This window comes from Crinia signifera, chromosome 1 (assembly GCF_055691185.1).
Source record: "Crinia signifera chromosome 1, ASM5569118v1, whole genome shotgun sequence".
In the NCBI taxonomy this organism is placed as follows: domain Eukaryota; kingdom Metazoa; phylum Chordata; class Amphibia; order Anura; family Myobatrachidae; genus Crinia; species Crinia signifera.
This window is the reverse complement of record NC_139217.1, coordinates 259,532,542-259,604,630: the sequence shown is the minus strand read 5'-3', so window position 1 is coordinate 259,604,630 and position 72,089 is coordinate 259,532,542. Positions and strand designations below refer to the sequence as shown.

At 44.2% G+C, this 72,089-nt stretch overlaps 1 protein-coding gene and 1 pseudogene across 1 annotated transcript; both read right to left on the bottom strand.

Annotated features, from left to right (window-relative positions):
• Window positions 1-25,840: 25,840 nt before the first annotated feature.
• On the bottom strand, window positions 25,841-70,463 carry GNA15 (G protein subunit alpha 15). Its single transcript, XM_083158294.1, has 7 exons — window positions 70,319-70,463; window positions 47,732-47,916; window positions 43,407-43,561; window positions 35,075-35,203; window positions 33,034-33,163; window positions 27,167-27,320; window positions 25,841-26,688 (listed from the first exon to the last, which is right to left on the bottom strand). Exons 1-7 carry the CDS (start codon window positions 70,461-70,463, stop codon window positions 26,459-26,461), a joined length of 1,128 nt encoding a protein of 375 aa, XP_083014420.1. The 3' UTR covers window positions 25,841-26,458.
• On the bottom strand, window positions 65,563-65,695 carry LOC146045396 (U2 spliceosomal RNA; annotated as a pseudogene).
• Window positions 70,464-72,089: the final 1,626 nt, after the last annotated feature.

Sequence of the window (72,089 nt, the reverse complement as noted above, 5' to 3'; positions counted from 1 at the left end):
GTAGAAGGGTTTGCCAGCCTCTCAGCCCCGCTCCATGAACTACTGAGAGGGAAGTCTGGCCAGGAGAGAAAGGGGCCCACCCCAGTGGACTGGAGGGAAGAACACCAGCGGGCATTCCACCAACTGAAAGCCTCATTAACGAGTGCACCTCTACTGGCCTACCCGGATTATGAGCAACCCTTTCTTGTGTACACTGACGCCAGCCACCAAGGGCTGGGAGCAGTCCTGTCTCAAGTACAAGACGGCAAAGAACGAGTGATCGCATACGCCAGTAGGGGGCTCCGCAAAACTGAGCGCAACTGCGAGAACTACAGTACCTTCCGGCTGGAGTTGCTTGCCCTCATCTGGGCGGTAACGGAAAAATTTAAAAATTATTTGGCAGCAACCCCCTTCATGATCAAGACAGACAACAACCCCCTGGCGCACTTGAACACCGCACAGTTAGGGGCTATGGAACAACGCTGGGTATCCCGTCTTGCTAACTTCCGATACACAGTAGCATACAGGAGCGGCAAGGAAAATGGGAACGCCGATGCCCTGTCCCGCCTTCCAGTTACTGACGTTCCCGAGGAAAACGGAGACGTGGCCGAGGAACTTGAGACCCCCCTGTTCCAGACCATGATCTACTCGGAGCCCTTGTCGATCGCAGCGAACAGCCACCATGACCCGCCGGCTTTTGAGACGCCCGAAGTTGATTGGTCAGAAGTACAGCGCAAGAGCCCTGTGATCCGAGACCTCGCCCGATTGCTCAGACAGCGTCGGGGACTGTCCAGAGAACAGAGACTGACGGCTGACCCAGAACTGGTGAAGTTGGTGCGGCATCGAGAACGGTTGCAGGAGCGCCGGGGCTTGCTCGTTCGTGTAAGCCTTCATCCCGGGACCCAACAGACCATCACCCAGATAGTGGTCCCGAGACAGCAGGCTCCGAAGATCTTACAGGCCTACCACCACGACTCCGGACACTTCGGCACCCAGAAAACTGAGGCGGTGTTGAGGACCAGATTCTTTTGGATCGGGATGAGAGAAGATGTAGAGCGGTGGTGCCGCGAATGTGTCCCCTGTAGTCTCAAAAGACACCCCGCTGCTGGAGAAAAAGATCCCCTGCACCCCATCAAAAGCAGTTACCCGCTAGAACTGGTGGCGCTCGACCACGTCAAGCTGGAGCCCAGTGCGAGTGGACACGTGTACGCCCTGACCATGACCGATCATTACACGAAGTTCCTCGTAGTGGTCCCGGTCCGAGACTTGACCGCGAAGACAACCGCTGAGATGTTCTGGAAACACTTCGTACAGCCGTACGGATACCCAGAGAGAATCCTGACCGATCAGGGGCCCGCCTTCAACTCCCAGCTGTTTCGCGAACTCTGCTCCACATACGGCTGCAAGAAGGTACAAACTACGGCATACCACCCACAGGGGAACGGCCAATGTGAGCGGGCCAACAGAACCATCCTAGGCATGCTCCGAAGCCTGTCCACAGAACAGCGTACTCACTGGCCACGTCTCTTGGCCGAACTCACATACCTCTACAACAACGTAGAACACTGTTCTACGGGGTTCACTCCCTATTACCTCCTGTTTGGCCGACACGGGAAGCTGCCTAGAGATATGGACCTGTCACCTGTTGGGACCCGCTGCCCCCAAGCACAGCAGGATTGGGTCCGGGACCACCAACAGAGAATGGAAGATGCCAGAGGGATTGTACAGCGGCAGATGGAGGCCGCCCACCTCAGACAAAAGAACGACTACGATGCTGGAGCCCGACCAACCCTGCTTCAAGTCGGAGATAAAGTGTGGAAGAGGAAGCACCATCGCTCCAGCAAACTAGACACCATGTGGGAATCTACCCCGTATACAGTACTCCGCATCCCTGACAATGATGTGTACACTTATCAAATTCAGCGCGGTCCTGAGGGGCCTGTCCTCACTGTGTCTAGGAACCAATTGAAGCTGTGCATCGGGGAACCCCCATCCGCAAGAGAAGACTCTTCCGAGGAAGAACCTATTGGCCCTGCTGAGCCCATTCCCCTTCATGATCCGATCGAACTGTTGCTGTTCACAAGTGGTTCTACCCCAGGAATTCCAGTACAGACCGCACGTCACGGAAGTCCTGTAAGGCCAGTAACCGAAGAACAAGCCGACCCTGCCGACATCCCTGCCGTCCACCGTACTCCGGTCAGAGAAGTCAGAAGATCCGAGCGGTGTACGAGAGGGATACTCCCCGTCCGCTACCGAATGTAAATCATATTTCATAGCAAATTTATTAAGTGCCTGATGTATATAAAACTGTGTACAGTGATGATGTATGTGACAGTTGATGCTACCCATGGCCCATCTGAAAGAACATTTAGGGCCTTATCTTCTTGTAATTATGTTCGGGACTTTATCCAAGACTCTTGCTAGTTCTTAAAGGGATGCCCGGGGACTGGCATCGTTCGAGTAGGGGGACATGTGACACCCCAGAAGACTGTATGTCACTTTGTTTAGTCCCAACACTTACATTGGTGGCCAGCGTCACCTAAATTATGCTGACACTACAGGGGGTTGCTAAGCAACCGCCCTGCAATCTATATACAGAATGTAGGAGGGTGACTTTGGGACCCTGCAGTTACCTGAGGTGCACAGACCCAGCCTGGAGGAAAAGGTGCCCTGTGATTGGTGCCAAGAGAGGAGCGCGAACAGGAGGAGGAGGAGTGTGCGGCGGCGCGAAACAGAGGACGGCGTGCAGGGAAGAAGAAGCCGTGCAGTGCAGCTTCCAGCCCACGTCCTGCAGCAGAGACCGGCGCGGAGGAGAAGACTCGGCGGGGATAGAAGAGGACGGCGTGATCCTGCGGCATCCAGCAACAGCGCGGGCGGCGTACGTCACCTGCACCCGGCTGTTGAGAAGAGAGAAGACCAGCGCGCGTCACCCTGCGCCCGGCGGCAAGAGGAGAGACGGGTGACGCGAGTCGGAAGCGTCCACCCGTCCAGCGGAGACCCGACAGCAGCCTGCAGCTTCTCCCGGAGCCCAACAGAGGACCCCGAACGGCAGGTGCCGCACCAAAACGTAAGTGCTGCCCAGCAGCCAGGCCTGCACCCTAACCTCCAGCCCACCTGAGCCCTCACCAAAGAAAGTGCTGCCCAGCAGCCAGGCCTGCACCCTAACCTCCAGCCCACCTGAGCCCTCACTAAAGAAAGTGCTGCCCAGCAAGCCAGGCCTGCACCCCAACCTCCGGCCAACCTCAGCCCGCACCAGCCTGAAAGGGGACCTGCCACCCTGATCCACCCTTGCAGCCAGCACTCCACTGAGGACCCCTCTACCAGGCCCTTATTAGCCCCAGGAGACAGAAGATTGCCCCCCCTGTAAGTCACAGCCTTACACCCAGAGCTCACTGAGCGTATCCCCATAGCCCACTGGGGCATCAGGAGAGACTCTCTTAATAAAGTTATGGACTAGCCGACCCTGCAGTGAGACCCCAATGCACCTTTGTTGATAGCCTCTGCACTGAGGAGTAAACTTGCTGAAAAGTTGATTGTGGTCCCAGCTCAGGAGACTATTAAGCTTACAGCGCCATCTTGTGGCGCAACTAGGAACTGCCTTGCCACCAGGAGAAAAAGGGACGTCACAATCATTATTCCCTCTGTTCCGGAATTCTGCCCCTTTAAGGTTGTCCCCTTCGCCCCCTTGAAGGACTGTTACCTCACGTGTCTTAAACCTTGCACAGGATTACCTGAGGCCTCCAACGGACCTTTAACCCCTATGCATAGGTGCTGTCGCCAAGACAGTTTAGTATAAGTATCTGGGTACCCAGTCACGTGACCGTGTTTACAGTATAGTCTTAATGCGTAGTCCTAAATGTTATTTTGATTGATGTGCTGCAGTAATTTGTTATAACCTGTTATTGTCATATCTTGCCGTCACGGTGAATGTATTGATTTAGCATTACCTGCCTTAGATATGTTAATTGACTAGGGAACTGATTAGATCGTTATTTGTGCCTTGTTCTATAACCCCGCCTCTGACAAATTGCACTTTGCTATTCTGATTACTATTGTGGGTGAACCCGCTGGTTATCCGCTCAGGTATTACCGTTGCTGTTAATAAATACTCTTGAACCGCTATTCTAGTCTCATTTCTGTCTTGGCTGAGGCTCAGGCCGAAAGGACACGTCGCGCTCAAGACTCCCGAGGTCAAGGTAAAGGGTTACTGGCCGTCTTCTCCGGTGTACCACACCTACCCCTCCAGCACATATAGCACACTTCATCTACCTGTGGAAACACGCTACCCACCCCTCTCCATCCTGCAGTACACCCACACCCACCCCTACATAAAGGCGTTCACATGTTAAGGGGGCGGAGCCCCTTACGACGGTGTGAAGAGCGCCTGTAGGGTGCGATGAATCACCAAGTACTGTGATATGCAATGAGTAAATGGCCTGCAGTAATGGTGTTTCCTGGTGCTTTTTGGGCAATAATGTAAACTTAAGAGAGCTGAATGTGGATTTCATTTTTTCAGAATACATCATAGGCTTACATTTAAAGCTTATGCATAGGCTTTCATTTAACGCATTACTGTCCCCTATCCCACGGCCCTTAATAAAGACCAATATGATCATTCTAAAATAAAAACAACCTCCTGCCACCCATCAGGCTTTCTGGTTCCCTTACCTCCTTCAATCACTCCCTCAAAACCCACTTCTTCCGACTAGCCTATCCCTCCTCCTCCTAACCTCTTTCGCTCCTCCTAACCTGCCTCCCCTACCCCTCCATCTGTTCCCATCCGTTCCTACTTATCCTATTGTCTTTCGTTCGTCCACCCACCTCCTTTTAAGGCCCCCATACACTATGCGATTTTGGGACGATTTCATCCGATTTCGGCACTTTGTGCCGATAATCGGATGAAATCGGCCCAAAATCGTAGGTATGTGACATTTGATCCGATCCGATGCGCGGTCCCGTGCGCATCGGACCGGATCAGGGAGGTCGGACGGTCTGTACATACGATCACGTCCGACCTCCCTGTATGCATATGCCTGCCACCTGACAGGCATATGCATACAGACACCGGGGGAGTAGTGGGGGCGGCCAGCGGCAGCGGTGGTGGGGGCGGCCAGCGGCAGCAGTGGTGGGGGCGGGCAGCGGCGGTGGGGACGGGCGGCGTGTGCGGTGAGCGCAGTGTACTTACTCATAGCAGCAGCGGCGGGGACGGGACGCGCAGTGGCGGCTATTATATTTTTAAAATACTTGTCAAATGACCGGCCGCTCTCTGATTGGCCGGAGAGCTCTCAGCCAATCAGAGAGCGGCCGGTCATTTGACAAGTATTTTAAAAATATAATAGCCGCCACTGCGCGTCCCGTCCCCGCCGCTATGTGTAAGTACACTGCGCTCACCGCAAACGCCGCCCGTCCCCGCCGCCGCTGGCCGCCCCCACTACCGCCGCTGGCCGCCCCCACCACCGCTGCCCGTCCCCACTACTGCTGCTGCCCGTCCCCACTACTGCCGCTGCCCGCCCCCACTACTGCTCACCGCCCTGCAGCTCCCCGGGGTTTTTTTACATGGGATAAATCGCATGCGATTTATCCCATGTAAAAATGGCACATCAAGTGCCAAATTGTATGTGAGCCTTCCGGGGAGCTGCCGGGCGGCTCGCAGGTAAATTGGGTCCGACTTGTCCCTAGGACAAGTCGGCCTAATGTATGGGGGCCTTTAGTCTGTTAACTCTTATGAGTAGGGCCCTCCTTCCTCACATACTCACCCTACCTCTTTATCTCACCAGTGCTCCTGCCCTGTTCTTCCCTTCCTCTACTTCATCTTCAGTCTCCTCGACAATTTCGACACCTACTTCAGAACTGATGCTGATATTAGTTCTACCAGCTATACCCTATTTATGCTGTATTTTATCAACACAGCCTGTACGTTACCTTGTAACTTTGTGGCGCCTTATAAATAAACGTACTACTACTACTACTACTACTACTACTACTACTACTACTACTACTACTACTACTACTACTAGATACCCAACATGTAGCCATTTTCAAAATGATTGGGGCTGCTCAAAATATTACAATTACTCCCAGGGCCACCAAGAGCTGGTTGTGTGGCCCAGGTACTGGGCAGGGTGTGCTTACTTACTGACTTTTTTTCTCTCCTCTCCAGGAGAAGCTTGGAGAGACCAGATACTGCTGCCAGGAGGGGCGGGACTTGGCTGATGTCAGCAAACTCCCGTCTCCATGCCACTCCAAAGTGACAATTCACTGGTCCGTGGATTGGGGGAGAGGCTAAAATTACGTGAAATTACATGATTTGTGTCATTTTAGCCCAACCCCTTTGCCACGGACCCTTACCCTCGGACTTGGTGCTGAGGGTAAGTTGCATGCGGCTGCAAAGAGGAAAACTCATTTGATGGTAGCATACATTGAATGATTTTTCCAGCCTTCACTCTGAAAAGTACCGTAGTTACTTTTCAGATGGCCATATCCCCCGAATTTGGGGCAGGCGCCCCGAGGATGCATGGGCACACCTGCCTTCGCAGCTGTACACCCAGCGTTTGTATGGGTGCACCCACCGTTATTTGAGGGCGTGCCTGTAAAACGCTGGTTGGTGCCCTCCATCCACGCCCCATCATGTTACGTGCTGCTGTCCTGGTGTCTGAGAGTTGGACAGCAGCACGCACAGATATCTCTGTTATATAAGGTAAGAGAACTCACTGCTCTGTTATTTCCCTTCCAGATCAGATCAGAATCAGAAGATCAGATCAGAATCACTTGCCAAGTATATCAATGTACAGCATACATAATACACAGGGAATTTTTTTCCGATAACCATTGCTCCCACACAGTGTACATACATAACAGACCAATACAAAACAGGATCGGTACTCTTTACCTAGAAGGGCGCCCATCGCGGGCATTGAATGCACTAAAAAATCGGGTGCGATGCGTCCGACGCGATGCCCGCGATTTCCCATAGGGAACAATGTTAAATGTCTCAATTGACCCGATTTTCCTGTTCAATGCCTCAATTGACCCAATTTTTCCATAGGAAACAATGTTAAATGGCCCACAGAGGCCCCCCCCGGCGCCCCCATATGCACAGCGCCCCCCCCCCCCGCCCCCCCCCCCCCCCCCCCCCCCGACCGCAGGGGCTGCGGTGCTATAGTTACGCCACTGAATCGCTGATCTTATTATTGAAGTAGCTTGGGGAAAAAAGCTGTTTCTGTGTCTGGCTGTCTTCGACAGTTAAGAGCTGTATCGCCTCCCAGATGGCAGCCTCCTGAACAAGTCATGGGCAGGGTGGGAGTGGTCACTGATAATTCTTTCAGCACGTTTTGTAACCATTGACCTATACACGTCCTCAATCGCCGGGAGAACCGATCCTATGATTTTTTACGCTGCTCTTACAATTCGCTGTAATCAATTTCTGTCATAAGCCGAGGCAGAGCCATACTAGACTATGGGGCAGATTTATTAAGCTTGGAGAAGAGATAAACTGGAGATAAAGCGGAGAAAAGGTAAAAGGAGATAAAGCACCAGCCAATCAGCTGTGTTTGAAAAAGACAGTTGGGAGTTGATTGGCTGGTGCTTTATCTCCTTTTACCTTTTCTCCGCTTTATCTCCAGTTTATCTCTTCTCCAAGTTTAATAAATCTGCCCCTATGATTGAGGTACAGATCACAGATTGTATAATTGCAGTGTAGAAGAGCATTAGGAGTTCCTGAGGCAGTTTGAACTTCCTGAGTTGGCGTAGGAAGAACAGTCTCTGCTGTGTCACTTTATTGGTCTGTCCTGATGAAAATGCCTAGGGCCTTGAAGCGTTAATGGATGTACATATGGTTTAATTTCAATACACCATGACTTATCAAAGCCCACTGAGTGCCACCTGATCCCTTCATATCCCACACAATATATATAATAATTTACCAACATTATATACAAAAAAGCAGAACATAGAACTAAAACAAATATATACTGTATTAAGTTGAAATCCAATGTTTCTGAAATGTTTCTGCAATGTTTCTGACCTTTATTTTATGTCTTGTTTACAGTTGTGATGTCACAGCCTTTTTCATTTTGAAATATAGAGAAACTGTAGTAGCACGAGAGGTTGTGCAAAAAAAGAAAGTTACGCTGTATGAGTGCACACTATGAGGAAATTTTGTTTTTACTTGTATTCACTATATTGACATGATGAGTTCAGTAAAATTTAACTTTTAATAAATTTTATTTAAAAGGTTCCCCTTTGTTTTTATTCCTTTTATTTCTTTGTAGGAACAGAAGGGGGTTATTATCTTATAGGTGAAATAAAGAGTTTAAAATCATATACATGTAGACATGGTGCTCATACAAAGAAATGAGATAGTGTGAAAGATAGAGTATTAAAAAAAGAAAATCAGAGCCCGTTGTCTGCTGCGCTATATTTGATTATTTAAGAGTATCTTGTGGGTCTGCTGTGTCTATGCACTATTGCCTAAATTGGCTTGCAGCCCAATTTATTACTCTTGATGTATCTTATGTGAGGAAAAATGCTAGTTAGGGGTTTTTATTACTCCAATAATTGGTATCCGGTGTAGCATTATCCTCTTTTGGAGAGAGGTGTGTGTTATCTTTAGTTTGATTTTTAACTCTGTTAGAGCTTTGGATTGTGTTATCCCAACCGATGTTTTTTTGGGGGGGTTTTTTTTTGGGGGGGGGAGAAGATTTTATACAGTTGTTGGTTTCTGTGTGTAATTTTTCCTGGCACATATCATTTTAGGTATTCCTCCATATTTGTTTGGAGATTTCCTACCACAAATGGTTTGCACTTCCCCGTCTGGGTAGGTGCCAGTGATAGCTTTTACTCCAATGTTTTGGTGCGTTAACTATGGATGTAGCAACCTGTATTACTGCTGGATATTGTCCCCAGTTTAATTTGGGAATATTTGAACAGGGGTCTATGCTTCCATAGTTTGTGTCTTCACCATAGATGTGTACTTTTACGTCCTCACACTTATTCAGAATTTGTTGAGTGTGAGTTCACAGAGTCGAATTGCTCGGTTCACAGCATATATATACACATTTATATTCTATCTGCAATTTACGGTGCAGTTCTGATGTTTTATCGTTTTTGTGTGTAGTTTTTACTGGTATCCTTTTTTTGGGCGGGGTGTAACAGCCTGCTTATCCCTATTCGTGTAGGTGCTGCTGCTTAGGCACTTCTTGTGGCTGGTTGGTTGGTGTATAGTAGCCTGTGCAGCTGGGTATATTCCCTTCCTTATTTTAGGGTTATTTGTCCCAATAGGAGCCTGTAAATGCTATAATTGCTTAGGCTGATTTACCACGTATCCACACAAATTTGATTGAATACCTAATGACACACTGATTTATATATGTGTTTATTTGGCAAATTTCTCCAACTTGGATGGGCATACAGCCAGTTAGTTGGTATGTGGTAGCATATGCTACTGAATATGTTCCCTTCTTTATTTTGGGGTTATTTTCCCAGTGGAAACCTGTTCAGTGCTGCAATTGCTGAGGCTGATTTTGCTAGATGTACGCACGGATTTGATTTAATTCAGATAACACTTTGATTTATATATGCATTCATTTAGCAGATTCTCCCAGCTTAAGTGGGCATTGGTACTGTTTTCCCTCCACATGTGCTTTTAGTGAGAGTCTGCTGGCACTTTAAGTGTTAAAACTGATTACCCATGTATGCACACAGGTTTAATTTTATTCAGGTAACACACTAGTTTATATGTGCGCGTTCACTGGAGTAAATTCTCTAGCACTTTAAGTGTTAAAGCTGATTGCCCCTGTATGCACATAGGTTTAATTTTATTCAGGTAACACACTGGTTTCTATATGCGCATTCACTGGAGTAAATTCTCTGGCACTTCAAGTGTTAAAACTGATATGCACACAGATTTGATTCTATTAAGGTAACACACTAGTTCATATATGCGCGTTCACTGGAGTAGATTCTCCCAGCTCAAATGAGCATCAACACTGTTTCTCCTCCACACACACCTTAAATACTCTCTTCATTTACATTGTATACATTTGTATCATAATTGGCAGCTAGAGGTCGGGCTCTGATAGCTCGACGCGCGTTTCACCTAATGAGGCTTTTTCAAGACCAAACGATTGTCTCCTTTGGATTATATTTATTGGTTTAGCTCTTCCAATTAGATCGCGTGCTGGCGGTCACATGTTGTGTCCTCAGCCAGTCTTATGTTTGTGGTGATTTCTCCTATTCAGACGGCATCTCCGTCTATTTTGCCCTATTTCCGGGTCACGTGGTTTGCGTCCTGCGTCATCCGCAGGTCACATGGTCCGGACTGACCAGTCATTATCGCAGATTTTCGATCTCAGGGTTAGTGTAACCCAGTACCCTGTATATTGTAGTTATAGATTTAATATGGATTCATTATTGTTATTAACGCCCGTTCTTACATCCCTATCTCAATGTGTATGTATTACTGGGGCTGTTCTTGTATCTCAGTGAGAGACACGTACTTCTATTTCACGGGTTTATAGTGGTACTGGTAATTATGTTATGACTCTATGCTGTCTATTTGAGAGTCCGGAATCTGTATAAAGAAATATCTTTTTTGGGATAATATGATTCATTATATTTTTGTCTCAAACATTTTCCTGGCAGTTTGAGTGTCTTTCTCTTCTTTATATTGTCTCATCTCCAGCACTTTCTTGGTAGTCTTATTTATGTTCTAATGTGCCATCTTTTCCAATCGTCTTATATCCTATTCAGATTCCCCATCTGATATTCTGGTGCAGTCAATAAGTGAGAAAAATAATAATAATAATGTGACACACTGCAAAAAAATTTTTTGTGTAGAAAAACGTGAGAAAAACCTTGTTACAGGTATTGAAGTTATATGTGAAAGGTGACTTCCAGTTTTGGTAATCTTTATCTTGTTTCTTAATTTATATTTTATTATGTGAAGAACAAAGAGGGGATAGGGAAAGGGGGGAGGGGGGGGGGGTTTGGGGGAAATGGGCAGGGATAATTTTATAAACCCAGAGTGGGAAAGGGGGGTGGAAGTGAGGGGGGAAAAAAAGGGGGGGAAGGGGGGTATTTGTTAAATTGGTGACAACCAATTTCTTGGTATAGTGATAATTTTCTTATTAAATTAAGGTGATGTCTGAATTTTAGTGATAGCTGTGGTTCTTGTGGGTTATCCAAAGTGGTTGTGTGTCGATGGGTGATTTGAGTAGTGTTTTCTATTTCTCTCTTCGCAGTTTTATCATTTGTGTTTTTATTTTCATCCTACCCTGCTGTTGTATGAGTATTTCATTCTATTGTTATTTGATTAGTTGTTATATTACTATTGGGTGTTTGGGTTGTTATTGTTTGCCAGTTCAGTTGTGGTATATTGGGTCAATCCCTTATTCCAACAGTTCATCGTATGTTTCTTTTCTTTCAGAACCCTCCGGGGGTGTGTCCCGTGGCACTTCAAGTGTTCTCCTCAGGTAAGTGTTTTTTTCCCCGTTGGTTTGTTCTTTTCTTTTTCATTTTGACATCATATGTCATTTTTTATTTATTTTTTATTATTTTTTATTATTGTTTTCTCCGTTTTTATTGGATTTCTTGAGAGAAGATTTTTTAATGGTGAGGGTTTTTTTGGAAGGGGGGGGGGGGGAAGTTTTTGAGAGGAGGAGGACCAAAAAGAAGGTGAAGGAGAGATGACAAGAGAGAAAAAAAGGGGGGAGAGGGAGAGTGATTGGAAATAGGAGGGATTGTCTTGTCTTTAGTTCAATCCTCAATCCACTACTCCTGTATCTTGTGGTTTTCATTGTTGAGTATCCCTTGTCTGTCAATTCCTCCTGTGTAGTTGTATCATCACTCATATACTGTTTAAAGATATGATGTATAAGTATTATTCTCATTCAAGCCCATCGGATGCAGACTGTCCATCATAAAAATCATTCTAGTTTCTTGTTTTAGTAGTTCTTTGTCGAGATCTCCCCCTCTTATTCCTAGGCGGATTTGTTTCATTCCGAATGCCTTTAGAGTTTCTGGTTTGCAATTGTGATGTTTAAGGAAGTGTTTCGCCACCGGGGTGAGTGTCTTGAAATTGTCCTTATCTCTTTGTGCGTTGCGGATTGTTCCTGCATGTTCCAGTATTCGTATTTTAAGAGGTCTGATGGTTTTGCCAATATAAATTTTATTGCAGGGGCATTGTAGATGATATATGACCCCTATGGTGGTACAAGTGATGTTCTCATGTATCTTCCATTCTTTTCCCCATTTGTCTGTGTATGTTGTTTTTGGAGTCATGTATTGACATGCTTTGCACTTCCCGCATTTCATGGAGCCTGGTCTCTTATCCGGAATTGCTGGTTTCGCAAGATGGCTTTTCACAATACGATCTTTGATGTTCTTAGCCCTTCTCCAGCTAGTTTGTACTTGTGCTGGTAATACTTTCTTCAGGTCTTCATCAGTTTTTAGTATTTGCCAGTGATTTTGTAAGATCGTTGTTATTTCTTTCCAGTCTTTATTAAAGCTGCCAATAAATCGAACTGGTTCTTCCTTGTCCTTGCGTATTTTGGGTTGCAATAGGGATTCTCTTGACATTTCATCGACTTCTTTTTTTGATCTTTTGATTAATCTCCGACTGTACCCCCTGTCCTGGAGTCTTTTGCTCAATTCCTGTTCTCTTTTTTCATACGTTTCTGGGTTTGAGCAATTACGTTTTGTACGTATAAGTTCTCCTTTGGGTATGGCTCGGATTGTTGCAGGTAAGTGGGCACTTGTGGAGTGTAGGATACTGTTTGTTGCTGTAATTTTTCTGTGAATGTCTGTTGTTATTATACCTTCTTCTTGGATGTTAATTGTGAGATCCAGGAAGTTGATAGACACCCTGCTTGTTTCATAGGTCAGCCTTAAGTTGAGATCATTGGTGTTTAGTATAGCGATGAAGTTCTCCAGGTCACTCCTACTTCCCTCCCATAGCATGAATATATCGTCTATGTACCTCTGATACATCAAGATGTTATCTGTGTATTCCTCGTGATTTTCTTGGAACAGAATTTCCCTCTCCCACCACCCCAGGTAGAGGTTGGCATAGGTGGGGGCACAGGCCGTCCCCATCGCTGTGCCCCTCACCTGGAGGTAGTGGGATTCGTTACAGGTGAAGAAATTTCTGGTGAGAATAAATTCTAGTGCTTCCAGTAAAAAATTGTTGAATTCCTGATTTGCCTCCATATTTAGAAAGTATCTTGCTGCAGCAATTCCTCTTTCATGGTTGATGCTTGTGTACAAACTTTCGATGTCACATGTCACTAGCCAGGTGTTTTCGTTGACAGTTATGTTCTCCAATTTCTTTAAGATGTCCATCGTATCTCTTGTATACGAGGGAAGGGCTGTGACATGTTTGCGGAGGAATTGATCAACATAAATGCTTATTTTCTCGGTTAGGCTTCCTATCCCAGATAGTATTGGCCTCCCTGGAGGTTTCTTTTCGTTTTTGTGCACTTTGGGTAATAAGTACATGGTTGGTGTTTTGGGTTTTTCTACCTTTAGATACTGGAAGTCACTTTTGCTTATTATCTTCCTGTCATAAGCTTCTTGTATCATTTTTTGGTACAGTAGGGTGTATTTCTGGCTCGGGTTGAATGTGAGTTTCTTATAACATTTCTCATCCCGTAGTTGTCTTTCTATTTCTTGTAGGTATGAGTCGAGTGGCCATAGGACGATATTCCCCCCCTTATCCGAGGGCTTCACCACTGTGTCTTCCCATTTCTCTATCTCTTTTAGAGCTTTTTTCTCTCCTTTGTTGATATTATCTTGTAGTTTCTTTCTTTTTGAGAAAAGGGTGTCAAGGTCTTTTGATACCATGCTCTGATATACTTGTACTTGAGGGCATATCTTAGGGTCTGGTTGAAAAGTTGATTTTTTCTTTATTTTGCTTTTGTCAAAAGGTTCGTTAGGTAAGATTTCAGGATTACTCTCATTCTCCAGTTCCGTTAGGATTTGGAGCATGGTCACATCATCCTCTTCTAGGGTGTTTTGATTTTCCTCTTCAGGAGGTCTCCTGGTTGTTTCATTCTTACGTAATTCAGTTTGATTAGCATAAAATTTTTTAAGCAGAATCTTCCTTGTAAAAAGGTTTAGATCCTTCTCACATTCAAAGCGGTCAGGATTTTGTGTAGGTGAGAATGATAAGCCTCTTTTTAGTATGGACTCTTGTTCAGGTGTCAGAATTTTGTCTGTTAGGTTTATGATTCTCAAATTATCCTTCGTGTTTTCTTGTGTTTCATTTGAGACTAAAACTGTTGTCTGAATCTCCTCCTTTCTCGAGGTTCGTCCCTCCAGTCCAATGACTCTCTCTTCCGTCTTCCTCCCCTTGCTCCTCCTTGTCTTTCTCCTGGGTCTTGTGTATCTCTCCGGCCACGGCCTAAAAAATTCTTCTGATATGGTCTGCGTTCAGAATGATCACTTTCTGACATCTCTGTTTCAGAGGTTGTGTAGTTAGATGCGCTACTTTGTCTTCTTTGGAATTGTTGTGATGTTCTACTATTCCATTTAAAAATCTTGTTCGTAGCGAAATCAGTCCGGTCCCTTTGAAATTTGCGTCTTTTTCTTTCTATGATTTCATTTTCATAGTTTTCTATTTCTTTTTTATATTTTTCGTATCTTGCTTGGAAGAGTTCGAGATTTTCAAATTTCTTTAGCTTTTCGCTTAGTCTTGCTATCTCTTGGGATTGTTCTGCCAGTACTATTTCGTCATGTTTTATCAGTACTTTGATTAGTTCATTCGAACATTGAATCAATATAGTTTATAGCATTTACAGGCTCCTATTGGGACAAATAACCCTAAAATAAGGAAGGGAATATACCCAGCTGCACAGGCTACTATACACCAACCAACCAGCCACAAGAAGTGCCTAAGCAGCAGCACCTACACGAATAGGGATAAGCAGGCTGTTACACCCCGCCCAAAAAAAGGATACCAGTAAAAACTACACACAAAAACGATAAAACATCAGAACTGCACCGTAAATTGCAGATAGAATATAAATGTGTATATATATGCTGTGAACCGAGCAATTCGACTCTGTGAACTCACACTCAACAAATTCTGAATAAGTGTGAGGACGTAAAAGTACACATCTATGGTGAAGACACAAACTATGGAAGCATAGACCCCTGTTCAAATATTCCCAAATTAAACTGGGGACAATATCCAGCAGTAATACAGGTTGCTACATCCATAGTTAACGCACCAAAACATTGGAGTAAAAGCTATCACTGGCACCTACCCAGACGGGGAAGTGCAAACCATTTGTGGTAGGAAATCTCCAAACAAATATGGAGGAATACCTAAAATGATATGTGCCAGGAAAAATTACACACAGAAACCAACAACTGTATAAAATCTTCTCCCCCCCCCAAAAAAACCCCCCCCAAAAAAACATCGGTTGGGATAACACAATCCAAAGCTCTAACAGAGTTAAAAATCAAACTAAAGATAACACACACCTCTCTCCAAAAGAGGATAATGCTACACCGGATACCAATTATTGGAGTAATAAAAACCCCTAACTAGCATTTTTCCTCACATAAGATACATCAAGAGTAATAAATTGGGCTGCAAGCCAATTTAGGCAATAGTGCATAGACACAGCAGACCCACAAGATACTCTTAAATAATCAAATATAGCGCAGCAGACAACGGGCTCTGATTTTCTTTTTTTAATACTCTATCTTTCACACTATCTCATTTCTTTGTATGAGCACCATGTCTACATGTATATGATTTTAAACTCTTTATTTCACCTATAAGATAATAACCCCCTTCTGTTCCTACAAAGAAATAAAAGGAATAAAAACAAAGGGGAACCTTTTAAATAAAATTTATTAAAAGTTAAATTTTACTGAACTCATCATGTCAATATAGTGAATACAAGTAAAAACAAAATTTCCTCATAGTGTGCACTCATACAGCGTAACTTTCTTTTTTTGCACAACCTCTCGTGCTACTACAGTTTCTCTGTACATCCCAGTTACCTTTGAGTAGCACCCCCGCAAAAAAGTGATACCAAAATAGCGGGCAATACGGGTCCACAATAAAATAACGACCCACTTAGAGTGTGCAGACAACCTCCCTACCCGTCCTTTCCCCATTACTTGACTTGACTCTCGCTGTAAACTCAGCTTCTTAAAACGTCTAGCACCTCCACTCGAACAAAGGAGAAATTACCTCCACAAATTTTCTTAACAAAAATCACTAAAACCAAACGACTCCTTACAATGGCGAGCTTTAGTCTTGCAAAAGATCTAGAAAGCAGAAAAGAAAAATTAAGAACAGATATGAACTCCATCTTTCTGCAAAACTCAGAAGCAGGAGACAGAGACAACACAAATTGGTCAGATGACCTCTTTTCTCTAAAAATCGCTCTTATGAAACACAGTAAGACAACATGGAATCGAATGACATTCGATAATTATTTGAAACAAAAACTAATACCCAGGGGCTTAAGAGCGAAAATATTCCCTGCCTATGAATTAGCAACCGAAGAACTACAAAAAGAATGGGAAACTATATTGATTCAATGTTCGAATGAACTAATCAAAGTACTGATAAAACATGACGAAATAGTACTGGCAGAACAATCCCAAGAGATAGCAAGACTAAGCGAAAAGCTAAAGAAATTTGAAAATCTCGAACTCTTCCAAGCAAGATACGAAAAATATAAAAAAGAAATAGAAAACTATGAAAATGAAATCATAGAAAGAAAAAGACGCAAATTTCAAAGGGACCGGACTGATTTCGCTACGAACAAGATTTTTAAATGGAATAGTAGAACATCACAACAATTCCAAAGAAGACAAAGTAGCGCATCTAACTACACAACCTCTGAAACAGAGATGTCAGAAAGTGATCATTCTGAACGCAGACCATATCAGAAGAATTTTTTAGGCCGTGGCCGGAGAGATACACAAGACCCAGGAGAAAGACAAGGAGGAGCAAGGGGAGGAAGACGGAAGAGAGAGTCATTGGACTGGAGGGACGAACCTCGAGAAAGGAGGAGATTCAGACAACAGTTTTAGTCTCAAATGAAACACAAGAAAACACGAAGGATAATTTGAGAATCATAAACCTAACAGACAAAATTCTGACACCTGAACAAGAGTCCATACTAAAAAGAGGCTTATCATTCTCACCTACACAAAATCCTGACCGCTTTGAATGTGAGAAGGATCTAAACCTTTTTACAAGGAAGATTCTGCTTAAAAAATTTTATGCTAATCAAACTGAATTACGTAAGAATGAAACAACCAGGAGACCTCCTGAAGAGGAAAATCAAAACACCCTAGAAGAGGATGATGTGACCATGCTCCAAATCCTAACGGAACTGGAGAATGAGAGTAATCCTGAAATCTTACCTAACGAACCTTTTGACAAAAGCAAAATAAAGAAAAAATCAACTTTTCAACCAGACCCTAAGATATGCCCTCAAGTACAAGTATATCAGAGCATGGTATCAAAAGACCTTGACACCCTTTTCTCAAAAAGAAAGAAACTACAAGATAATATCAACAAAGGAGAGAAAAAAGCTCTAAAAGAGATAGAGAAATGGGAAGACACAGTGGTGAAGCCCTCGGATAAGGGGGGGAATATCGTCCTATGGCCACTCGACTCATACCTACAAGAAATAGAAAGACAACTACGGGATGAGAAATGTTATAAGAAACTCACATTCAACCCGAGCCAGAAATACACCCTACTGTACCAAAAAATGATACAAGAAGCTTATGACAGGAAGATAATAAGCAAAAGTGACTTCCAGTATCTAAAGGTAGAAAAACCCAAAACACCAACCATGTACTTATTACCCAAAGTGCACAAAAACGAAAAGAAACCTCCAGGGAGGCCAATACTATCTGGGATAGGAAGCCTAACCGAGAAAATAAGCATTTATGTTGATCAATTCCTCCGCAAACATGTCACAGCCCTTCCCTCGTATACAAGAGATACGATGGACATCTTAAAGAAATTGGAGAACATAACTGTCAACGAAAACACCTGGCTAGTGACATGTGACATTGAAAGTTTGTACACAAGCATCAACCATGAAAGAGGAATTGCTGCAGCAAGATACTTTCTAAATATGGAGGCAAATCAGGAATTCAACAATTTTTTACTGGAAGCACTAGAATTTATTCTCACCAGAAATTTCTTCACCTGTAACGAATCCCACTACCTCCAGGTGAGGGGCACAGCGATGGGGACGGCCTGTGCCCCCACCTATGCCAACCTCTACCTGGGGTGGTGGGAGAGGGAAATTCTGTTCCAAGAAAATCACGAGGAATACACAGATAACATCTTGATGTATCAGAGGTACATAGACGATATATTCATGCTATGGGAGGGAAGTAGGAGTGACCTGGAGAACTTCATCGCTATACTAAACACCAATGATCTCAACTTAAGGCTGACCTATGAAACAAGCAGGGTGTCTATCAACTTCCTGGATCTCACAATTAACATCCAAGAAGAAGGTATAATAACAACAGACATTCACAGAAAAATTACAGCAACAAACAGTATCCTACACTCCACAAGTGCCCACTTACCTGCAACAATCCGAGCCATACCCAAAGGAGAACTTATACGTACAAAACGTAATTGCTCAAACCCAGAAACGTATGAAAAAAGAGAACAGGAATTGAGCAAAAGACTCCAGGACAGGGGGTACAGTCGGAGATTAATCAAAAGATCAAAAAAAGAAGTCGATGAAATGTCAAGAGAATCCCTATTGCAACCCAAAATACGCAAGGACAAGGAAGAACCAGTTCGATTTATTGGCAGCTTTAATAAAGACTGGAAAGAAATAACAACGATCTTACAAAATCACTGGCAAATACTAAAAACTGATGAAGACCTGAAGAAAGTATTACCAGCACAAGTACAAACTAGCTGGAGAAGGGCTAAGAACATCAAAGATCGTATTGTGAAAAGCCATCTTGCGAAACCAGCAATTCCGGATAAGAGACCAGGCTCCATGAAATGCGGGAAGTGCAAAGCATGTCAATACATGACTCCAAAAACAACATACACAGACAAATGGGGAAAAGAATGGAAGATACATGAGAACATCACTTGTACCACCATAGGGGTCATATATCATCTACAATGCCCCTGCAATAAAATTTATATTGGCAAAACCATCAGACCTCTTAAAATACGAATACTGGAACATGCAGGAACAATCCGCAACGCACAAAGAGATAAGGACAATTTCAAGACACTCACCCCGGTGGCGAAACACTTCCTTAAACATCACAATTGCAAACCAGAAACTCTAAAGGCATTCGGAATGAAACAAATCCGCCTAGGAATAAGAGGGGGAGATCTCGACAAAGAACTACTAAAACAAGAAACTAGAATGATTTTTATGATGGACAGTCTGCATCCGATGGGCTTGAATGAGAATAATACTTATACATCATATCTTTAAACAGTATATGAGTGATGATACAACTACACAGGAGGAATTGACAGACAAGGGATACTCAACAATGAAAACCACAAGATACAGGAGTAGTGGATTGAGGATTGAACTAAAGACAAGACAATCCCTCCTATTTCCAATCACTCTCCCTCTCCCCCCTTTTTTTCTCTCTTGTCATCTCTCCTTCACCTTCTTTTTGGTCCTCCTCCTCTCAAAAACTTCCCCCCCCCCCCCTTCCAAAAAAACCCTCACCATTAAAAAATCTTCTCTCAAGAAATCCAATAAAAACGGAGAAAACAATAATAAAAAATAATAAAAAATAAATAAAAAATGACATATGATGTCAAAATGAAAAAGAAAAGAACAAACCAACGGGGAAAAAAACACTTACCTGAGGAGAACACTTGAAGTGCCACGGGACACACCCCCGGAGGGTTCTGAAAGAAAAGAAACATACGATGAACTGTTGGAATAAGGGATTGACCCAATATACCACAACTGAACTGGCAAACAATAACAACCCAAACACCCAATAGTAATATAACAACTAATCAAATAACAATAGAATGAAATACTCATACAACAGCAGGGTAGGATGAAAATAAAAACACAAATGATAAAACTGCGAAGAGAGAAATAGAAAACACTACTCAAATCACCCATCGACACACAACCACTTTGGATAACCCACAAGAACCACAGCTATCACTAAAATTCAGACATCACCTTAATTTAATAAGAAAATTATCACTATACCAAGAAATTGGTTGTCACCAATTTAACAAATACCCCCCTTCCCCCCCTTTTTTTCCCCCCTCACTTCCACCCCCCTTTCCCACTCTGGGTTTATAAAATTATCCCTGCCCATTTCCCCCAAACCCCCCCCCCTCCCCCCTTTCCCTATCCCCTCTTTGTTCTTCACATAATAAAATATAAATTAAGAAACAAGATAAAGATTACCAAAACTGGAAGTCACCTTTCACATATAACTTCAATACCTGTAACAAGGTTTTTCTCACGTTTTTCTACACAAAAAATTTTTTTGCAGTGTGTCACATTATTATTATTATTTTTCTCACTTATTGACTGCACCAGAATATCAGATGGGGAATCTGAATAGGATATAAGACGATTGGAAAAGATGGCACATTAGAACATAAATAAGACTACCAAGAAAGTGCTGGAGATGAGACAATATAAAGAAGAGAAAGACACTCAAACTGCCAGGAAAATGTTTGAGACAAAAATATAATGAATCATATTATCCCAAAAAAGATATTTCTTTATACAGATTCCGGACTCTCAAATAGACAGCATAGAGTCATAACATAATTACCAGTACCACTATAAACCCGTGAAATAGAAGTACGTGTCTCTCACTGAGATACAAGAACAGCCCCAGTAATACATACACATTGAGATAGGGATGTAAGAACGGGCGTTAATAACAATAATGAATCCATATTAAATCTATAACTACAATATACAGGGTACTGGGTTACACTAACCCTGAGATCGAAAATCTGCGATAATGACTGGTCAGTCCGGACCATGTGACCTGCGGATGACGCAGGACGCAAACCACGTGACCCGGAAATAGGGCAAAATAGACGGAGATGCCGTCTGAATAGGAGAAATCACCACAAACATAAGACTGGCTGAGGACACAACATGTGACCGCCAGCACGCGATCTAATTGGAAGAGCTAAACCAATAAATATAATCCAAAGGAGACAATCGTTTGGTCTTGAAAAAGCCTCATTAGGTGAAACGCGCGTCGAGCTATCAGAGCCCGACCTCTAGCTGCCAATTATGATACAAATGTATACAATGTAAATGAAGAGAGTATTTAAGGTGTGTGTGGAGGAGAAACAGTGTTGATGCTCATTTGAGCTGGGAGAATCTACTCCAGTGAACGCGCATATATGAACTAGTGTGTTACCTTAATAGAATCAAATCTGTGTGCATATCAGTTTTAACACTTGAAGTGCCAGAGAATTTACTCCAGTGAATGCGCATATAGAAACCAGTGTGTTACCTGAATAAAATTAAACCTATGTGCATACAGGGGCAATCAGCTTTAACACTTAAAGTGCTAGAGAATTTACTCCAGTGAACGCGCACATATAAACTAGTGTGTTACCTGAATAAAATTAAACCTGTGTGCATACATGGGTAATCAGTTTTAACACTTAAAGTGCCAGCAGACTCTCACTAAAAGCACATGTGGAGGGAAAACAGTACCAATGCCCACTTAAGCTGGGAGAATCTGCTAAATGAATGCATATATAAATCAAAGTGTTATCTGAATTAAATCAAATCCGTGCGTACATCTAGCAAAATCAGCCTCAGCAATTGCAGCACTGAACAGGTTTCCACTGGGAAAATAACCCCAAAATAAAGAAGGGAACATATTCAGTAGCATATGCTACCACATACCAACTAACTGGCTGTATGCCCATCCAAGTTGGAGAAATTTGCCAAATAAACACATATATAAATCAGTGTGTCATTAGGTATTCAATCAAATTTGTGTGGATACGTGGTAAATCAGCCTAAGCAATTATAGCATTTACAGGCTCCTATTGGGACAAATAACCCTAAAATAAGGAAGGGAATATACCCAGCTGCACAGGCTACTATACACCAACCAACCAGCCACAAGAAGTGCCTAAGCAGCAGCACCTACACGAATAGGGATAAGCAGGCTGTTACACCCCGCCCAAAAAAAGGATACCAGTAAAAACTACACACAAAAACGATAAAACATCAGAACTGCACCGTAAATTGCAGATAGAATATAAATGTGTATATATATGCTGTGAACCGAGCAATTCGACTCTGTGAACTCACACTCAACAAATTCTGAATAAGTGTGAGGACGTAAAAGTACACATCTATGGTGAAGACACAAACTATGGAAGCATAGACCCCTGTTCAAATATTCCCAAATTAAACTGGGGACAATATCCAGCAGTAATACAGGTTGCTACATCCATAGTTAACGCACCAAAACATTGGAGTAAAAGCTATCACTGGCACCTACCCAGACGGGGAAGTGCAAACCATTTGTGGTAGGAAATCTCCAAACAAATATGGAGGAATACCTAAAATGATATGTGCCAGGAAAAATTACACACAGAAACCAACAACTGTATAAAATCTTCTCCCCCCCCCAAAAAAAACCCCCCCAAAAAAACATCGGTTGGGATAACACAATCCAAAGCTCTAACAGAGTTAAAAATCAAACTAAAGATAACACACACCTCTCTCCAAAAGAGGATAATGCTACACCGGATACCAATTATTGGAGTAATAAAAACCCCTAACTAGCATTTTTCCTCACATAAGATACATCAAGAGTAATAAATTGGGCTGCAAGCCAATTTAGGCAATAGTGCATAGACACAGCAGACCCACAAGATACTCTTAAATAATCAAATATAGCGCAGCAGACAACGGGCTCTGATTTTCTTTTTTTAATACTCTATCTTTCACACTATCTCATTTCTTTGTATGAGCACCATGTCTACATGTATATGATTTTAAACTCTTTATTTCACCTATAAGATAATAACCCCCTTCTGTTCCTACAAAGAAATAAAAGGAATAAAAACAAAGGGGAACCTTTTAAATAAAATTTATTAAAAGTTAAATTTTACTGAACTCATCATGTCAATATAGTGAATACAAGTAAAAACAAAATTTCCTCATAGTGTGCACTCATACAGCGTAACTTTCTTTTTTTGCACAACCTCTCGTGCTACTACAGTTTCTCTGTACATCCCAGTTACCTTTGAGTAGCACCCCCGCAAAAAAGTGATACCAAAATAGCGGGCAATACGGGTCCACAATAAAATAACGACCCACTTAGAGTGTGCAGACAACCTCCCTACCCGTCCTTTCCCCATTACTTGACATTTTGAAATATATAAAAATGTACATCTCTGACATTCACATCATTTTGTATTTGAGCTTGCTGTCTGTGCACATGCAAATGTACTTATACTTTATATGAAATGAATAGCTCTTTTGTGCTTTGAAACCACTCAAGTGGACTGGGCTATCTTTTGAGGTGAAAAAAAATGTTTTTAACACCCAGCCAACCACACACTCCTAAGCAGCAGCAATCTCCTCTCTCTCCTTGCATGATGTACTGCTGCTGCTGCTCTGCTATACTACAGCGAACGGTAGTGGAAATGTGTGGAGTATTACAAATGTGGAGAAAGTTTGAACCGATCTCCAAACTCTGAATCTGTCACTGGTTCAATGTCTCACTAAAAACATAATAGTAAAATAATGACATCATTTTGTGAGAATAATACATTCAAAATACAATTTTATAACATAATTTATATTTGACTGTGTTGCTATTTGGGATGGCTGGTCATCATCAAGCAGTCATGATAATAGGCCTATTATTATGTGGAGGCCTGGACCTGTAGTCCCATCCACCCTATTAGGAATCTAGCCTGGGATGTAGTGGAACACTGTTCACACAAATGCTTCTAATTCTCAGTGGTGAAGCACTTGTGTGGAGGAATTCTAAGACAAATGACAAGGAATAGACGCTGTTAGATGCTATTCCCAGAGACAGAGAGACAGGAGGTGTGGCCAGCAACACACAGAGCGCTATCCATGCAGCAGTGAAAACATTGAGACAAGGCCTGGTGGTCATGGCAATTTATGTGAAGCCACGCCCCCTTCCCGCGAGGCCACGTTTATTTTTCTGGAGCATTGGACAACTCTCAAAATGGGGGTCGCACACACACACACACACACACACACACACACTAGCACATGACTTATACAATCTATCAATGATGGAAGAAGACCAGCATTTCAGGGGTTGCAGAGGAGGAGGACAGTGCTGCAAATGGTAAGCAATTACAGACTAATGAAGCTAATTAGACTTAAACATGCTTACTTATTAATCAAGAGGATGTCCAAGAGGTTTCAGAGCAAGTGCCTACCATTTGGTTCTTAAACAGTTTTTATTTATTATTAAATTTGTTCCGGGGCTGTGAGAAAAAGATACAAAATCGCTTTGGCTCATTTCCTCTTCTAATGATTAAGAGATTTCCAGCTACTGCCAAGAAGGGGGTAAGCATGTTGGTGTATGTAGTTTTGTGATAGATAAATAAATAAAGTGCAATTATTGAAATGAGATTGAAGGGCAAGGGTGGTGCATTTGTAAGAGTGAAGAAAGTGTACCAGTAATGGGACATATTTTGCACTTACTAGTTATACTTCATATGAGAACTAGCAATGTAAGAGAACACTTCAAGCCCAAAAGTGCCCTTACACTTGTGATTTATCCATGGTATAGATCTGGCTAAACCAGGCAGTGTTTTAGGAGAGAAAAATAACATATAATTTAATTTAATGGAAGGTGTGGTGTAAATGTTGGAGGCTGGGTTTGGATGTGATATTTACACTGGGGTGCGGTGCACCAGATGTTCCTTTCCAGTACACACAATTGTAACACAGGAGTAGAGCGCCATATAATTGCACAACTAAAAAGTTGTAATAGGATTTTGGTCCATCACTTTACTTATTGCTGCGGAACCCCAGGCAGCCTTCTGTGCATATGCGGTCATCAGACCATGAATGTGTGGATGGCCATTACCGGGAAGACTCTTGGAGGATCCTTCTCCGAGTAACCTTTGTTGTAAATAGTTTATAGGCTGCAATGGCTAATGCTATAACATTCCAGAGTTAGGTAAATGTCAAAAATAACCTAAAAACTTATTGCAACAGCAAACTGGGGATAGGTGTTTTGGGGAATATCCTGTAAATTTGCTTTGGTCAGTAGGTCCCTGAGACATGTGTGGCTCAAATCAAGTTTGCTGCATAAATGTGGTTCACTATCATACAGTATATATAAGTTCATTATTACGTGCGGTGTATATGAATCTTATACACGTGAAATACAATATTGTAAATTTAAACAGATTTGAATACTTTATAATAGTACTGACCTGAGCCAGATGGATTGCAACTATTTATATGTCATTCTATGACACAGCCTGAAAGAGCACAACTTCTCAGTACAGTAAGTTGTGGGAAGTATATGGAAGAAAATGGATTATCTCCTGTGCTGGACCTGTAACCACCTCAATTAGATGCACAAAGGGTCATAAAACCTAGAATCTACAAACCCAGTAAGAGTTGGGCTTCTAATTCAGATTTCCTATTACAGTATATGTTGATACTAGGTTAAATGTTAAAATAGATTTGACTTCTTACTAGTTTATGAGTTGTGTACATTTATTATAAGCAAATACCTTTTCCTCAGTCAATAATAGTTTATTAAAAAGTTTAAACAATGTTACATCTGAGGTGTTCTAATCACTCTCAGGAATAAAAAAATATAAACTTTCACAAAATGAGCACAATGATAAAAGTACAATGATAAAAACTATATACAGTATGAATTCTGAAAAAATAACTAAAACACAAATCTTTTTGGGTTTATAGGTTCTAGGTTTTAGCCATAAGTCACTTGAAACTGAGTTGGTTATAGATTTAGCACTCTATTTTATCAAGGGAAGTTTGCTGTGGGCACAACAATGGATAAAGCCCAGGATATTTCAGATGTTTGCTTTAAAACTCTTATAACTCTTATTTGTGTCAGGTTAAAATGTGCACAAAAAACTTCCTGTTTTAAATGTTAATAACTGGTCCAACTAGTATAAATCTTGATGGATCTTTGATCAATTCCCCTTTTTCCCAAATGTAAATATTAGACTCAGAAATGTGGATGGCTGGATTGCTCACATGTCCCACGTGAGGAGTACTCATGGAGTACCCCGAGCCTCTGTTTGGTCTTCCAATCGCCCCTATTCACTTCGGTAATTCTGTGAACCATTTGAAATCAATGTTCTCAAAGACACCATCTTAGTCAAGGTAATAAATTGCAAAACCTATAAACAGAGGCAATGATGTAAAAGACCAGCACTTTCATCTTGTCCTTGGTATATGACCCATCCAAACCAGTAGGAGTCCAGAAGCATCTGTCATACAATCCCAAACTCTATAAGATACTTTCTGAGCACTGCTTCCTTTGTATCATTAAACACTTTGCGAATGTTTTGTGTATCTGTGGCGCAGGTTTCATGGACATAAAGTGTGCGGGCTCCATCCTTCTTCACCTTTCCCACAACATCAAGTATTTTTGTTTTCAGAAAGATCTCTTCATAGTATCTCATTATGTATTTTGTAGCGGCTCCGGCATCATGGCGGGGACCTAGATCACAAAGCACAAATTACTCATCTTGCGCAAGCATTATATTATAGACTAGTTACCAGCCCGTCAAAATGATGGAACATAACAGTAATGTCATCTCTGGCGGCTGTGCGTGTTGACCGAAGCAACACTTGAAATGCTCCATTGTGTGCCACCTAGTGGCTGCCAGCATGCTAAACACTTGAATTTTACCATAGAGTTGAGGAGCAGCACTAGCCTTTTATCATATAGAATCTCATATATCTGGTATAAAGACATTTTCTGTGTGTATTGGTAAAAAAGACTTGTGCTATTATGACAAGTTATGTGGACAGACAGACAGACAGACAGACAGACAGATAGATAGATGATAGATAGATAGATAGATAGATAGATAGACACTGGTTCCCCTTTTTTAAGAGAAGTGACTTGTGTGTTTTAAATCTATGAGCCAACAGTTAGCTGTCACATGGGTGCGTATCTTGCTCTTAGGACTAACCTTTGAATTTCGGGAAGTATGTTGCTAAATCAGAGATGCAGATTTTCTCAGCCAATATGTCAGTTTTGTTGAGGAACAGAATGATTGGAGTCTCTTTAAACCAAGGCAATTCCATTACACTTCTAAATAGGGCCAGACTCTCGCGCATACGATTCTAGGCCAGAAAGAAATAGAATAATAGCCTAAGTGACTAATTCTTGAAAATATAGTACATTCTAATGGACTGGTTCGGGCTGATGTTTGAGTAAGTTACATAAAATTTTGGTCACTGTACTTTAATATTTTCCATTCATTCAGGCCTAATAGTGGTTTCAGGGCCAACTTTAAAGGGGATGTGGTCATTTGGTGTACAGCATGATGGTCGACATGGGAAAAGGTTGACATGTGTCTAGATTAACATGGGAAAAGGTCAACATGGTTCTAGGTCGAAAGGTCGTTAGTTTGACAGGTCATTAGCTCGACAGGTCATTAGTTCGATAGTGTCTAGGTCGACAGTCAAAAGGTCGACATGGGTTTCTTTAGACAAGCAGTCCCTATTTAAACCTGCATTTGTGGCTCAGTCCTTATCAGAAAAACTACTGTAACTCCTTAGTGTTTTTCTTTCCGACCCCAGCTATCCTGTGCTCCTCAGCACTACTGTTGTAACTTTATTACAGTATTCCCACCTTCACCCTGCAGCATTAGTGCACGGCAACATCAGCGTTTCTCAGTACTGTTTTCTATCTCACCTGCATGTTGCCTCTCTACTCATTAAATCAGTTCTCAGCATCTCAGCAAATATACATCAATATTTTTACTAGCTTGGTGGTTGAGCCAGACCAGGGTGCTGAGACGTGGCTTCCTAGCTTAGGAGACACATTTCAGTTGGCCAGCTTGAGTTCCTGGGAAGTGCACTTCTAACAGAGCGGTAATTGCATTAAGCCTGGTGAAGTGATGAAGTTGTGATAAAGAATTGATAAAATGGAAGGTGATAATGCACCAGCCAATCAGCTACTAACTCTCATTTTTCAAACACAACTGATTGGCTTGTGCATTATCACCTTGCACATTATCACCGCCCTTAAGTTTGAGACTGGTTACAGTTTGCTGAATGCCATCTGTTCAGCTCTCTCATGAGTAGATTTATTAAGCTCGGTGAAGGGATAAAGTGTCTGGTTTTTATCACCAGCCAATCAGCTCCTAACTGTGCAGTAACAGGCTTGGTTTGAAAAATGAGTAGGAGCTGATTGGCCGGTGATAAAAACCAGACACTTTATCACTTCACCGAGCTTAATAAATCTACCCATCAGTTCCTAGTTAAATGGTTCCAGTTTCATGGTTCTAGAGTTCAGGGCTGAAACTAAGTTATTTTCCCTGGGGGCCAGAGAATGGCTGGTGAGTTCCAGTACCCTGGTTCAGTAACTATGGTGGGCCACAATATTTCCTACCTGTTGGTCCACACTGATTCATTTGCAGGAGTTATCTACAATCAACCAAATTCCTGATGTTCTCATCATTACAGCCTCAGGGTCCTAATTTGGATCTGAAACTCAAGACCATTACACTAGTAATATATAGTTACATAGTAGGTGAGGCCGAATAAAGACTTGCATCCATCTAGTTCAACCTATGTTTATAATAGCTTATCCCTTGTTGTAGAGTATGTGCCGATATTTTAAAGACAGATTATGTTACTTATTCATACCCATGGATGTTTTTAACCAATAAATGTTTATCCAACCTTATTTTAAAAGTATTTAGAGTGTCTGCCGACACCACTTCTCCAGGAAGTGAGTTCTAAAGTTTGACTGTTCTGACTAAAGAATTTTTTTCTTCTAGATGAACAAAATCTTTTAATCTAAACTCGTCCCTTCTCATCCTAGATTCCTTTCTAGTAGAAAAAAGGGTGTTTGACAGTTCCTTATATTGGCCCCTAATGTATTTATACATATTGAGCATCTCCCCCATTAAACGTCTTTTCTCTAGTGTAAATAGTCCCAGACTGCTTAATCTTTCCTCATAGCTTAATTTCTCCATTCGACTAATAAGCTTTGTTGATTGTGATTTCTGAAACACACATAACAGAGAGGTTGTGCCATGATGGTAAAATGATTGTACAATATGGGGGAAATTTACCAAAATGGATTCGTAGAAAAAAGGTGTATTCGTAGGGAGAAATACACCTTTTTTTTACGAATTTGTATTTTCGGGATTTACAATCCCAAAAATACAACAAATCGTAGTCCTAAAGATGGAACATTCGTATTTGTATTTACAAATACGAATGTCTACACCATCGATAGAATACGACAGAAATCACCATTCAAAAGAATGGTGGTTTCTGATTTACTAAGCAGCCGTACTGACAATACGGCTGCTTAGTGGTGTAAAACACCCACGCAAATACGACAGGAAAATAGAACACCATTTTCCTGTTCTATTTGCTTTAAGCCTGCACGGATCAGTCAGATCCGTGCAGGCTTCAGTGTAAAAAAATAGAAAAAAAAATAAATAAAAAAAAAAACGGCGTGGGGTCCCCCCCACAGCCGAAACCAGCACCAGGCTGACAGAGCCTGGAGCCGGTAATTAAAAATCAGGGAACCCGACAAATAGGGGTTCCCTGATTTTTAACAACCAGCCCCAGGCTCCTGCTCCGGGGCTGGTTCCCAAAATACGGGGGACAAAATGACTAGGGGTCCCCCGTATTTCAAGAACCAGCCCCAGGCAAAACCAGCCAGCGGGTAATGCCACAGCCGGGGGGAGACTTTTTATGCAAGTCCCCCCGGCCAAAGCATTAACCCTACCGACCAGTCAGCCTGGCCAGGGGCCCTGGGGGAGTGGGGACCCCCCCAATAAAGGGGTCCCCCCCCTCCAGGACTTACCTGACCAGGCTGAAGCCTGGTGCTGTCCTCGATGCCCCTGGGCGGTGGGCATCGAGCTGATGGTTTTGTGTAAAAAATAGAATAAAAACCATTGTCTTTTACTGGTGAACTATGAGTCCCAGCAAGCCTCCCCCGCAAGCTGGGACTTGGAGAACCACAAGTCCCAGCCTGCGGGGCATTAAAGGGCCCGCTGGGTCTTGTAGTTCCACAGTAAAAGAAAGAGTTAAATAAACACACTGACACACGTGAAAAATAAAAGTTTAATACACACATTACACATACATACTGATACTTACCTTTCTTGATCCCGTAGGTAGCCCTGGTCCTGATGTCGTCCATGTCGGCTGTCTGCGTCGTCCTCCAGGTCCATGTCGACGGTCCGTGTCGTCCTCCAGGTCCATGGCGGTGTCCGGGTCCGAAGAAATCCATGTTGGAGCTGTGGAAGGAAATCCTACTCACCTGGTCCTGCGCTGAAGAAGTCTTCTCTTGATCCGACGTAGTCCAGGTAATCTTCCTGCTGTCGCCGGTCCCCGCTGTCTGCGCTGTCCGTGCATCGCGCTGAGGAGAGATGCTGAAGTTTCATATTCGGCGCCTCTCCTCAGACTGAATTCTATTGGCCGCCTAGCAGGCCAATCAGGAGCCGACTTTCTCGGCTCCTGATTGGCCTGCTAGGCGGCCAATAGAATTCAGTCTGAGGAGAGGCGCCGAATATGAAACTTCAGCATCTCTCCTCAGCGCGATGCACGGACAGCGCAGACAGCGGGGACCGGCGACAGCAGGAAGATTACCTGGACTATGTCGGATCAAGAGAAGACTTCTTCAGCGCAGGACCAGGTGAGTAGGATTTCCTTCCACAGCTCCAACATGGATTTCTTCGGACCCGGACACCGCCATGGACCTGGAGGACGACACGGACCGTCGACATGGACCTGGAGGACGACGCAGACAGCCGACATGGACGACATCAGGACCAGGGCTACCTACGGGATCAAGAAAGGTAAGTATCAGTATGTATGTGTAATGTGTGTATTAAACTTTTATTTTTCACGTGTGTCAGTGTGTTTATTTAACTCTTTCTTTTACTGTGGAACTACAAGACCCAGCGGGCCCTTTAATGCCCCGCAGGCTGGGACTTGTGGTTCTCCAAGTCCCAGCTTGCGGGGGAGGCTTGCTGGGACTCATAGTTCACCAGTAAAAGACAATGGTTTTTATTCTATTTTTTACACAAAACCATCAGCTCGATGCCCACCGCCCAGGGGCATCGAGGACAGCACCAGGCTTCAGCCTGGTCAGGTAAGTCCTGGAGGGGGGGGACCCCTTTATTGGGGGGGTCCCCACTCCCCCAGGGCCCCTGGCCAGGCTGACTGGTTGGTAGGGTTAATGCTTTGGCCGGGGGGACTTGCATAAAAAGTCTCCCCCCGGCTGTGGCATTACCCGCTGGCTGGTTTTGCCTGGGGCTGGTTCTTGAAATACGGGGGACCCCTAGTCATTTTGTCCCCCGTATTTTGGGAACCAGCCCCGGAGCAGGAGCCTGGGGCTGGTTGTTAAAAATCAGGGAACCCCTATTTGTCGGGTTCCCTGATTTTTAATTACCGGCTCCAGGCTCTGTCAGCCTGGTGCTGGTTTCGGCTGTGGGGGGGACCCCACGCCGTTTTTTTTTTTAATTTATTTTTTTTTCTATTTTTTTTACACCATGCAGCCTGCACGGATCTGACTGATCCGTGCAGACTGCTAGAAATAATTCGTATTAGCAGCCGTATATACGGCCGCTAATACGAATCATTACACCATCGGAGGGTTACAAAGCAGTCGTATATGACTGCTTTGTAACTGATCCTCCGGAACACGACTTTGCATACGACTTAAACAGTCGTATGCAGTCGTAGGGAAAATACCAATACGAAAAACTAGGTTTTTCATATTGGTAAATTTCCCCCTATGTTACACAAGCACTGTCGTGATGTCAGGAGGGAATGGAGGCAACAGACTAAGGGCCTTATTTTGGTTCATTCTTTCTGACAAAATCCTTCTTAGATGGGCAAAACCATGTGCACTGCAGGGGGGCATATGTAACATGTGCAGAGAGAATTAGATTTGGGTGAGTAATTTTGTTTCTGTGCAGGGAAAATACTGACTGCTTTATTTTTACACTGCAATATAGATCTCACTTTGAAGTAAAACCCTACCCAAATCTAATTCTCTCTGCACATGTTACATCTGCCCACCTGCAGTGCACATGGTTTTGCCCATCTAAGAAGGATTTTGTCAGAAAGAATGAACCAAAATAAGGCCCCCAATCGGGTGCATATGAAGTGCTCTCAGGTCCTATGTGTGGTCCCATGCACATCGAACATGAGCTGGAGGTTGGACCGGCATGCAGGTCTGACATCTGACCACGGACCCTCCTCCTGGAGGCAGGGAGCAGGGGTTGCATGTGATCATTACATGCAAAAAAGGGCCACATGTGATCACGTGCAACCCTGAAGCCCAGATAAGGTCCCGGGGGACTCGCGGGGGATCGCCTGTAGCATGAACGCTAGGAGCTGATTGGCTGGTTGTATATCACTCTCCATTGTATCACTTTTTGAAGCTTGATACATCTGGCCATGAGAGTAGATAGGGCAAGGTCTTACAGCAGCATACAGTAGTGTTCTGAGGCTCCTATCAGTCTTATGGAAAACTGTGCTGCATTTAGCACCTCCATAGCAAGCTAAATGAATACATGATGTTGTATTTTGTATTGTGCATATGGATGTTTATGTACTTGTATTCATGCACTGTTCATATAACAGGAGACTCCACTGTTGATCTCTGCCTTTGGCCCCATCTGGTCTAAAAACAGCCCGGTTCACAAAAACGCTATCTTTACCCCAGTGACATACATTGTATAAAGAAAGTAACTATTTATGATCAAGTATAGATTCAATTTATTTATACAATAAATAGAGTGCTTGGGGACTTTTGTGTGTTTAAGGGGACTCTGAATTTATACTGTATGTGTTGTACCTCTTTCCTGTTTTCCTCCAGTTGTTGGTCATATTCACTGAGTGATGCCAGGTAGATGACAGCATTTACATTCTCAAAGCAATGGATCCACTTTTTTCGCTCTGATTTCTGTCCCCCAACATCCACCATCCTAGAGAGAATGTAGTACACAGTTAGTGGTGATAACAATTACTACAAGTTGGGTGAAGTTTTTTTGCTTCAAATACTAGTACATTTAACATCATGGAAGTGTATACCTGTATTTACTGTGTCAATTTAGAGGACCTTGCTTCTCCCATAACACTCTGGGGGAAATTTACTAAGAATACGAATGCAAAAAGTTGCATTCGTATTCTTAATATGAATGGCTACGACTGCATACGTCATATGACAAGTCATGTTCCGGAGGGGGATTTACAAAGCAGTCAAATACGACTGCTTTGTAACCCTCCGATGGCGTAACTATTTGTATTAGCTGGCCGTATATACGGCCGCTAATACGAATTTGTGGAGGCAGTCTGCACGGATCAGTCAGATCCGTGCAGGCTGCAGAGTGTAAAAAAAAAAAGAGAAAAATAAATAAAGAAAAACCCGCCCCCCCCGACTGCCTCTGCTGCACTGCACTCACTGTGCTGAACAACGCAGGCCCAAGAGCGTAGGCTTATTCAACCCAGGATTTTGAACCAATCAGAGCTTGCGTTTCAGCAGCCAATCAGAGCGGCTGCCGGTAAGCGAGCTCTGATTGTCTCATCAGCCAGTGCTGCATTTTAATTAGCTGCCAGCATCCTGAGTTGGCAGCCCTGGCCAAACACCTTAAACCTCACATATATGTTTAATTCCTTTAAACCACACTTGCATTAGTCTTTTTAATGGCTGTTATGTATTAGTAAATTAGTTCCTATAAACACAATGAAATTAGTCAAATTAACTAATGGGTTGAGAATGGGTTGACTGTGTGCATATTGTTATAGTTGTGAATGAAATCACCCACAGAGGCTGTTCACGCGATGATCTTGTGGACACAGCAATGTGTGTAGAAGCACGCAAGTATGTGGATACTTTGAGTCCACTCCCCTTTGGGCACCGTTGCGAATGCTCACGTTCGCATTTGTTATGGGCCTAATATTTGCATGTCTGCGTGCGTGTGACTACCATTCGCATGCACTCACAGAATCAACCAGAATAAGGTCCTATGTAGCTTCCTGTTTGTCTTCCTATTTAGGCCTGTCCTCCCTTATATAACTATATAAGGGCACAGATCTTTGCCTCTCTAGTCTTAAGTGCAGCACATTCATCTCTTATAGGGTCTGATACAGACACACGCACAGGTCTGAATTCGGCCCCTGTCCGATGGTGGGCCTACAGCGCATGTGCATATTTGGTAATGCGCATGCGCGGGGTCCGGCTGACACTATAACAAATATTTGTTTTGATCGCAGATTGCACATTCGCTATTAAGATGGCCATACATCTACAGATTTATTGTGTGATCTGGCGGGTTAGAACAAAAACCTGGTAATGGATGAGATCAAATGCATACCTCCCAACAGTCCCGATTTTAGCGGGACAGTCCCGATTGTCAGGGCCTGTCCCGCTGTCCCACCCGCGGGCGGCAGTGTCTCGCGGTGTGGGGGGGCTGTTGGGAGTCCCCCCTGTCAGCTGCTAAGCAGCGGGGAATAAACGCTGTGCGCATGCGCACAGTGTCTATTCCCGCAGCCAGGGGGCTGGGGGCATGGCTAGAGGCTCACATCTGTAGATGTATTACCAGCTTCAGGCTTGAATAAATTCTTGCTAAGACATACAAATATATGCAAAACAAATTAGGAAAGCACATATTATCTTCAGCTGTAAATTTATCAGCTTATTCACCCCATTACTCAGACACAGAAAATGTATACATCTTGACACATCGCCATGTGGATCCTCATCTGTCCTTATTTACAGAGACACACAGCACCAATACTATACTCAACCTATGCAATATCGCCCCTTCCCTCCCCCATCACCCATTCACAAGCAGATGCAAGTATCATATCCATGCAAATATCCCTAGCTCTTGTACCTAAGGTTAACTTTGTCCACAGTGAAGCAATACTCATTGATTCCTGTAGTTGGCACTCTAATCCTCAGAATGTCCTCATTTGTTGGCAGGTATTCATCTTGTGTGATCCGCTCCAAGTTGGTCAGGTAACTGCATATGAGATAAACAAGGCTTAATATTCCATTATTAAACATAATATGTTACATAACAGTAAATGCCAAACTACAGTCATGTTTCCCACATCCAATTATACATGAATATAAATTATGGGCACTGCGTCCTGTTCATCTATTTCCTGATAATTCAACTTGCAGAATTGCATATAATGTATAGGGGGTAAATTGGCTCTGAGTTAGAAAAAGCTTTGTTTTCTTTTTAGCGTAAATATTCTAATTCAATATGGTTCTTTTTATTTTAAAATATAAGAGTGCAACCATTGTTAGACAGGGCTATAAAGGGCCCACTGGGGTCATGCAGTGGAGAGGGGCCATATTTAATGGGTGTGGTTACTGATAAGACAACACAGACACTGGACTAACCATAAGAATTTTGGTGTATTTTCTATAGATGCGAACCAAGCACTCGTGTTCAATGGAGTAACAATGTATATTTCGAGCATGCAGTCTGGAACTGGCCATGCCAACCTGTGGCTCTCTAGCTGTTGTAAAATTACATATCCCAGGATGACTTGCCACAGTTGTAGCATTCTCTAATAGCAAAATTGTGGCAGGGCATGCTGGGACTTGTAGTTTCACAACAGCTAGAGAGTCATACAGCATGCTATCCAGGCATGGTCTGCAAATGGCCTCTGGAGCAGAGGATGGACCTCAGGCAATAGGACCCACTAGAGATTTCAAAGGTACCCCTATGGGAGGTTATTCTAGTTGACTCGCAAAGCTGCAAATTTTGAGTTTCCTAAACGCCACCCCCGCATGCACGCCCAATATCCCCGCACACATGCAAATGGATGTTTAGAATAAACATCCATTAGCAACCTTGCATGCAGGGACAAAATCAACGACCATCTAATGATTTTTCAAACGCTTGCAGATCTAAGACACCTCTATGGTGTCTTAGATTTGCGTGCTGCCTGTATGGGAATAGGGTGGGCCACTGATGTCTCTGCACCCACATCACCGCCAGATTCCCAAGGGAAGGCCCAGCGTTTTCATGGGGATGTCCATGAAATGCTGGCCGTTCACATGGGCGCAACCCCTTGCCACTGCCCCATGCTACCTACATGGACACTTTCTCAAGATATTGCATCTACTCCCTATTCTTATTATACTAAGTGTCGTCTTATGTCCATGGATTATTGACTCAATATATGCATAAATATATACAGTGGTGTAACTAATAATTCTGCGCCCCCCCCCCCCCCGAAAATGCAGGGGGGCGCCCCCCCCTAGGGTAAACCAACACCCCCCCCCCCGCCACCCCCGTTACCTCAGCCGTTACCTGGGCTGCCAGGCAGTGTGTAGGGGAGCCGGGGAGCGCGGAGGGGAGCCGGGGTGCGGGGGGTGTTGTGCGGCGGCAGGGGGGGGGGGGGAGGTTTACCTCCTGCCGCATCCAACCGTGTGTGCCTGGTCCCGGTTATCCCGGCTGCTGCTGCTAGTACTGAGAAGTGACACTTGGAAAATGGCTGCCCCCACACAGCAGACGAAAAACTGTCTGCAGTTAGGGAGCAGCCATTTTCCGAGTATCTCTTTTTGTATTAGCAGCGCTGCGGCTGCAGCAGTAGCCGGGAGAGCTGGGACCTGGCACAGGTGCTGGCAGCAGAACTTGGCAGTGAGTAACTAATAATAGTCCCGCAAGCCCCCCCCCCCCCCCCCCCGGCACCCACACCCCCTCAGCGCCTCCCCGCCACCACGGGGGCTGCGGGCCTATAGTTATGCCACTGAATATATATATATATATATATATATATATATATATATATATATATATATATATATAGGGAGGGGAGGATCGGCACTCCAGTTCAAGAGTAGTCTCTATAATGAACAACTGCCCGGGTGCCTATGAGAGGCAAGACTTGCCAATTTACAGAGAGGTGAGGGCAGAGGCACTCCTGGGACTTAGTAATAAAAGAGGCAGACAACAAGCACGGACATTGTTGTCTGCCTCTTTTATTACTAAGTCCCAGGAGTGCCTCTGCCCTCACCTCTCTATATATATATATATATATATATATATATATATATATATATATATATATAGCAATTTTAGAGAGAAGCAGGCACTCACCAGCACTGAGAATTGTGCAAAGCAGACAGTTTTATTCAAGTTTCATCAGGACATCATTCAGACCTGGTGCTGGTGAGTGCCTGCTTCTCTCTAAAATTGCTACTATTGGGATGGATAATCCTCTAAAGTGGAGCACCACCCTGTATCTGTTTTAAATGGACTGAGTGCGGTTCCTCCTCCAATGTATATATATATATATATATATATATATATATATACATATATACACACGTGATGTGGGCTGTAGATGATAGTCCATGGTTAGAATTCACTTTCACCTGGACCGAGCTGGAGGAAGCACTCAAATGAACTGCATCAGGAAAAAAACAGGCCCTGATGGCTTTCTGTTACATACTACGGGCCTAATTCACACTGGCTCGCTAAGCAGCGTAGTTCCTAGCAAGCCCATAAACGTCGCCCGTCCATGCAAGGGTATGTGAACCCGAATACATCACCCCGAATGTGGCCGAAGGGGAGATGAACCATTCGATGGTCATTGACCATCAAATGATTTCTCTCCCCTTCAGTAATAAAAGTCAGTCTAAACTGACTTTTATTTCCTTCAGAGTCTGCCAAAGAGGGGGCGGGTACTGATGTGAGCCACCTGCCCTAAGCAGGCATCGCCATGCCTGCTTCTACGGGTTCCCTTCCTGCCGCCCCCCCCCCCCCCTGCATGCCCCCAGCCCTCCCTCCCTGCAATAAATGGCAGGGAAATGTGTAATTCGCCAATGCACATGCGCAAATTTGGAATCAGCCCCTATATTAGAAATCATTCCAGGCTCTCTTTCTCTCTGAACTGCTTCTGGACTTTAGTTCAATCACAGGAAACATTTTTTTCACCTCAAACCCTTGAGGCACACATTACAGTTATTCATAAGGTAGGCTAGCACCCAGCCAAGTGCTCCAGTTATTGCCCGATATCATTACTCATTATGGACATTCATTTGCTAAACTCCTCATTTCTACTTACTAACATAGGCGAATCTAGAAATATGGTAATGGGTGGTCGCAGATCTAGACATAATAGGAGGGGGACCTTTGCGACGCATAGCCGCGTGGCAAAAAGGTGGCGTGGCCTCATGGGAAGGAGGCGTGGCATCACAAAAAGGTGTGTGGTATTACACTTTAGACCATACACAGTAATGCCCATTACACATATTAACAAACTCCGTAATACCCATTACACATAAAGCCACACGCTGTAATGCCAATTACACATAAGGCCACACACCATAATGCCCATTACACATTGTGCCACACATCATGATGCCCATTACATACTATATAACAAACCGTAATCCCATTACATAAGTGCTGCTTACCTACCTGCTCGCTGCTAAGGGGTTCTTGCTTGATGGCACCATAGTACCCATTATACATGATGCCGCACACCATAGTACCCATTACACATGATGCCGCATAACATAGTACCCATTACACATGATGCCGCGCACCATAGTACCCATTACACATGATGCTGCACACATAATGTCCCTTACACATGATGCTGCACACATAATGCCCCTTACACATGATGCTGCACACCGTAATGCCCCTTACACATTAAGCCACACATTATGCGTAATGCCCCCACATACCGCCACTTGTAGCGTCCCTTAAGCAATGCCCCCAAAAGTGCCACTTACTGTAAATTTTTATATGAGCCTTCACTGCTGCTGCACGGAGAGAGCGGTGCAGCTGCTTCTATGGGGAGAGGAGCAGAGCGCAGCGCAGAGCACGCTCCCACTCCCCTCCTGGTGTCCCCTCTAGCAGAGTGGACATTTTAAATATTGTGCGCGCTGTTGTTGTGCGTGACGTCGGGGGAGCACGTCGGGCGCCGGCACCACATGATTAAGGGGGTGGGCTGAGGTGAAAGCGGGGAGAAGAATTGGAGCGGAAGCTGCAGGGGTGACAGTCATTGACAGCTGGGCAGAGAGCAGGGGGCTGCCCGACTGTATTCAGGCACTGCAGGTCACGGCTGTTTGAAATATTACCCTTTCACAACAGAAAATGCAGGGATTTACCCAGGAATATGGTCCCAGGAACATGCAGGGACATTCCCAGGCTGACCCCTTATACACCAGCCTAGTCCCTGCATTTTCTGGTGTGAGGGGGAGAGACAACCACTCCCCTCTCCCTACCCCCTTTAACCAAACAGCTATATCTTCGGAACCAACTGACCCATTTACGAGACCAGTATCATATTGAAGAACTTTTGAGTTGGCTTTGAATGATTTTGGTCCCGTGAAACTGGGCTGTGTGGTTCCAGAGAAATCTGCCCTTAAAGAACATAAACAGTCATGAAATTACATTTAAGAAATGAAAAAACTGTTTAACCTCAATATCCCTGGAACCAATTAACCCATATGGATCCAGCCTGGTATCAGATTGAAGGCCCAGCGATTTGGGTTTGGCTAAGATCAACATTGAGCTTCAGTGATGCCGAAGGGGGAACTGGCAGCCGTTGAACTGTGTGGGGGTCGGAATAGCGGGTCCCATGTTATCCTATAGGGAAAACGTTCCAGATTTGCCTGGCAGTATCTCCGGTTCCCAGGGGGCTAGAGACACGGGGCTGGGCTCGTTGGAAAGCCCCATCCCTCAGCTACAATGGGCTAATGGGTGGTCCAGTGCACCCCTGGACCACCCCCTAGATTCGCCTATGCTTACTAATGTTATACATACGGATCAGGTGGGCTTTCTCCCAGAAAGGGAAGCTTAGAAAAAAACTACTAAAGTTATAGATCTGATACATTTATCCACCAGTAGGCCTGACCCAGTTATCCTTCTATACACTGATGCCAAATAGACTTTTGATAGGCTGTTTATGTAGGTGGTCCTGACACACTTGGTCTTGGGTCCTGAATGCCTACATGAATCGTGTTGCTTTACCACCTATATAGTCATTGTACAGTATGACTGAAGAGGTCTCTTGGGTTGGCCAGCTGGTGCAGTGCCTGGCAACTATATGCCAATTTCATATCCTCTCCTCATGCTATAAACTGTTGATTGAATGATCTGCCCACTTGATAATTCCTTTGCAAGCTCTGCCAGCTATTTAGTGATTGCGACTATCATGACTTCCACTGGTGTAGATGATCACACATATTGGATAAAATGTTTCATGCTGTGTCTAATAGTTGTTGGTGCTGCATATCAGCTGTAGGTTGCCCCCTACATATGTTGTGGGACTGTAGAGATGTACACTTTTGAGAGGATTTTATTTCTCTTTCTCATTAGTTTTGGGCTGTGTAGTCTCCGCAGATTCTTCCTTTTTGTCCGTTAAATTTGTACAATGGGCTTTACAAAAAAATCGGTACTTGTGTATTATCTGGGCATCGGGTCGGAAAAATCGGGTCGAATCGCATCGCATGCGACCAAATCGGCCGCGATGCGATGCAACGCGATGGACCCGATTTTTCCATAGGAATCAATGTTAAATGTTCCCAAATGGTCCCTGAGAACTGATTTCCCATTAGGGGCAGGCCCCCCATTTTGGTGTATGCCCCCCCATTTTGGTGTATGCCCCCTCATTGTTAACGACACCCCACCATCAACGCCAACCCGAAGCGTGGCGAGCGTAGCGAGCCCGCGAGGGGCGGCGGTACACGTCCTCCAACTTATTTCATACCCCCACTATCCACGTCGGCGTGGAGTTGACTTTATAAAGTGTGGCGAGCGCAGCGAGCCACCAAGCCCAAGGCGTGGCGAGCGCAACGAGCCCCGCGAGGGGATGACAAAAACGAGCCCGAAGTGTGGCGAGCGCAGCGAGCCCCGCGAGGGTACGCAGATTATTTAACATGTAGTTTACGTGTGCTCGCCACGCTTCGGGCTCGTTTTCGTCGGCCGTTCGCCACGCTTCGGGCCCAGTGGCTCGCTGCGCTCGCCACACTTTATAATATCAACTCCATGCCGACGTGGATAGTGAGGGTGTGAAATAAGTCGGAGGAAGCGTACCACCGCATTTGGGCTAATACACCTAATGGGGGGGCCATGGGGGGCATTTAACATTGCCCCTAATGGTAAATCGTCCTTGGCGTACTCCGACTTATTTCATACCACCACTATCCACGTCGGCGGGGAGTTGATTTTATAAAGTGTGGCGAGCGCAGCGAGCAACTGGGCCCGAAGCGTGGCGAGCGGCCGACGAAAACTAGCCCGAAGCGTGGTGAGCGCAGCGAGCCCCGTGAGGGGACGCGAACTACATGCGCTCGCCACACTTCACTCGCCCCACTTCGGGCTCATTTTTGTCGTCAGCTCGCCACGCTTCGGGCTTGGTGGCTCGCTGCGCTTGCCACACTTTATAAAGTCAACTCCACGCCGACGTGGATAGTGGGGGTATGAAATAAGTCAGAGGACGTGTACCGCCACCCCTCGCGGGCTTGCTATGCTCGCCTCGCTTCGGGTTGGTGTTGATGGTGGGGTGTCGTTAACAATGAGGGGGCATACACCAAAATGGGGGGGCCATGGGGGGGGGCATTTAACATTGCCCCTAATGGTAAATCGGGTCTCAGGGACCATTTGGGAACATTTAACATTGATTCCTATGGAAAAATCAGGTCCATCGCGTCACATCGCGGCCGATTTGGTCGCATGCGATTCGACGCGATTTTGCCGCAAATCGCGTCGAATCGCATCTGATTGTATGCCTTAAGTGAAGGCATACAATTTTGAAATCGGGCGCCCAGATAATACACAAGTACCAAAAAATCTCTACTCAAATTTCTGGAAGTTGGTGACCCCACCTTCTCTAAAGGAATTATTTGCTAGGATAGATCTTTATAAGGATATGACTTATATCTCAGAGTTGAGAAACACAGGTAATTTAATACCTCCTTGCTCCCTTGTCTAGATTTTATTCTGATGCTTAAAAAACTGCATTTCGAACTTGGCCCTTCTCCCCAAATTCCATTCCTGTACCTTATCTGCTCTTCATTGTATGTTTTGATTGTTTCTATACTTTGGGCCTTATTCTAGTTCACTCTTTCTGACAAAATCCTTCTTAGACAAAACCATGTGCACTGCAGGTGGGGCAGATGTGACTTGTGCAGAGAGAATTATATTTTGGTGGGGATTTACTTCAAAGTGAGATCTATATTGCAGTGTAAAAATAAAGCAGCCAGTATTTACCCTGCACAGAAACAAAATAACTCACCCAAATCTAATTCTCTCTGCATATTTTACATCTGCCCCCTGCAGTGCACATGGTTTTGTCCATCTAAGAAGGATTTTGTCAGAAAGAGTGAACTAGAATAAGGCCCTTTGTTCCTTTACTATTTTGTGTGCCTGTAGCTTTTTTTTGTTCATTGACTATGATTTCATTTGTATTTATCTTTGATTTATTGTACTGAACTCTATGGTTGTTTTTCTATATCTGCCCATTGGATATTGTAAGCTTACAAATGTGTTTGTCTTTTGTTGGTACTACTATAAACATATATTGCAAATAAAATGTGTAACATAGCAAAATTGAATTTAATTCAGTAAGAAAAAAAGTTTTTTTTGCAAGCCAGTGCAACCATGTTTTTTTCTTTTTGGAGGAAACCTTGTATGTTAGTAGTGAGCTTTTAGATTAAATGAAATACTAAACTATTAAATTATTAAACTATTTTTCCATACAAAGATAATATTTAAATTGTAATATTTAAAAATACTTTTCTAGCAAATTATATATCTGAAATGCAAATGGCAATCCTTAAACTAGAACTCAAGCCACAAATGTCAAGCCCACAGTATGAATTGGTTCTGTTGATCATCTATTGATGGTTTTCATGTAGGTATATTAATATGTTCTTTAAACAGGGGGGGGGGGGGGTTCTATTTGTGAATTACTGTATTGACACCACAAATTCTGTCCTTCACAACTTTGCATGAAGCTCATTTTGAAAATGAACAAGGGTTGTGGAGATACACCTGATTGGAGAAAGAATGTCGTACATCATCCAATTGCAATTGACGGTACAACTGGTACAAGCACTACTTTAAACCACAGTGATCCAAGCCATTTAGAGGAGGGGCCTAGGATCATAGCAAATGTATGGAGAGATGTAAGTTCTCTTTATTATATAAATAATTTCTCATAGATAGTTTTCTGTTATCATGCACTCACTAGTAGGCAGAGTCAAGTAACTGGAATTTGTTTCTCCTCTCAAAACACTTGCGGATTCCCGGATCACTCCATATTTTTTTAATGGCAGTAACATGCTGCTTTTCTAGCTTCTGTACACTATAAACATCCAAACCATTGATCTTTTTTTCATTTACCTACAAGGAAACAAGAGGATATAGTCAGAAGGAGCTGTTCAAATCAAAGTTTATGTTTTAAGCTATAAACAAGAATCGGTACTCTTTACCTAGAACGGCGCCCGCGATTAGAATCGCGGGCGTCGGGGGTAAAAAATCGCGGTCATCGCGGGCATCGCGGGTACATAAAAATCGTGTACCCGCGATCACCGCGATTTTCCCATAGGGAACAATGTTAAAAAGCCTGATTGACCGCGATTTTACTTTAAAATGCCTCAATGCCCGCGATTTTCACATAGGAATCAATGTTAAATGGGCTACAGAGCCCAAATAGTCACAATTAACCCTTAAATGTCACCCCAATTTTTGTACGCCACCCCACGATCCACGCCAACCCGAAGCGTGGCGAGCGCAGCGAGCCCGCGAGGGGCGGCGGTACGCGTCCTCCGACCTTTTCATGCCCTACTATCCACGTCGGCGTGGAGTTGAGAATAGAATAGTGTGGCGAGCGCAGCGAGCCACCGAGCCCGAAGCGTGGCGAGCGCAGCGAGCCCCGCGAGGGGACGCGGATACCTTCACAGTTATACGCGTCCCCTCGCGGGCTTCACAGGTATCCGTGGCGAAAAGCGGACACCTGTGAAGCCCGCGAGGGGACGCGTTTACCTGTGAAGGTATCCGCGTCCCCTCGCGGGGCTCGCTGCGCTCGCCACGCTTCGGGCTCGGTGGCTCGCTGCGCTCGCCACACTATTCTATTCTCAACTCCACGCCGACGTGGATAGTAGGGCATGAAAAGGTCGGAGGACGCGTACCGCCGCCCCTCGCGGGCTCGCTGCGCTCGCCACACTTCGGGTTCGCGTGGATCGTCGGGTGGCGTACAAAAATTGGGGGGACATTTAAGGGGTAATTCTGCCTATTTGGGCTCTGTAGCCCATTTAACTTTGATTCCTATGTGAAAATCGCGGGCATTGAGGCATTGAATGCAAAATCGCGGTCAATCTGGGTTTTTAACATTGTTCCCTATGGGAAAATCGCGGTGATCGCGGGCATCGCGTCGCGGCCGTTTATGTACTGCCCGCGATGTCGCGATCACCGCGATGGGCGCCGTTCTAGGTAAAGAGTACCCAAGAATCCTTCAGGCAGCCAGTATTGCCAGCCATTGGCAGACATATATTTTATGTTTGAAGCTCTTATTTGCCCTGCAATATAAATGACCAAAGGGGACCACCAAGAAATTTGTGGGCAAGGACAGTAATACCCCTTTCACACCAGAAAATGCAGGGACCCACCCAGGAATATGGCCCAGGGATCATACTGGGGCATTTCCAGGTTGGCCCCTTTCACACCATAAAAGTCCCTGCATTTTCTGGTGTAGGAAGGAGGCGGGCAGGAGGTGGGATGGCGGCAGAGGCAGTGGAAGTATTCGCCCCGTGTTGCCGGTCCTCGGTACAGGTCAGGGATCCACACAGGCGGTGGGCGCAGATGACAGGTCAGACAGTGAGCACAGATGATGATGCTCTCCGGCTGCAGTGAGGGCACCGAAGAGCTGCATCAACTTCATCCGCTGCCTGTCCTGTCATCTGCGCCCGCCGCTTCTGTGGATCCCCAGCCTGACCGCACGCACCGAGGAGCAGCAACCCGGGTTAGTACCCATACCCCTTTCACACCGACCAGGACCACAGGTTGAACACGGGAACAACCCTGCTCTGAAATCCCAGGAAATTTTGCTGGGATTTTGGCCTGGGAACCTTACACACCAGCGTGAGAAGTGGGTTGTTTCCGGGACCCAGGAATTTAGGCTGGTGTGAAAAGGGTATGAGTGGCTGCAGCATGACTTCTATACGAACTCATCAGCTTCTGCTATCCAACTCTCAGCAAATCCTTGTGGGACTCCTGGCAGTAGAGAAAACAGCTCATCCCTGTGATCTGTGTCTTCTTATCTCAGCTGCTAGTGTGTGTGTGAGTTGTGAAATGTTTTATTAGCAATCTTAAGTTAAATACATTCAAAAGTTTTAAAATTTGTGGGGGGGTTTTTCTCCCAAAAATTATCATTTAAGTAAGAATTTACACAAGGTAAATAACATTTGGAATTTATCACATAGGCATCATATTTATCATATATATTGTGCTGAGGGAGAAGAAAATAAATATTACAGCAATAGATGCAAATACGAATCCAGTATTACAGTCAGCAATTTTATAATACCAATACAGTATATATCCTGTAGAAATATTTAGCAACAAGCATTTTTAAGCTTACACATGCCCATATGTGGAACATGACATGCCTTCTCAAGGGCATGCCACACTTCTTGTGCTGCATACAACTACAGACTATAATCTTCCTGTAACTAGTTTTTAGAAGTAGGCAAGTATGCCCCATACATACATACATTCAAACATACATACATACAAACAACAACAACCAAATATTAAGTAAAAGTTGTTACTTACAATATATATATTTTGTTGGTTGTAAGGGAAAAAAGAAAACATGATAGCATAATAATGTATAACAATGACAGTAAAATGAAAAAAAAATATAGCACTCGCCCTTTTAAGGGTGGAAACGAGCCTTGTATATATGAATACTCTCCAATAAGTTTCTGAAGGCACAATAAGTATTATATTTTCAAACAAAGTGAACATAACATGTTTTCAAAGTATTCACCAGAGGGACCTATGCAAAGTTGCATGCACTCAAACCACTTGAGTGCATGCAAGCAGCTGGACCAGCCTGTCTTCTACATAGTAGATGAATATCCTTAGTGCAGCTTCCAGGGAAATGAATGCCACACATCTTGTGAGCACAAACATAAACTGCAGGGGTCAGGTCTGGATTGTATGGTAGATGATCAAACTCCTGGAGAACCAGGGCTTTCCTGGACTTGGTTAGTTCCTGGAAATGGCTTTCAGCACTTGTGGCAGGTACGGTAGCTGCATGACCAGCCATGGCCACAAAACAGGCACTGATTGCTTGGCCACTCTGCTCTCACGTCGGAACATCTGTGGTGTCACAAAGCCAACTGGTGTTCACTGAACCAACTGTTGTTTGTCCTTAGGGTCAAACCTGTAGATCCAGGATTCATAACCACTGATGATTTTCCAGATTGTGTTTGAGCAACTGCCATAAAACCTGGCCAGCATGTTGCACCTGACCCTTCTTCTGTTCTCAAGTCAGCTGATGGAGCAACCAACATGCCGAAACCTTGCTCAGTCAAAGCTTTACATGGAGTATCAAGTGGCTGGATCCTGATAAAATGCCTATCTCCTTCACTAACTGACTGTCAGTGCAAAGATGCCATTACATCATTGCTACTGTTGTAGATACTACCCAGTGCTGTGCTTCCATATACTGGATATGCTTTTGGTCTGTTTTGGAGCCTACAGTATTACTCTCAGCCTGTACCCATTTTGGTACATTGTGCCAGTGCTCTCAAGCCTTCCAGTATATTCTAGAAATTTGGCACTTCATCTCTGCATCAGTCTGGCTGGTAGCAGACCACTCTTGATGTCATAGATGTTCATGGGTCTCCAGTGGTTTCTGTTAGGCTCCATAACGAGTTTGTGAATTTTTGCCATAGAATGTAAGCTCTCACGAGCGGGGCCCTCTCTCCTCATGTGCTTTTCTTAGAATGTATCTCTGTCCCCTGATTGAATTGTCTTTTCTTACCACGTACTTGTCCTAAATTGCCTTGTACTGTGATTCATTATTGTCTTGTTTTTTACTCATCAATGTGTTGTCATTTGCTGCGGAACCATTGTGGCGCCATATAAATTTATGATAATAATAATAGATTACAGTTCACAACCAGACAGTTAAATCCCATACACACTAGAAGATTTTAATTTCAATCACTCTCTAATGGACAAAACCATATACACTGCAGGTGGGGCTGCTGTAACATGTGCAGAGAGAGTTAGATTTGGGTGTTTTATTGTTTCTGTGCAGGGTAAATGCTGGCTGCTTTATATTTACACTGCAGTATAGATATCAGTTTGAAGTACAAACCCCACCCAAATCTAACTCTCTCTGCACATGTTACATCAGCCCCACCTGCAGTGCATATGGTTTTGTTCATTAGAGAGTGATTGTGCCTTTCCGAGTGAATCAGAATAACACCCATAGCGTTCCTGTATGTGTATTAAAATGACTTTTGTCATTTATTTTTTTCTTCTAAAGCATAATGTTACCTTGTTTTCCTCCCAGATATAAGGTATCCGAAGGGTGTTCATAGCTCCCACCAGAGACTGGGCACAGGTGACAATGTTCTGATGTACAAGTTGGGCATACATTGTGCGATCTTGGTCCGAGAACCCAGATCCATGAATGATACGCATCTGCTTAATAAATGTGCTCTTTCCACTCTCTCCTGTTCCTGTGGAGATAAACAAAGTTCCAGTACATAAACTTTCAATTTTTAATTAATTCTTTGGACTGTGATGTTATTGTACTTTGAAGTGATGTTATTGTTTACTAAAATAAACAGTTTTTTACAGGATAAAAACAAAAAAATATGGTATGCCTTTTTAAATCACAAGTTGGTGCAATGTTTTTGAGTAGCAACCAAAAGGCAAATCTAGCCTTTTAAATTAATGACTTTACATTCAGTGGCGTAACTAGGGTTCCGCAGCCCTAGCGTTGACAGGGGGAGCCAGCGCCACTGGGGCACAGGGTCATGGCGCTGGTCCCGGAGCAGGAGGTAGGAATCCTGTGTGAGCTGCAGCAGCCTGCTCTGCCACTGTACAGCGCACACAGCAGCAGCCGCTTATGATGAGAGCAGAGCACTGCTGCAGTGCTGGCATCGCAGGCTAGAGGGAGGAGGCTGATGTGTCCCCGTCTTCTGGGGGTGGGGAGTGCGGGTGGCTGCTCCCCTGCCAACAGTGCACATACAGCATGGACAGGGCACAGGGTGCTGCTGCAGGTTATAAGTGCTGGTCATTGGAGGGTGCCACGGCCTCGTTTTTTAGACCAATATTTAAATGGAGCAGCGGGACCTCTGAGTCGCTAGGGGGTATGGCCTAATGCCGGAAGGGCCCGCCTATATCAGAGCCCTCTTCTGCTCCTGGCCTGGACCCCAGTCAGGTAATACCATCTCTCTCTTTCTCTGGCATCTCCCTCTCTCTCTTATCCCTCCTCACACTCCCTCCTTCTTTACTTTAAATATATAGTGTACCTGGAGCAATGTGTAAGGGGGCTGTACCTGGAGCAATGTGTAAGGGGGCTGTACCTGGAGCAATGTGTAAGGGGGCTGTACCTGGAGCAATGTGCAAGGGGGCTGTACCTGGAGCAATTTGTAAAGGGGCTGTACCTGGAGCATTGTGTAAGGGGCTGTACCTGGAGCTATGTGTAAGGGGGCTATACCTGGTTCAGTGTGTAAGAGGACTGTACCTGGTTCAGTGTGTAAGGGGTCTATACCTGGTTCAGTGTGTAAGGGGGCTGTACCTGGTTCAGTGTGTAAGGGGGTTGCACCTGGCACAGTGTGTAGGGGGGCTGTACCTGGAGCAGTGTGTGGGGGGGCTGTACCTGGAGCAATGTGTAAGGGGGCTGTACCTGGAGCAATGTGTAAGGGGGCTGTACCTGGAGCAATGTGTGGGGGGACTGTTTACTGTGCCTGCACTGTCAGTGTGTTGTTTTACCAAAAATTGGGGGGGGGGGGGGGGGGGGCAGAATTCTTTTTGCAGGGGGAGCTACATTTCTAGTTACACCACTGTTTACATTCCAACATTTTTACTGAATGAAGATTTAGTAACAAGAAAAATATGACAAAAAACACAGGTTGATTGAAATAGTCTACAAACATTTTCAGCTGAGTGCAAGTAAAGCACATACATCTCATGATGCTGACGTCAATGAACAGACTCATTCCACTAAATTTCAAAACAATTATAGAAACAGAATAGACAGTGGGTGTAGAAGAAAAGGAGAAATCAGTGCAACTAAAATTGTAGTGGAAAAGAAAAGCTTACCAAAAAGATTTTGTGATAACTGAGGATAATCGTTGGATGATTGCCACTTTTAAACATCCAAATTTCCAGGGATCTTACATTGTGGCACATATGCACTTAGTGATTCAATTCAATGCTTATCATGCCATACCCAAACTCTAAAGGCCCCCATACATTAGGCCGACTTGCCCTGAGCTCCCCCGGATAAGATGTGGCATCCGATTTATCCCATGTAACTGCAACCAGGAAATACTAATGACAAATGCTGCCTTAAGGTTAGTTTTGATTATGTTATTAAGACCTATGGGTGTATTCAATGCTCTGACGGCGAGCAGTGCCGATAGCTCACCGTCAGAGTTTTCCACTGCCTCCCATTCACTCGCCGTTTCTACCTTGCTGGTTCTTTTCAGCTAGGTGGAAACAGAAAGTGTGCCCATCAAAACAGTGGGGCTCGCAACAAAATACAGCAGACTCGCTGCATTTGCAGTGAAATTCGCCATTTAAGGGAATCCTCACCTTGGGCCTTATTTTGGTTCACTCTTTCTGACAAAATCCTTCTTAGATGGACAAAACCATGTGCATTGCAGGGGGGCATATGTAAAATATGCAGAGAGAATTAGATTTGGGTGAGTTATTTTGTTTCTGTGCAGGGTAAATATAGACTGCTTTATTTTTACACTGCAATATAGATCTCACTTTGAAGTAAAACCCCACCCAAATCTAATTCTTTCTGCACAAGTAACATCTGCCCCACCTGCAGTGCACATGGTTTTGTCCATCTAAGAAGGATTTTGTCAGAAAGAGTGAACCAAAATAAGGCCCCTTCAGAGGATGGCAAGGATTTCTTCCAAACATTGAATACGGTGAGGGGGTTGGACGGCGAGGATGGCTTTTTATCGCCTAAAATAAGCCATCGTCGTCCTACAAACCCCCCTCACCGTGTCACTGAATACACCTCCTAGACTTGATATACATTCAAAAGAATGGGGGTTGACAACAATCTTGTAATACCAAATGCAGCTCTCTCTAAGAAGAAAAACTAAGGTGTACATGAAGTACCCTGTTTACAGGCAGCATAATAGGTGTTTGTGTCCTTGGAGATGTAAATGTTGTCATTACTACTGTTATTAGAGGGCAGGTTAACTGAACAGTGTAATTAAAAGGGAAACGTATCACGCCAAAGAGAGCGATGTTGTGGATTAGTTGTCCAAAGCAACCAATCAGCATCTAGATGTAATTTAAAAACTGTAGTAGATAAATGACAGAAGCTGATTGGCTGCTTCGGGCTACTTCGGAGAAACACATTGAGCCCCAGTTTACAATCTTTACACGGCATTTGGTGCACAGTTTGGACCCGATTGAGGATATCCATCACAACAGTACAGACCCCTGTCTCCTTGGTTAGTGCTGAGACTGTACTGTTGAATATTTCCTAATAAGGGACTGAGGGGCAGATTTATTAAGCTCTGTGAAGTGATAAACTGTCTGGTTTTTATCACCGGCCAATCAGCTCCTACCTGTGAAGTTACAGGCTTGGTTTGAAAAATGACAGGTAGGAACTGATTGGCCGATGATAAAAACCAGGCACTTTATCACTTCACCGAGCTTAATAAATCTACCCCTCTGTACCTACCCTGGCTACAGCAGGGTAGAATTGTGGGGACTAAAGAAAAGGGACAGGTTGTTTTCTCTGAATGGTGAAGTACTATCATTACTTTTAACAGGTGCCGGGTGACTTACTGACGGGAGGATTCCGATGGTCGTTTTTTCAGGATCCTGATAGTCGGAATCTTGACCTACATGGGCTATTTTCCCTTGTGGGGATCCATGACCCCCATAGAGGGAGAATAGAATAGGTGGGGAATGCAGCCACCTATTCTGTCGGGCTCCTGACAGTCGGGATTTCGATGACGGAGAAACAATCATCAGGAATGCTGGGCGTTCCCATATGTAAATGTCCCTGCCTGCCACCCCACGCCCCTCCGCGCCCCCCTGCCAGCACTCTTGGGTGGCACTCGGCATTTGCACATGCGCAGAAATTACCCTGCGCATGCACATACGCCACCATTGGGCCCCTTTGCGAACGGACCAGAATAAACTCCTAAATTACAGGCTACCTGATTAGGAATGAGTTAAATTTACATAACATGTTGATGTAATGATCAGATGACTCAAAGCATCATCTAGTACCTGGTTGTATTGTGTATAAATATAAATTGTTGATATAGTACGGGAAGACTTGCTGTGTCAAAACATCCGTGTTTTCATCTGTAAGCAAAGCTCCTGAATAAATTAAATCTGAATAACACTACACAAAGCCATTTCCAGCACGATGCAACTGTGTCCATGATGGTTTAGTGCTTGCCCCTTGAAAGTTGTAGGCAGCAGTGGGGCTTATTCAGACCTGATAGCTACTCTGTGCAGAGCTGCATTTTTCCAGTGTGTGCAGCTTAGGACGTACTCGGCCAGTGCGATAGGAACAGGCGGATTGAAGTTGGAGCTGTCCTCACACACCCGGCCTGAAAACGCCTGGGCACCCCCGCGTTTTCCCTGACACTCCCAGAAAAACGTCCAAGCTATCAGGTCTGAATGACTCCCAGTGACAATCAGCAGCCTTTGTGCCCAGTGTTCGCATCTTTGATGTGTTTGGGTGCTAATTTGCGAGAGGGAGGGAGATTTTTCTCTCTTGGAAAGACATATAGGCCCTTATTCTGATTCACTCGCAAAGGCAAATTCCTTCTCAAATGGACAAAACTATGTGTACTGCAGGAGGGGTGGCAGATGTACCATGTGCAGAGAGATTTAGATTTGGGTGAGTTAAGGTGCCCATACACGTTACAATTATTGTATACAATATTGTATACAATATCGCATCTCATCGGATATCGGTTTTGCGATGAGATCAGATGAGATGAGATCTAGTACAAAAAGTATGTGCTGCACATACTTTTTGTACTAGATCTCATCTCATTGCAAAACCGATATCTGATGAGATGCGATATTGTATACAATAATTGTAACGTGTATGGGCACCTTTACTTTGTTTCTGTGCAGGGTAAATACTGACTGCTTTATTTTTACACTGCAATATAGATCTCACTTTGAAGTAAAACCCCACCCAAATCTAATTCTCTCTGCACATATTACATCTGGCCCATGTGCAGTGCACATGGTTTTGTCCATTTGAGTAGGAATTTGCCTTTGTGAGTGAACCAGAATAAGGGCCATCAAGTACTGTTGTTTTACAGGCTGTGCTGAACTTATAGGAGCTGAATTGGTAGGTACTTTCCCCTAAAGTACCAACCAATCAGCTTCTTTCTTTCAAATGCAGCCTGTAAAATGACAATGAGAAGCTTATTAGTTGGTACTTAGCTCACTCTATGTTATGGCTCTTGAGAAATCTCCCCACATATGAATGGCCAAACTACAGAACACTAGCACTAGATCACCCTTCCAATTCCCAAATCTCAGTTATATCTACCTACCTGTTAAATATAATTGTAACATATCTGCAAAACAGAATTTTTTGGCATATGGTAGTAAAATAAGCACATGAGACCAGCCAGCATGTAGTTCTCAATGGCTTGAACCGTCCACTCCTTTACATTGTGGTGAAACAGGGTTAGATTCACCAAAGAGTGATATATTTCTCTGGTCACAACTGCCCTGTAAAGGAAAAAAGAAGTTGTGGGACGCGCTAGAAACAATGTATATATTAAATTATTTAATAAAAAAAAATACATTCACAAATGCACTGGCCAGTGTTAAAAATCTACACAATAATCAATTTATAAACAATATATAGAAATAAAATAAACAATTATCAGTATCCTGATAAGAGGTAGTTATTATGTTGTTTGTAGACAAAAATCACATAGATTTGATTAAAAGTAAAAAAAATCAATGGGTAAAAAACAATTCATCCTTTAGTGAGGTAGATGTTATAGGCGTATAGTGTCCTGTTGGGGGAGACAGGGAGTCCCCTGTTTCCTTGTCTGGCCAGACAAATATATATCTAAAAAATTTGTATATATATATATATATATATATATATATATATATATATATATATATATATATATATATATATATATATATATATATATATATATATATATATATATATATATATATATATAGACAACGAAAGTCCGGCACTCCCAAAGATAATGTATCCAGGCCGGTGCCCGCACAGCAAATAGCAATGTAGCGGGTGATGGTGCGGCACTCACGGCTCTTGCACAGAAGCACGAATCGACCAATTATGGATCAACGTTTCAAAATGTATTAATTTTTTCGTCAAAAAATTTATAAATTTTGAAACGTTGATCCATAATTGGTCGATTCGTGCTTCTGTGCAAGAGCCGTGAGTGCCGCACCATCACCCGCTATATATATATATATATATATATATATATATATATATATATATATATATATATATATATATATATAAATGTGGAAGAATTCTCCAGATACTCCAGTATTTTTTTTTTTATTAAATAATTTAATATATACATTGTTTCTAGCGCGTCCCACAACTTATTTTTTTTTTCTTCACTTTTCTCGGGGAAAGGCATCTCCCTGTTTTGACTGCTGCTGGAACCTTCTGCAAAACTGCTCATATTGAATAATTCAGCATACTTGCAGATGTGTATATGGTCTATACCCCTAATATTTTGAAATAGACATTGGGTTTGAGAAGATTTAGCACCGATATCTACTTGTTTTTGTGCCCTGCAAAGGGTTAAGAAGGAGCCATCCAGCCTCAGAGAGTGGTAACAGAACCTGGTTCCAGTGCCAAATTAAGGTATAAATGGGCCTGGAGCTGAAAATTATCAAGGGCCTATTTGCGCAATAATAGGGGTTGTGGCCAGCACCTAATAATGTGGGGGGCGTGACCAGTGTTCTGGTTGGGTGGTCTGCTCATAAGTGTGTCTCTATTTGTGTAAATACTTTCTACTAATTATATATGCCTAGAAAAGGCAGGGGGCTGGCATAGGAAAAATGCAGGGAGATATACTGTATTGGTGGGTGCCCTCCAAACGTGCACCCGCAGGATGCCGATGTCCTAAGATACTTGCGGGGTGAGGTGGCACTCCAGTCATAAAAAAATACTGAAAGCCAAAACTTGGTAGACAACATTTCAGCACCTCTTAAGTGGTCACCTAAGTTTACCACACCATATACCCCTTATACAAATCATGCAACACAATAGTAACCCCCTTATACTGTACTTGCCTCTTACACCAGTGGTTCCTCAACTTTTTTGAATCACGGCGCCCTAGTGTATCAGAATTCTTTTTTATGGCACCCCTAGGCCAAAAGTTACTTATTGAGAAAAATTAAATTAACTAAATTGTGTTTATATGTCATGCTTAGATTCAGTTATGTGGTTAGGGACAGAATTGGTAGCCACCATCTTTGGATTTTCCTACTAATTTGACCATAAATAATTTGAATTGATCCTGGACCACCAATCCAAGGCACCTCTGCAAGTGTTTCAAGGCACCCCAGGGTGCCACGGCACACAGTTTGGGAAACACTGTCTTACACATTATGCCACATGGAATGAGCCAAAATTTATACTATGGCACACAGATTGAGTCAAAATTCATGTTATGCCATATGGATTGAGCCAAAATACACACTATACCAAGCGCACCAAATTTTTTGGTACTTATGTCATATCTGGGCGCCCAATTTTTTAATCGCATCGCATGTAATATAGTGGCATACAATTCATGCAATGAGATTTTTCATTGTAAAGACTCGATTTTTAATTGCATAGTCACCCATGGGTGATTTCATACCCCCACTATCCAACTACGCATGGAGTTAATTTTATATAGTGTGGCGAGTGCAGCGAGCCACCGAGTCCGAAGCGTGGCGAGCGCAGCGAGCCCCGCGAGGGGACGCAGAATACATGTAAAGTAATCCGCGTCACCTCGCGGGGCTCGCTGCACTCTCCACGCTTTAGGCTCGGTGGCTCGCTGCGCTCACCAAGCTTCAGGCTCAGTGGCTCGCTGCGTTCGCCACACTATATAAAATTAACTCCATGCGTAGTTGGATAGTGGGATATGAAATCACCCATGTTTGACTATACAATTAAAAATCGGGTCTTTACAATGAAAAATCGAATCACATGCCTTAAGTAGTGGCATGCAATGAAAAAATCGGGCGCCCAAATAATACATAAGTACCAATATTTTACACCATAATGCCCATTACATGTTAAGCCACACACCATAATGTCCATTACGTATTATGCCAAACACCACAATGCCTATTAAAAATTATGCTACATAAGTGCTACTTACCTACATGCTCATTGCCAGGGGTTCAATGCTCATTGCCATGTGGGATTACATGCTCATTGCCAAGGGGGGAATACATGCTCGTGGTAACTGGGGGACAGCCGTTGGGCATAAATAACAGCCATTGACAGCCGGTCAGAGTGCAGGGGGCTGCCCGGCTGTATTCAAAGCACTGCAGGTCCCTGCTATTTGAAATAATATCCCTTTCACACCAGAATCATTCGAAGCCCACTCAAGAGTTCTTCAATATGATACTGGTCTCATGTAAATTGGTCAGTTGGTTCCGAAGATATAGCTGGTTGGTTAATGGTATCACACTCATATGTATCACACTCCTAGACACTTCTAGGTATCGCAACAGGCCGGGGTGCTCACAAAAAACAGCATATAAGCAGACAAGTACAATGAGGGCACTCCCACGGACTTCACAAAAGGACTCAGACACAGCGGCTAAAGGTGCTAACGTTTTGGGATTTAATTCCCTTTTTCAAAACATAGCATGGGTGCAAGTTGAGGCACCCTGCATTCATTTGTTTGTCTCACTGCCTCAGTGTGTTACCTGAGCACCGTCCGTTTGGGACCCCCCTCCTCTTGTCCATTTTCTATCCTCACTGGGACTGGTTGCTGTGATTTTCATATTTTTATTTAAATTTTTTTTTTTTTTTTTTGTTCTATTGTGCCTCTCACTAATTGGATTGGGTGTACCATACACACCATCAGATATGGCTGATGAAGAGAGCATCGGACAATTCAATTTTCCTTTAGGCGATATACATTCCCTTTCTGAGGCAGAGATTCATGCCATAATCCTGGAAGGTGGCATCAATGATGAAGAGGAATCCCTTGCAACCGATATTATATATAGAGATCTCCTGCGCCTTAAAAAGAAGGAAATTGATTATCATCTTCATGCTCTGTCGCTCAGCGACTACTATAAATCCAAAATGATCCCTCGTGGATTCCGCGTTAGGAACTGCCCGACGATCGGGCGCTACGACCCCCAGTTCTGTAAACGCTGGATTGGAACGCTTAATAAATGCTCCTTCGACTTAATGGTACTAGTCGTGGAGCAATCATCGAAGGAGTTAGCATCAATTAAAGAAAAAATTTCTAACTTTGAAACTGTCCACCTAGCTACATTGGTAGCTGAAAAGGAAACTGACTGGTTGGAGAGGCTGAAAAGCCAATTGGCATCTTATAAAAGGGAGCTTATCCTTTTCAAAAAAGAAAAGTTGGTTAAAGTTCAAATGGACTATGACAGACATACTGTCTATAGGTGGTTGGCAGGCAATTCTGGTGAAGATTCTTCTAAAAAAACTTTTTTTCGTCGCAATAAACGACGCCCGCAGAGGAATATTGATCAATTTGATTCCGGGACATCAGCGGATGATATCAGCTCCAACAGTGAGGTTGATCAGCGCAAAACTAAAGGTGCCAAAGCCGGCCCTTTAGGGAGGCATCCCCAGAAGGGTCGAGGTGGCCCCAACCTAGACGCAAGAGGCGCCATACCCGAAGGGGGCAGCAGTGGAAGAGGAGGCGGACGCCCGGGTCGCCCACCAACAAATCCGAGAACATAATATTCAATCTCTCGTCCCATGAATTATCTACAAGTGAGATTAAACTCCTCAATCATGGACTTTCTTTCGTACCCTCTGTCCCCTTCAATGATTTCCAGTGGCAAATTGAGAAACATGAACTGGTCAGAAAAATAAAATTACAAGATTTTTTCTCTTCTCAACCCAGCTCTAATTTACCAGCTAAACTACCTTTGCCACCGACTCTAAAAAAGTTTGCACCCGCGTCATCATTTGAGCCACATTCCAACAACGCCAGCATTAAATCTTTTTCAAGAATGCTGGATGCAGGTTTACCTGATATAATAGAACGCTCCTCCAATGTCCACCCTAATCTCATGCCATCTGAACGGCTGGCATTACAAAATCTAAGCAACAACAAAAACCTCATTATTCGACAGGCGGACAAGGGTGGGGCTGTGGTCCTCCAGGATCTGTCCGATTATCATTCAGAAATAATGAGGCAACTGGCTGATGTCGACACTTATCGTCAGTTGACAGTTAATCCCACTCTACAATGTCGACAGAAATTGTCCAACATTCTTCAGATGGGCGTTGATGCTAAGATTATTTCCAAGGATATACAGATTATCTTAATGCCGGATTTTCCTATTACCCCGTGCCTGTACACACTCCCTAAAATTCACAAGGGTTTATCCCCTCCCCCGGGACGCCCGATTGTGTCGGCATGTGGGTCCTTGCTACAACCTTCAGCTACTTATCTGGACAGCATTTTGCAGCCACTCATCAAGACACAACCGACTTTTCTTTTGGATACCACAACTTTTTTACAGATTCTTCACCAACTCCCCAATTTGCCCGACAATTGCCATTTGGCCACTATTGATGTGGTAAATTTGTACACTGTCATTCCACACTCCATGGGTCTTACTGCTTTGAGACGTTTTCTTATTTCTTACAGTGATTTTGATTCGGTGAAAATTGACTTCTTGGTTGAACTCATGGACTTAATTTTACATAACAATTTTTTCATCTACAATAATATTTTTTATTTACAGCTACGGGGCTGTGCAATGGGCAGCTCCGTAGCTCCGTCATATGCCAATATTTTTATGTTTTCTGCTGAGTTTGATATTTTTTTGTCTGATTCTTTGGTTGCAGAGCATTTGATTGTATTCAAAAGGTATATAGATGACCTGTTTGCCATCTGGCAAGGTGACATCGCTTTATTGCACAATTTAATATCTCAACATAATACCACTAATAATGCAATTAAGTTTACCTTTGAGACCTCAAATGTGGAGGTCCATTTTCTAAATGTCAAGGTGACCCTTGCTTCAGGGAAAATTACTACCAGTGTGTACACCAAGACAACCGACCGTAACACCATGCTATCACCAACAAGTTGTCATCCCCGCAGTCTTGTCATGTCACTGCCATATTCTCAAATGTTGCGCTATTTTCGCATTAATAGCGATCGCGCTAACTGCAATCTCCAGCTCGATGCTCTTATCGATAAATTTTTGGCACGTGGCTTTAATCGCCAAGACCTGTTGGCATGTAAAAATAAAGTCCTACAACTTAACCGTGAATCTTTATTACAATCTAGACCTAAAGATAAAACAATGTCTAAGATTATGCCCTGGGTTAATCGGTATAATGTTGTCTCCACCGATACGACCACCTTGGTCAAAAATAATTGGCCCTTGATTAAAAGTGACACGACTCTACCGCTTGGTGAGCATCGCATTATGCCCTGTTACTCTAAGGGTCGGAGTTTAAAGGACATTCTGGTTAAAACCAGTGTTTCCTTTGACCCTGCACCTCAAATCACGACATGGCTGGGTGTCAATAGAAAGAAAGGCTGTTTTAAATGTGCATGCACCACTTGCCAATTTCTCCTGACAGGTGATACCTTTAATCACCCCCACACTGGACAGGTTTTTAAAATCCGGCATTATTTAACCTGCAATTCTTTTTTTATTATTTACCAGTTGATTTGTCCGTGCAGTTTGTCTTATATAGGCAAAACCATTAGGAAATTTAAGGAGCGTATGACCATGCACAGAAGTACAATTCGACAGGCACTGACTTCTGGTGCCAGCGAACACCCTGTAGCGAGACATTTTGTTGAGCATAAACATCCTCTACATAGTCTTAGATATAGGATGATTGATTGGGTGCCTCCTAATATCCGTGGTGGGGACCGTGGTACCCAATTGTTGCGCTGCGAAGCGCGGTGGATACACCGCCTTAACACTATTGCGCCGAAAGGCCTTAATGAGCAAATCTTGTTTGCTGTCTTTCGTTAATGCTGCTATGTTTTTACATGTTTTTCTGGCTGCTATTATTGTATTGTCTTTTTTCCTCTTTATCAGTACTGTCTCTGTTGTATATACCGTAATTATGTTTATTGTTTGGTTTGAGCTGCTATGACATTGCTATATTTGCTCTTATTTATCTTGCAGTTGCTACATATTTTGTACATCTTATTGAGAAGTGAGTCTGAGATCGCGTGCAGACAGCGTTGCCTGCACGTTTTTGTAAAAGTCAGCCTGTGATTGTGTGCAGAGAGCGCTACCTGCCTTTATTTTTTCCAGCTCCCCCTTCCCACACTCTCTTGTAATTTTTGGTGTTTTTCCCTCAGTGAAGGAGCTGTCCTTGTTTACCGTTTCTATGGTAACTCCACTCTCCATTCACTGTTCACTGGCTGAACAAGTGATGTCATCATATGGCGTCCTGTGGGCGTCGCCCCAATCCTTTGGTGTCTCAGCCTCACTCCTCTGGTGTAGTGTGCTATAAAGGTATGTTTTTATCTTTGTTTCTGTGTAACCTGACGAAAATTTGAAGAAATAAATTGAAACGTTGCTGCTATCTCCTGTTGGCTAGCTTTGTTCTGGATTATAATTGCCACGAGTGCCTCACCGCAAGTCTCCTACTAATCCTTTGTGTAGGCACCGGCGCCGCTGTTTTTGCTGTTACAAGGAGTGCCAAACCCCTGTCCTATATATATATATATATTTAATATATATTGCCTAACACAATTATTTTGAAACACATTCAGGAAATGTTTATTATAAAAAACTGTTTTCTCAGCTAAGAATATTGCACTATAAGTACATATCGCAGTACAATCAGCCAATTTTCATCAATAGAAGCGGTGAACCACCAAAGTGGAATCTTAAGATGTCAGCAGTACAATCATCAAATCAACAGTACACGCCAATGCATTTCACCAAAACATGACTTCATCAGGGGTAAATGTACAGTAAGTTTAAGTGATACAACTATCAGGAGTTATAGATGCATTTCCTCATACGGGTATATTTCAAAGGGTAATGTATGTGTCAATTTTGATTGTATATATTAATAATCCGCCAAAGTTATTTTTTCAAAAAGATTTAATTAGTGAGAGTCCTTTAATTATCTCAGATGTATGGAATGATCACCTTTTGACTGAATTAGGGATAGTCAACCATGCAATGACCCAGACTGAGGATACGTTCACAACAAGGCTTCTAAAATAGGAATCTTATTTTGGAAGCCTTGCTGTGAACATATCCTCAGTAAACCAGGCACGGATTTAGGGGGGGGGGGGGGGGGGCGAATGTGGCGATCGCCCCCTAGGGTATAAAAAAACTTCTGCCGTCAGCCAGGACACCACGCAGTTTGGGCTGTGTAGTGATGTCACTGGCAGGGCAGACAGAGTTCCATGGCTAGGAGGAGGATTGCTGCCACTGCAGAAGGGGAGGAGTAGCTGCTGCTGGTCTCTCCCCTCACTCTCTGGGCTGCCACCCCTCCATCCCCCGCTAATAGCCCACTACTGCTCTTTCCTGCTGCCAGCGTGTGATGCCACGTCCCGGGTCTGATCTGCCGGACATTCTGGGTATTACTGGACAGGGGCGTAACAAGTACTCACTGGGCCCCATAGCAAAATTTTAAGAAGGGCCCCCTTGTACAGTGTGGGGATAAAAGGTGTCACAAAAATATTCACACAGGGTTAGGAGGGTACACAATGTCATACATGGGAGGGGGATGTTTGGCAAGTACAGGGTGTCAAAATACACATACACAGCAGAAGGATGTAGGGGGACAGGGTTTTATATACACACGCACAAGAGTAGTGTGCTACAGGGGGGTCACACACACAGGTATAGGGGGTACAGGGGCTCTGACACTCAGTGAGGGGGGTCACACAAAGGGGTTGCGGGGTCACATACCAGGGGTTATGGTGGTAAGGGGCTCAAGGTGTCACACACATTGGGATAGGGGTTACAGGGGGGCATATACCAGAGATGATTGGGGTTTGAGGGAGTCACACACACAGAGGAAGAGGGTAGGGTGGTGATAAGGTTTCACAAATACAGGGGGGTACCACACGGGGGGTAGGTTGGTGCAGGGCTCACCAGGCACTTACCAATATGTGGGGTAATGATTTACAATGTGTCAGTGAGGGTGTCGCCTGTGGACCCAGGCGCAGGGTGAAATGGCAAGGGAATCCAGAATGGGGATCTAGCATGAACTGCAAAGCACGATGTCTGTCTGGTGGGAGAGCGAAGCCGGCCAAGCACCACTCCTCCTCATGGTGCAGCTCCTGGAGGAAGAAGGTGCCGGGTCTACTTAGTGGGGGAGAGGGCAGCTTAGATCTCCGGCGTTCAGCGGGGGTGGCGGAGCGGCTCTGATCTTTGTCATCAGTGGAGGCGGGGAACAGAGCGTTTATGATCCCTAGTGTCTAGGGGGTGACATATCATCTCTGATCTCTAGCATCGCCGTCTAGGGGGATGTCAGAGCAGCTTAGATCATTGAAGTCCGTGGAGGCAGGGGAACAGAGCATCTCTGATCTCCGGCATAGGGGGGGGGGGTGAGGACAGTGCGGCTCAGGTCTGTCCGGGGAGGGAGAGAGCATCCCAGATCGCCGGTGATGTATATTCACACTCAGAGGCTTCATTTTCACAGTCAGATTCCGAGTCCGGAAGCTAGCAGCGGCGCTGACACCAGTGCGCAGTGGTGTACAGCCAACATGCGCGCATTGATTATACTTGTAGTACACTCAGGCAGCCGCGCACTGTCAGCTCCGCTCCTAGCTTCTGGAGTCTGAAAACATAGCAGCTTCAACTACTACCGCCGTCCTCCATCTAATAAGTGAAATGCTGGACTACCATCTATAGAGGGTGCAGTGGGTTGCCTTGGGGCCCCCCAAACTGCCGGGGCCCATAGCAACTGCATCCCCTGCACCCTCTATAGTTACGCCACTGTTACTGGGTAAGTGGTAGATTTGGGCAGGGGGCAGATAGCCGTGTGGGTTATCTATCTTCCAGGGAAAGGCGTGGGCTCCCTGCTATGCGCAGTAGGTTGGGCCCGGAGCATGGGAAACAATGTGGTGAACATGGGAGGAGCCAAAAAGTGGGAGGGTTAATGAGTAGAGGGTATTTTTAAACCGCCCCCCTAGATTTACAGTCTAGATCCACCCCGGCAGTAAACTAAATGGCACCCCAGTAGAGGACCCCATATAGGGTGAAAGTGCAGGGCTGTGGTTTCTCAGTCAGCCAGGTGGGGCAGTTATAACATGTGCATAGAGAGTTAGATTTGGGTGGGGGGTTTGTACTTCAAACTGATATCTATATTGCAGTGCAAAAATAAAGCAGCCAGTATTTACCCTGCACAGAAACAAAATAACACCAAAATGAAACTCTCTCTGCACATGTAATTACATCTGCCCCACCTGCAGTGCACATGGTTTTGTCCATTAGAGAGAGAATTTGCTTTTGTGAGTTAACCAGAATCAGGCCCTATATGTAAAATGACAAAGGACACATTTGTATTTCAAGAGACAGCTGTACAGAAGGTGAAATTGTGTAATGCTAACAAAGTGGTGACACTGATGAGAAGCGGTGCATAAACCAGAGCGAGGATTGGGAAATGAGGAATTTCTCTCCGGCAATGGTGGCACATTTGCATGAAATTGTAACAAGGAAATGTAATATGCCTCTTACATAATTGTTATGGGCAGTGTTCTGTATAGTTTATTGGCTGTAGTAACATAACGTGCAGAGGCTTTTTATTATTATTCAGTGGTTGCACAACAATGATTAACTGGCACAGTAACTGCAGCAAAGTATTGCCAAAGGTTACTGAAATTGTTAGATGTTTTGTATATTCAGACCCTGTTGAATAGAGGCAGCAACAGAGGATTTAAGGCGATCGGCCATAAAAACATAGGACCTAATTCAGACCTGACCATTGGGCTGCGAATTCACAGCCCAAGATTATCGAACAATTACATATGTGCACAGACGTGCGGCGACTCCCTGCAAAGAAAGCACCTTTTTTAACCATATTGTTACATCAAGCCCTACTGCCTTAGCCTCTACCACCTCTGATGGGAGGCTTTTCCATTTATCCACTTCTCTTTCTGTGTGATTAACTTTTCCTTTAGATTTCCCCTGAAGGGTAGGTTGGAATACTGTAGCTTCTAGTACTTCTCTTCATTTGAAGAATGTTTCTCTCCTAGACCTCCTAGACCCTTGATCTATATAAAAGTATCTATCATTTCCCCACTTTCCCTTCTCTGCTCCAAACTATACATATTGAGATTTTTTGTCTTTCCGGGTAAGTTTGGTGATGTAGGCAATGCACCATTTTAGTTGCCCTTTGTATTGTCTCGAACGTATTTATATCATTTTGGAGATATGGCCTCCAGAACTGGACACAGTACACTAGATAAGGTTGTACCAATGACCTATACAGTGGCATTATTACTTCTTTTTTTTTCTGCTGCTAATTCCTCTCCATATGCAACCAAGCATCTGACTTGCCTTCCTCATTGATTGTTACATTGCCTACCTGCCTTTAAGCATACTTGCCTACCTTAAGTGTCTCTCTGCAGCTTTTCCAGGGAGCAAGGCTTGCAGTCATTAAGAACCACTCCCATTACTGTGAATGGCACAAACCGTGGCTCTTCAGGGACGGGGTGGTACTCAATGATGCAATGTAATTGAAATTTGACCGCCGGAGGAAGGATGTGCTGGGGCTGATATGGGTTCCCCACTAAATGCGGGAGGCTTGTCCACCCTTCCCAGAGGGCCGGGTGGCGGACCCAATTTTTGCAACCCTCCTGACCATTCCGGGAGGGTAGGTAAGCATGGCATTGTGAGTTTGAAGAAACTCAGGGAGCCCAAGGTGTGCTCCCACCACCAGTGCTGTGCCTAAACATGTGCATAGGGGTCCATGCGATTGATGGACCCTCTCAAAAAGGAGAAGGGCCCCGTTATTCCCCTAACCCCTCTCAGCCATAAGGCCGAAGAGGGGAAAAAAGGGATCGGTGGGTCCTCTTCGCGGAAGCTTAGAGAGACCCGCTTTTCTCAACCACCGGAAGGGTCAGGACGGTGGGTCCTCCACACCCGAAGGTTTGGAGAGACCCGCATTAGGCTTCCCTCCGCCTTGCAGCTCGGGTTGCCCTCGAGGGGACCGAAGCTCTCCCCAAAAAAACATGACACACTACAGAAAACAGAAAACGTGAAAAGTGCGCAAACGTGGAGAGAGAAGAGAAATAAATAATAAAGAAGACCCCAGCCAGAAGGCCGGGGTGGGGGTGTGAAAAATTGTCCTACCCCATCCAAAAGGACGAGGTAAGGACATACAGCCTAACCTAGAGGGGGAAGTGCGCAGTGCAAGTGCTTACCAGTGCATGGTGATTTTGGGATCACCCATGCATGTTTGGCACCCCCAAGTTTGCCCGGGGGCACAGTGCAGCCTCTGACTCCAGGCAGCCATCCAATCAGCGTCCGACCAAGTGTTTCTCTGCTCACATTGTAGGGCACTTTCCAGCCCCTGGCATGGGAATGGGTACTCCACTGGGCTTTTCTAATGACTCCCTTAGAAGTTGAGGCCCCCTCGGAAGAGCAATCTATTTAGTCTCAGTGTTTCTCCGATCCCAAGGTTAAGGTACTAAGCTGGGCTTTTCGCGGTCTCCCCATCAGAGGCTATGAACCTCTGGAACAGGAGCCATTTACTCAGTCTCAGCCTTTCTCCACTCCTTGGGAGTGGATACTAGACTGAGCCTTTCGCTGTCTCATCCTTCGGGGGCCACGAACTCCGTCAAGAGAGCCAAACTACTAGGCCCAGTGTTTCTCCCCCCTCCTACCAGTGTGTTTACAGAAACAACACCTCCTACCACTGGCAGAGGTGAAGGTACTCAGTCAGACTTTTCACCACTCCCAGGCATGAGGGGTCCCAAACCCTCCGCCCATCAGAGCAGCTACTCAGTCCAGCCTTTCTCTATTCTCTGCCAGAGGCCAGTCCATACCCACTGATAAGAACAGATACTACACTTGATCTTAGCCAAAAGGCAAAGAAATGGCACTCATGCTGTTACTCTCTTCTGCCCGTCTGCCTATAACACTGTTGGATACCACGGCACACTACAGTTTATATTTAACAACACATTGCATTATAGTTCACATGAGCTATATACATTTAAGAGGCCTTGACATGGGAGCTGCGGTCATTGCTAGCCAACGACCGTTTCACCAAGGCTTCCTCAGGGCATCAAACTGTAGTGTGCTGTAAAATCCAACAGTGTTATAGGCAGACGGGCAGAACAGAGTAACGGCGTGAGTGCCTTTTCAGGCTGCAATAGCCGACACAGCCTTACTGTGCCCGGGATACAGGACACTAATATAGGCGTTCAGCAGCTTCCACGTAGCCGCTATTAAAAGGAGATTGATGGCGTGGGTGATTTCTTAGGCTTTAATAGCCGACTCACAGCCGTGCAGTGCCTGGGGTACAGCCTTCACAAAGCCGCTAATATAAAGAGTGGAAGAAAGTGACATGCAACTGCACGGTGCCCGGGACACACGGACGCCTAAACAGGCATCCAGTAGCGCTTGTAATAGCTGCTGACATAGTCAGCGTGAGCGGCTTATAATAGCCGATTCAAGTCGGGCTTTCTTTGTGTGATACATTCACAAGCATTGGGCTAGCAGCACTCTCGTTTAGAGGTAAAATTGCAGCGGGTGATAGCCGCTAGCAATCTCCCTTAAACGAACCTAACGCTCAGCGGCAGTATATTTGATATAGCCGTGTGATCAATTCAGCAGAGCGGCAGATAATTATTCTCTGCACATGAATATGTGAGCAGGAAAAAGACTGCTAACATAAATATCAGTATATTACCTGATATAGTGCAGCAGCTATACTGTTCAATTAAAAATCAGCAATAAATCAGACTAAAACCCGGCTTGAAATAACACTGTGTCTGCTTCCCCAAAAAATACTATTAACACTGTTGGTAAAGAGTATAATTAAATACATGAATTAATAAGCCACGTGCTTAAACTCTGTATACAGTTGTGTCAGATTTGGGCATATCAGGCAAGAGAGGACTGATTGAGACATTAAAGTCAGAACAGCATCTCCAGTTCTGATGGCGCATTGAAATAAATACGACAAGCAGGACACCGATATTGTAACAAATATTTGGACACAAATTGTATCCACAAAGCACATTAGCAGATCAGTAGCGCACGCAGGGGGGGTTTCCGAGTACCCAGAACCCCCCCCCAGAAGTCTAAGGGCCCTAGTCTGAAAGCAGAGGGTCCCCTCTTTCCATAGGTACAAGAATTTTAAAAATCGGCCCTTGGGAACCGAATATATATGACTTCAAAGCAGTGGTCCCCATCCAAGCCTGTTAATTGCTCTTCCCAGTCAGATATTTCGGGTTCTATCTGACTTAGAGTTTTTCTGAGGGTATATTCCAAAAGCCGGGACTCTCCCCCTTTGAGGGACACCAGTATCTTGTCTCTACTGTTTCCAGAACCAGAGATATCAGCCTTCCAGCAGCTGGTTACTGCTCCAGCTCCACACACCTGGTATGTAGTTTTATATTCTCGTTGGCAGATTGCTCTGCCTCCTGAACTCTGATCCCCAAGTCCCCAGTACTATTTGGTAGGTTGGATTCTCTAGTTTTTAATTCCATTACAATCTAAGAAATCTATTTCCGGGAACTGGAGATATCTGCAGTCAAGCAAGCTGTTATCCCACCAGAAAATTATGAATAATAAGCGTATTAAACATCCTCTACCACCCTGGAAGTTATGTATCAGGGCCCCTTCATTCAGCCCAATGCCTCCTCCTCCCACCTCATCTCCCACCATCTGTGCAGTAAAGGGGTAATTAGTGGAAATTACTGATCCAAGCCCTACATGCTGAGCGGTTGATATAATACCCCCTACCACCCGCAGGACATCAAAGCTTCCCCCACACCTACCGCTGGAGGATCGGTAGGGGCCCCGATGCATTGCTATGCCCAGCGGCCTACACTGCTGTTGATGCCCCTGTATGTATGTTTGTGTATGTATGTATGTATGTATGTATGTATGTATGTATGTGTGTATGTATGTATATATATATATTTGTTTTTATTATTTATATACATTTGGCAGTGGCGTACCTAGATATTCATTGGCCCCATAGCAAAAGTTTTTAAGGGCCCCTTATTTAGCAACTGATGGTGATAAATGTATGTAAAACATATTACTTAAACATGGGCCCCCTTCAGCTCTGGGCCCCATAGCAGTTGCACCCCTTGCACCTATGGTAGTTACGCCCTTGACATTTGGTCTATCTATAATACTTTAACTGACCCGGCATATACTGGGTCACCTAAGTGTCCATTTCCGTGCTTTGCTCCGCCCCTCTGGAAACCCCCTTCTGAAAATCCTGCGTTTGCCACTGCAGATAGTAACATTTAAAGCGATACTGTAATACATCAGAAGCCTAGAGGGACAAATTAACCCTGCAAAGCCAGGACAGGGTAGAGCAGTGGTCATTTATATTTTAAATTCTATATCTTTTCCTATTTCTTTCTAATATGTTAATATTTCACCAATTTTACTAAGTATCATTAAAAGTTATATTTTATTAGTTATACTTTGACTTTCAGTGCACCTATACCATACCTACCTTTTCTTGTTAAAAATTGGTGTCTGGGGTGGTCTGGTTCCAGACCTTCCTATTCTGTGCCACCGGATGCTGGGGGCCATCACTGGTCGCTGCCTGATGTGGGGTGCTGCTTTGGGAGGTCAGTTGCTGTGGCCAGGTAGGTGCTGGCTCCCTGCAGCTCTGGCTGTTGTTAGGCGCGCTGAGTGCTGTTCCCGAGCGACACTGGGTACTGCGGCCAGGTGCTGGGTACATAGGTTGGGTGCGAGGCCTGGGCTCTCCTTCTCTCCTGTGGCCACCTGGACTTGCGGCCACCAGGACTTGCGGAACAAGGAGCCCACATTGGGCGTGGAGAGGAGAAGTGCCTGGTCCCTGGTGAGGAAGAGGAAGCCCGGGGTCGGCGGTCAGGGTGACGAGGAGGAGGAGAGTGAAGCTGCGTGGCGAGGGGCGGGAGGAGGAAAAGCAGCAGTGTGGCCAGCAGCGGGTGGGAGTAGAGCAGAGACAGGGACGGAATGGTGATTGACAGCTCCAGTCCCCGGCACCCGACAGCAGCGCCCGGTGATGTGGCTGCCGGGTATCAGGCACTGCTGTCGGGTGCCGGGGACTGGAGCTGTCAATCTCCGCTCCGTCCCTCCTCGTCGCACTGACCCCCGACCCCGGGCTTCCTCTTCCTCTCCAGGGACCAGGCACTTCTCTCCACGGCCAATGTGGGCTCCTTGTTCCGCCCCCCTACTGTGGAGCCATCAACCAAAGTCCCCTGCCGTGATGCCCCATCACAGGGGTATTACACAGGCACAATGGGGATCCACGGGCACAGAGGGGAGCGGGTGAGCAGGGCGGGGGAGCCGGCGGCAGAGCTCTGGTGCCAGGTGACATGTCGGCGCCCGGAGCTGGTGCTCTGCCTCTGGTATGAGCCCATGCTTAGGATGTGGCTAGCCGCCACATTGGTTTTTCTAACCATTAGGGAGCGCATGGTCTGGGCTCCTTCATAAATATATATTGCAAATACCACCACACTATACATGATAATATACCAGATTAATGCACTTTAGAGAATACACCATAGTTCTGTGCAGTACAATGTACCAGTAACAGTACAATATATACTTAGTGCAATTAGTGGAACCTGATCCCTAAAGGAGCTGCGGGGCCCACAAGGGGTTTCCCCAATCCCCCTGTGGGCCAGTCCACGTTGGCCGACTATGTCCTTGTTATTTAGTACAAGTGTGCATAAAATTCCTAATTTACTGTATTAGCAGTGAATCATTTCATGAGCTATTTGTTGCTGCTTTAGAAATTGATATTAACTGAAAAGCAGTTAAATGTGAAAATGATATTCAGGGACAAGTCATGGGACTCCACAGTACTCCAATCCCCTTCATGCTTCAGTATTAGTGGATTATATGCCCCCACTCAGTGGCAGAATGTCCCTGGAAGTTATTGTAAGATGTTGGTGAATATGGTTCAGCATACAACATCTGGGCATAGTGGAATTTACAGGCCTGTACAGACAGCCAGGCCATATGAATTTTATTATATGTGACATATCAGATGGAGACAATTCCACTATGAAATATCCACTTGGCAGGACATTGCTAACATTATGCAGGAGTTTTTCACTCATCACCTCTCCCAAATATTCTCATTAATTTCTTTAATATCATTGCCAACATTTATCAGCAGCTCACAAGATATCACCTAATTCTTATTGTGCAAATCTAATGTGTTCACTGCTGCATTCGATTCAGTATCGATTTCAATCTCCTGCCTGAAGGATCAAGAACACTGTGAGATTGAATTGAAATCAAATAGCTAATCGAATAATCAAATGGAGTAGAAAAAAACTTCAGAACAGTTCAAATAGGCCAAATCTAATCAAAATCGGAATCGAACCATGTGTATGCACTATTACTGTTAAACTAGGTCCTCTGGACCCCACACAGTCCATGTTTTGCAGGTCTCCCCACATAGAGAACCCTTGTGTTAACATATTAGTGCCATAATATATAACCATAATAATAAGGATTATCAGTAACACTTACCCAGAAGCAGGAGTTTCAGCTCCCTATGAGCTGATCTCTTGTGGAATTTAAGCATTCTGTTAATCTCTCTGTTAATAGACAGTGCCACTTTGTCATCTTCAGACAGGCAAGGAGGGCAGAAGCACCAACAACACCACCACGGCATATCAGAAGTAATACCAGTTGTGAGCACCTTAAGTCCCCAAACCTCTACATTCAACTCCAAAAATTGACCTCATCTCCTGGTAAATTGTCTAGACAGCTGGATACAGTCAAGTACTCCAAAACGTTCTGTCATACTGTACGCCTGGTTTTTAATTCCTGTTGAGCTGTGTGGACCGCCTTGTTTGTTTTATAGTAAATCCAGTGATGATCGTTTTTCTAAAGGATCTACAAAAACAGCAACATAAATATTCCAAGAAAGTTGACCACAAATTTGAAAGCTGCTGTATTCTAGTCCTCCTGATAAAAAAATTGCAGTTACTATTTAATTAACAGCTCACATAGTCCACGCTCTGTCCATAATAGATACTTCAATGAAGTGTTTCAGGAAATGAAGTCAGATCCAAGTTGGGGAAACAAGTTTTTCGAGCTGACAGGTGTCAGCCGCACCTGTGTTTTGTGCTTCAATCCATCAGAAGCTGGCAAAACAGGTTATTAAAACATAGCTGCCTCCGTGCCTACAGGTAACACTGTCATTATTAATACAATATAAAAGGAAGACACAGAGGAAGAACAATTGGCGTTACTATCTGCAGCACAAGTGATACTAATGATATTATGGAATCATATAATATGGTTCATTTCATCTAAACACGCAAGTGTCCTATATACAAGGAGAAAAAAAATATATAGTTAAATACCAGGTCAGGTGGAGAACACACCTGGCATAATTCTATGTGCATTATATTTAAATATAGACTCAATGACTTTTATTTATTGTTTTAATAGTCTTTACACCTGGTCCAGCACTAGAGCGAAAGCATCAGAATTCCCTTAGATGGTGTGTACAAAGAATTATTTATTTATTAACAGTTTCTTATATAGCGCAGCATATTCATTTGCGCTTAACAATAGGAGACAGGGATACAACAAACTGGGTATTTACAGATGGTCAAAGGTACGAGGGCCCAGCTCGCAAGCTTACAATCTATAGAGGAATAGGCATCAACGCCACCAGCATGCAAAGGTTCCTGGTGTGCTGTATGATACGGTGACCAGCAGTTTGGCCAGGGGTCAGGAGGATGGAAAATGTGAAAAAAAAAGAGAGTGGATATGTGTGGACTGTACAGTGGGTATGTGATTAGATAGGAATGGTATATGATTGTTAAGTGGTTAGTTCTGGAATTTGATAAGCTTGCCTGGAGAGGTGAGTTTTCAGGGAACGCTTGTAGGTTTGGAGACTGGAGGAAAGTCTTATTGTGCATGGGAGAGCATTCCACAGAGTGGGTGGAGCCCAAAGAAAGTCCTCCAATCGGGAATGGGAGCGAGTAATGAGTGTGGATGAGAGACGTAGATCTTGTGAGGAGTGGAGAGGTCGGGTTGGAAGATATTTTGAGACAAGAGAAGAGATGTAGGTTGGTGTAGTTTGGTTTATAGCTTTGTGTGTGAGTAAAATAATTTAGTATTGTATATGGTAGAATACAGGTAACCAATGAAGTTACTGACAGAGAAGCTTTGCAGATGTTTTACATCTGGCTAGGAAGATTAGGCTCGCAGCTGCATTCATGTTGGACTGTAGTGGTGAGAGTCTGTATTGGGGAAGGCCAATATCGATAGGTATCTCCATTCA

Excerpts from the sequence above, each read along its gene's own strand:
- GNA15 (XM_083158294.1), bottom strand. The coding sequence starts at position 70,463 with ATGCCGTGGTGGTGTTGTTGGTGCTTCTGCCCTCCTTGCCTGTCTGAA. Across the intron at positions 47,917-70,318 it reads GCTGAAACTCCTGCTTCTGG|GAACAGGAGAGAGTGGAAAG; the intron begins GTAAGTGTTACT and ends TTATCTCCACAG. Across the intron at positions 26,689-27,166 it reads ATACTTCCCGAAATTCAAAG|GTCCCCGCCATGATGCCGGA; the intron begins GTTAGTCCTAAG and ends TTTGTGATCTAG.